This window comes from Amaranthus tricolor, chromosome 8 (genome assembly GCF_026212465.1).
Source record: "Amaranthus tricolor cultivar Red isolate AtriRed21 chromosome 8, ASM2621246v1, whole genome shotgun sequence".
NCBI lineage: Eukaryota > Viridiplantae > Streptophyta > Magnoliopsida > Caryophyllales > Amaranthaceae > Amaranthus > Amaranthus tricolor.
Window position 1 is genome coordinate 30,059,065 of NC_080054.1, and position 60,948 is coordinate 30,120,012.

Genomic DNA, 60,948 nt, shown 5'->3' on the forward strand with positions numbered 1-60,948 from the left:
TTCAACACTATTATAGCAAACATAATCACCTAATATAAGGACCGTGATTTTATTAATTGCTCGTAACAAGAGTGCACCACCGTAAGAGTAAGGTTTCACCGTAACCTATATCATCCAAGTGCACTAGAAACATAGCTCAGATGAATCGGAAAATTACAAATGTTTTCACAGGAGATGACAATGTTCGTTTTATTATCTAATTGATTAAAATACGTGTACTTTAACACAACCGATTCTCACTCAAAAAAGATTATAGCTCATACAGCTAATGCCGAACAGTTAATAAGCTAACCTCTCGAAAGGATCCCCTCTATTGGAGTTTGAAGATGGGTAAACAGCTGCGGCTATTCTTTGTCTCAGGTTGAACTTTTGGGCGATCAATGGCCGCACATCTTCCACTCCTATCAAACTCTCGAGAAAAGGAAGTAATAGTAGTAACTCTTGATCTGAACGGTCATCGAACCAACTTTCAATGGGTATTCCATTGTCGACTTGAAACCCAAATGCCTGCAGTTGAACAAGCATTATCGAAAACTATCACACGGTTACATGAAATCTATACAACCACTACGCTGATGACTAAACAAAATTAGGGAATAAGCGAAGCATGATTTAGCTTCAATCATTGCATGAAACTCATTCGAGTACCCTATGTTACTAAGTTGATTCAGAATAAGTACCTGAGGGGAGTTGTCAATTATGATCACACGTGATAAATCACGACCAAGAACAGTCAAATCTTTCAAGTAGTTTCCATCCACGTAAACGCATGATTCACGATATACACGATGACGAAATACCCTCCTCTTTGGATCCAAAACGTTGAGTAGTTGTTCAGCATAAATGCTTTGGCTAGCAGTAAAAATAATTATTTCAAAAAGGTTAGCCACCCTTTCCATGAAATCTTGAAGGTGGGGACGACATCGGACATATACTGTATGGTTGCTCTGGTTAAAGTTTACTGTAAATGTGAAGTCTGTATTGTCACAAGGCTCCAAGCTCGAGTGCACTAAGGTCTCTGCCATGTAAAAGAAATTTGCTTTGGGTTAGATAAGTATTATGCTGTGAGGCTTCGGCTATCTACATTTTAGGAAAAAAACAGCACAATATATAAGTTGGATAATTTGAGAATTACACCCTTAAAGTTTAGGACTTTTTCGAACTACAACCTCAATGTTTAGTTTTTGCGAATTGCAGCTATCAAAGTATCAAAGTCTACAACATTCATGTCAAATCACATAATTTTGACCATTTTGGTGGTCGGAATTTTATGTTAAGTGGTCGAAATTATGCGATTTAGCTTGAACACTGTAGACTTTAATACTTTGGTGGTTGTAATTCAAAAAAACTAAAAACATTAATGTTGTAATTCACAAAAGTCCTATACTTTAAAGCTGCAATTCGCAAATTATTCTAACTTAAATATTTTTCGTCTTAGATAAGGTGAAGGATCATGTAGAACCGGATCCAACACGTCAGCACATACCCCAAATTAATAAGTTATGCCCTTGGGAGTTATGAGCGTAGAAAAAAAGAACACGGTAACGTTCATCCCCCTAAGAACTAAACTTGGTAATACATAATGCAATATATATGAGCTTTTTGAACGTTGTTATTCTTGCAATACATACCATCCAGGTCCAAGACAAGAGTAGTTGGTGGGCATCTCCGTGTTTGTTTAGGTAGCAGATGTCGTCGAAACGTTGGAATAACAGCCGACAGTTCAGGTAAGTTCTTTATAAAGAAGTATGGATCAAAATCATTATATTCCTCGTATCCCTCCTCTTCCTCCAAGGTCGAATCAACCATCATGGAATCTTGCTCATATTCATCTAAACATTCCAGTTTTGAGTTCTTCATAGCAAGATATATTGCTGAGACGTCCGAAGACATACAAACTGCTTTCGTATCTGCAATCAAAATTTGTTTCAGAAATGCTAATTCTATGAAAAATTTGGTATTTGGTGGTAAAGATAAATTGTGAAAAAACAAACTTTTTATGATCAACTTTATATGATCAACCTTTCATTTAATCTACAAATCATTCTCATTACCACCATTTAGAACCGACAACCACACGGGTTGTTGGTGTATCGATTAAGTCATGCCTTCCAAACATGATCTGTTTTCTATGTTAGCAGTATGTTTACAAAATTGTAGCTAACAATCCAGAAGGACCATAACCTAAACTCCAAACTCTCAATACGACAGAAAATTACATGATCCAGGCAGACAAATGCACCAGATAAATGATGTACTTTTAAGTTTCAAAGAACAACAATGAACAACAGGTTCCAGAAACTTCTCTTACAATAAGTAAATAATTACTTACTGCAACAAAATATTGCTTCTTTTGATAAATCTTAGGACTCACCTGAATCTGCTAAGTCTTCACCAGCACCTTTTGACAAATGAAATGATGGTGAGAAAATAGTTCCTGAGTCACAATGTGCAGTCCCCTCATTACGTTCCTATGAAATACCATTTAGACAAAGAATCAGTTGGGCACTTAGATGGATCGAAAACAAATCAACCTCTAGACTTAACCGACAACGCGAATCATTTAGAAGCAAACTGTAACAAATTAGTTCCATGAACTAGTCTGGGGAAAGACGTGAGGGGTCATACAGAATAGACATGCCAGAGTTTACAACCTCCGTCTAGACTTAACCGACAATGTGAATCATGTAGACGCGAACTGTAACATTTTTCAAGAAATTAGTGCCATGAACTAGCCTGGGGAGATACGTGAGGGATCATACTAAATAGACATGCTAGAGGGAGGTTGTAGAGATCGAGTGAGAATAATAACTTCTGATACATGAATGATGACAGCTTTAGATGGACTTGTGTAATTGAAATAAAGTTAATGGATGACATGGAGTATATGCAGCAATAATAACTATGTTAGAACTGAAAATCCGCAACAGTAAGAACAATTACCTGCAGGACTGCAGAAGTATCAATAACATCATCAGAATCCATAGATACATTAGAAACATCATCTTGCCGCAAATTGTATGTAGTGGTCAAGGTTATATTGGCAGAAATTACATCTCTCTTAGCCGCAGCCCTACCTGAAGTCAAAACAGCCATATGATAAGATACTTCTATAAGTTCAATTACAAGGAAACACATGAATTTATTGCTATAATCAAGAAATGGCCATAAGATAAACTTGTGTTCAGTTGACAGTGTAAAATAAATAGTAAGAATAGCCATAAATTGAGTACATACAGATACAATACATTAAATTGTTGCAAAGACTCTCACTGAGTTCTTTGCACAATAATGGTAGAAAATAATTGAATATCCAGACAAAAATGTGTGATTGGATTCCTCTTCCCCTTTATGAATCAGCAGATTAGTTATGATGTTCAAACTATACACATTCCACGTCTATGTTAAACAAAATCGTGATAACCACACTTTTATTTAGGACCATTACTATATCAGCCACTGATTATTAGTCTTCTATAGGTACCCTGGCTGCCTGGTTCATATGGATAACTAATGATCTCAGAAAAAATAACCGTGTAATCACAGTTCTGCAGTAACTGCAAATAGTCTGATCTGACAAAAAACTATAAAGTCAAAACTTCAAAGCATATTCTTAGTAGTGTCTTCATTCTATACCAGCTAAATTCCCTAAACAATTGCTAATCTAACGTTATTTTCGTTGAAAACATGTCTATTTATGTAATTGGATAGCATTCACATTAAATAGTTAGTAATTAGCAGATGCACTTAATCATATCAAAAAAAGGTTTGGAAAATACATAAAAATCAATCAAGAATCAACCATAAGAAAGCTTTTATTTATGCTTAAGACACAAAATCTAGGAGCTTCTAGTACAGCTGCATAAGAAAGAAATTGGATAAAAAGTTGCCGAAAATATAACAGCAATAAAGAAGAATAGAGAAAACCCTTTTACGTCCTCAAAATCACTCTTTAACTTGTATTTTTAGCATTTCCTTCTGATCTTTTGTCGTTCCCTTTTGATCATATCTTTCAACCTTATTACATTAATCTTTACTGTGAGATTGACTTCTCTAAATCAGAGGAGGAAAATGTGCTTCCAACACTATTCACACGGTACCATGTTGTCTTTCATTCTTAAAAGGGAAAGGATATGAGTGAAATTTACAGACATATACTGTGCTGTATGGTCGATTGTCTTCCATTACTTCAAAGTTGCTTTACTTTTTTCCTTCACAAGAATGATTACAGAATACTTTCAGCAACGTATTGTGTACAAACTTTTTGCTCTCAAGACACCATAGCCTATTTCTGGAGCTCACAATTCAAACCTAACTAAATAATTTACAGCCATGGATGTTCAAACTCAGCTTTGTATACGTTATCGAAAACATTTTTGCAGGTGATTGACTAGACTTTAAAGCCCTTCTTCAGAAACCCAAAAAATGTTGATTGATTCTTAAAAAGGATCAAGACCAAATCAAACCGGCAAGTTGTTTAATGGAGAACTATATGACCAGCACACTTAAATTTGAGGCAAACTTTCAGGGCGTAACCTTGATGAAACCTAAACAATAAACCTTACAACAGAAGCTTACAAATTGTTGCCCAAAATTGGAAATAGATAGACTTCAAATCATTCGATATATGGCCACTATCACAGCAGTATTCCTATTTAAGCAGGATTAAATGGTTGAACTCAAAATACACACAACTTGATGGTATACGGTTGGACAATTAACGACACAACATTCCAATTTACCAGTTTACCACCTAGGTGACGAGGTAAAGAGGGTCAAAAATATGCACCCTTATCCTTGTAATGATAAGGTTGTTCCCTAAACCCTAGTGAGTAGTGACCCCTAGATTGCAAAGATGAAGATGATGAAAGAAAATTAACATATCAGGGATATGCAAGATTCATATGAGATGAATAAACTCTGATTCCAAAGAGTAACATTTCATACGTCAACCTATCATGTCAGCGTTGCTGCATATAACAAAGCTTTGCATTCCAAACTTTTACAGTTAGGAATGTAGAAACATGAAAATGCGACTTAGAAACAAAAGACAATATCAGAAAAATCATTGTGTCTTACCTTTGTTTGTTTTTCTAGCCGATGAAGTAATGAACTCTGCAGCTTTTTTCTTGACCACTTGAACATTTTCAGATGTCTTCTTCTGGGATCTCAGTGTTCTAGTAGAAGGCTTTTGAGGGGAACTTTTGGACAAAACTTTCTTGATTTGCATTGCCAAAGACAAAATGGTTTGGACTTACATTCACCACAATTTCAAATCCAATTGTGGAGGGTGACTGCATTTTGTAGAGCATGGACCATGGTCATAAAAGCATGAAGAAAAAGAACAAAAGCATAAAATAGTGCACAATTAACCTTCAAAAAGGCTACGGTTTATGTATAAGAACTAAATTACAATCCCTCTGAACATAAAATGTATAGAAGACTCAGATGAAACCATTCTTATGGCCTAAAAATTATCATGCCTTTCCATCCAGATTTCTGACAAGCATTTCCTTATTTATAAGCAAGAAGCAGACTTCGGAACTAAATACCACCAAACACAGTGGCAAGACAAACGTATATCATTAAGAATGATAATTCAAATTCTACAATGACAACTGAATATGGAGATTCACTAGTCACTGGACAAGACCAACACATCAGCCAAACATCGGAGGACACGAGAGGCCCGGACCCTTGGCCCAAATATGTTACATGTTGTATTTAAACTTGACCCCTTACTAATTTATATTACACCTATATAATATACGAATCGATTAAGTATCACAAAATAGTGAAGGTATGTTTGGCAAATGGCTGTTAGGGGTGCTATTGGTTAAAGCTCTTAGTTGATTTAATTAGCTGGACGTATTGACCGAGAAATGAGGTGTTTAAGCTAGCTGATAAGTAACTTGTCTAAGCTAACCAGTTATTCCAAGAAACTCATACAATCCTTATGAATTTAACTTATACAATCCTTTCAACTTTTGAAGTCTTCAACAAAAAAACAAAAACTTGAAATTTTAAAATAATTATTTTCTTGTGTATGATTATTCAACTATAATTATTTTGGTGACGTCCAAATTTATAACTTGGCTTCGCCCATGCAGCCAATTCACAAGTACTCCATGTATCACTTCTATATTTACTAATTACTCCTAGTAAACTATAGTACTTTAATTATTTAAAGGAAATTGCAAAATGCATCATTTAGCAATCAATTGCATGCCAATAGCAACCTAAAACCCATTTAAATCATTACATCTGCTCATCAACTTTACAAATTGCAAGCTGTAAACAGCAAAAACAAAATTCATGAACCACAAACCCAGAAACGGAACAATTTTCATCTACACCAAAAATTGCCAAATCCCCAAATTAAACATATCCCATCTTTTTTAACAAATCAGATGAAAGCTAGTTTAGTTTAGGCCCAAATAATTTCAAAAATTTCATGTGTTATTATTGTAGAAAAAAAACAATCACCTAAGTCATTTAATACAACAATAAAAAACTAAAATCTTTAAATTTCTGGATACATGTGTACAGCTAAATCGTCATTGACATTAAAGAAAACCCCCATTTTCACAATAATTCTAAACCAAAAATTTGTTCTGTAACTAACAATGTACCCCAGAAAAACCCTAATTTCTACAAGAACAAAACTTGAAATGTGAGCTGAAATAAGCTAAGTAAACATTACCTGAACTCTTAATTGAGCTTATCAAATCAACCCTAAGAATAAAGAAATCCAGCAGATTTCTTCTAAGATTGATGATTTTTTGAGTGAGCAAAACAAAAACCTTAATTTTTTTTAACTAAGTTTTTCAGTTTGGTTTTTGAAATATTGAAAGTTTTCTGGTTTTCCCTCCAATGATGAGAGAGAAAGAGGAAAATGAAAATTGAAAAAAAAAAAAAAGAAAATTCCAAAGGCGTATTTTTGGAAATTTAGAGGAGAGAGAAAATAATTGCAGAGATGAAAAGTAGAATACCAGAGTACATACGATACAATGATACAAAGTATAGACTCTCGTTGAAAAAGAAGATAACATCGTCCAGAGATACATGTATTAATGTGTATTTTTTTCTTTTTTTTATTACAACATATGATAAGAATAGTAGTGTCTATTTGGGTCATTCAATTATTAGATTGATTATGAATTAAGTATTGTAGATCAATTTAAAATCAGATTTTTATCCACATTGATTGTATATATTTTAATTTCTTTTTCAAGTTGGACTTGATTACAAAGTCAAGTAAATATCAAATTGTTAGATCTACTTTAACACCTCTAGATGACCAAAGAATAAAAAAGCATCGAATTCAGTATCTTTTCTGAAAAATGGTATTTTCTTTTCGATTTAGATAATAATATCCAATTCTCATCAATGGCGTACTTTTATTTGTTTATGTATTTGTGGTTATTGGTGAATTTAAAATTTGTATCAAGTAGGATAAAAAAATAATGTAAAAAGCTAACTTTAAAGTCAATGTTATATCTCTAAGATATCAATGAACTATACAATCTCAATTCTCGACCCTAAGAGTAGGTGAGGAGTGCCGTCGTGCAACCACCAGAAGGGCTCCAAAATCTTAAGTATTAACTTTTTTTTGGAAAGAATTCTAAAGTATTACCTCTAACAGCCCGTTTGGTTAGTAATACTAAATGATAATAATGAGAATGATTTATAGTGTAAAATTTTATCAAAAATTTCATATCATTTTCATTGTGATAAAACTTTGATTACAAAAGAATTTTTTTTGTTATTACAGATTTTCATTACCACCTAATATCACATCTCCCAATTAAAAAGAGCGATAAATTTATGTCAAATAATATAAACTACGATTTACAAAGTTTAGCCCGTAAAAGTGGCTCTCAATAAATAATTAGCCAAGGACCAATAAATTTCAAAAACGACACCGAGACAATAATCCAAATTCGCAATGTTTACCATAAATAATAAATTATAATTATATATTTAAAATAATTTAAAAAAATAGATGGAATATTTTTATCACTTGGTTGCAACTATTTTAAATAATTATTTAGTCAAAAAATATAAATTATCGGGCAAATCTATGGATTCTTAATTCGAGATTTGCTAATCTAAAACTTAAGATTATAAAATACATATATCTGATCACTTCCTTTTACTTTGGTGTCATTAGTCCCTTTCTAATTTAAAATTTTACAACCAGGCAAAGTAGAAAATACCATTAAATAAATAATAATTAGCACCTTTTAATAAAGCCAGCAAAGAACTAAACTTGCACTAATCTATGTGATCAATGACCAGGATTCTTCTCGAATGGAAATGTATGTCTCAATTTATTTATTCATGTACAATTTATTAATAATTTTTATTTTGTAATTTTAATCTTAATAAATAATTTAGAACATATCCCTTCCTATTCACCAAGTGTTCTATTTCACTGCACACGTTTGACAATGTATTATTTATATCATTAATAGAAGGAGTATATATTCATTAAATTGAATGTATATTCTTCTATACAATAATGACAAAGTCTTAAATTCGATAATATATATGGGTTCTAAGTCTTTAAGTACTTTTGTATTTATTGTCGTTCTTAATTCCGGAGGAAGAATTACAATATATATATATATATATATATATATATATATATATATATATATATATATATATATATATATATATATATATATATATATATATATATAACTCTGTCACATCTTATGTTATAAGCCTAAAAATAGAAATATAGACGAGACAAAAATAAACAATATTTTTTAAGATTCCATTCATTTAACATGTTCCAAAATATAGAACTTAAATATAATTAATTAAAGTGAAAAGAAAAGTAAATATAAACTAATATTTAAATCTTAAAAAATATTTAGGAAAAATTTTAAAAATCAAAAAAGCAATTAAAGTAACATTATCAACATGGTAGCATTAGCATACCTAATGGCTAATATGTGGAGTATTAAATTGCAAAGTGGCTTAGGCATCAAATTCTAAAAACAAACCTCTATAAAAGAGACCAATATAAATTGACTTTAGTCATCCTAGTTGCTTTAAACTCTTTTCTTCTTCCTTCTACATAACAAAGTTATGTATAGTTCTAATTGAATTAACACAAGAAAAAAAATTACGATCAATATGGCTAAAAAGCCTAGTGCAACCGTAGGATACGCCATGCCGACAAACAAAGTAAAAACGGTAGTGCAACCATCTTTGGTTACGTACGCTAAAGAACGTGGGATCAATCTTATTGAAGTTGATATTAACAAGCCAATTATCGAACAAGGCCCTTTTGACGTCCTTGTGCACAAGGTTTATGGTGATGAATGGAATGCTCAGTTACGTGACTTCAAAGTAAAGTATCCTAATGTTGTCGTTTTTGATCCTCCGGAGGCTATTGAATGTATCCATAACCGCGAATCCATGCTCGATGCTGTTAATCACCTTCAAGTTCCTCCATTCACGTCCGATGAAGGGGCTTTTTCTGTTGGAACACCTACACAGGTAAGTCATGCAAGCTAAGGTATTTTAATACACTTAGTTTGGTGACTAGCTAACACTATGTAAAAAAGACTACAATATTGTTATAACATGGCCTTTTCTTATCTTGTTAGATAGGAAATTTTGAACTTAACTTCAACTGACTTGATTTGAGCAGAAATAGCTTTGACATATGTAAGACGTTTGATTGCATATGAATAAAAAAGGGTTTTAAATTATGTATTTTTGTAAATTAATTTTGTTTTAGTATGTAAATTGCTTATTTTTCAAATCCAAATATTTGAAAAATGTGAGAAGAATATGATATATAAAATTATTTCAAAAGTGGTGAATTTAGTTTTAATCCAAGAGGTAAATTGAAACAAACAAAGGCAGTAGTGTGTGTATATATATATATAAATTTTGAGGTAAAATAATCGAAGACTAAAAAATTCTTGTGCTTTTTCACTCTGTTTCCATCAAAATCTCAACCACTAATTTAAATTTCGGTTTACGATATTAAAATATCAGGTCACATTTTTAAATCTTATTTACCCTTACTTACTAGTAGAATTTATTGCACCAATACATAAGATAAATCTATGATGCATCCGCCCAACATTTAATAGAGTACATATCAATATATTGTATTTGAAGTCTCAACCATAAGCATAAACTTTTGATTAAAATGATCTTTTAACAGATACAATTATTTGTTTCAAAGTCTTTAAAACTTATCTTATACCGTGCAAAAAGGATAATCCAAGTGCCCCTAACATCTACACATGAGGACGCTAAATTCAAAAAATGTTATGATTTTTTCAAATATATTTCTATGATAATTTAATTTCGTATTGGATTTTAGCCGTATTTACTAGTCACTTATGCTCGTACCGACATTTATTTTTTCCTTGATCCGCCACCAGATTGTGATCAATGCCGGAGATAATACACAAGAAAGTCTATCAACCATCCAAGAAAAACTAACCTTCCCAATAATAGCCAAGCCACTACTAGCCAACAGCAACGACAAGGCGCACGAAATGTCGGTCATATTCACCCCCCATGGCTTAAACAAAGTGCAACCCCCTGTAATTCTCCAACAATTTATAAACCATGGAGGAATCCTCTTTAAGGTTTATGTAGCAGGAGACCATGTAAAATGTGTCAAAAGAAATTCATTGCCTGATTTTTATTTTGATCCCAAAAAATTAGGGTCGACTACAGAGAATGATATTATGTCGTTTTCTCAAATTTCGAGCTCGGTTGTTGAGGATGAAGATAAGTTTTTAAAAGATGCTAAAATGCCCTCTTTAGATATGGTTTATACCATAGCAAAAGGACTAAAAGAAGGATCTAAGCTTAATCTTTTTAACTTTGATTTGATTAGAGATGGTAATGATGGTAATAAGTACTTAATTATTGATATTAATTACTTCCCTGGTTATGCTAAAGTGCCTGGTTTTGAGAGGTTGTTGACTGATTTCTTTTGGGATGTTATCAACCAAAAGAATAAAGATTGTGCTAGGCATGTGCAGAGAAAGAATAGTTGTTTAACTGTGATGTATAACTACGTAACATGTCAGTTTTTTAGGTTGATTAATAGAACGTAAATAATAGTGGTTTGGTTTACTATTGATCAGGGGCAAATCCAGAATTACTAGTATATGGTGGATTGAATACTCATTTATCTATATTTTTATGTTATATGCTACATAATTCAGTATTAATAGAATTTTTAATTAAATAATCCGGGTTATAGCCTAGGTAGGCTCAGGTGAACCAAGGATGGGTTCACCATTTTTTCCTTCTCTACTAAATCTACTTAATTTCATGTAAAAAAAGTTGATTTGATTTTGTAATTGTGTGTATGGAATTTATCTGTGTTTTCTCTTGTAATTAATTTAAAAAAACAAAAAACTGCTAAAAGTAAATCATCACTAATATCCTGAATTAGAATAATTGAAATGAGTCAAGGATTCACAGTTCTTTCTAATGTGTAGTAGCACATAATATTTGTTACTAAGTGTTAATAGATACATTGTATGTACGTGCCAAAACCCGATCCATGGTCCCAGCACCCTGACGCATGGCACAACCAATCCTAAAGTAATGATGCTCACTCTCGAGATCCTCTCAGGTCAGAAGAACCCCTGCTGCTCCTCTAAGCAGAAGAAGGAACTGATGAAGATTTCCTCAGAGGTTTCAGCTCCCTGAGCAAGATGTCATGACCTTCAGAAAGGTTGAGACAATCAAACATGAAGGCCTCAAGATGACAAGACCCAAAGAAGTGATAGACGAGTCCTAGAAAGAACATAGATGACAACAGAGGTACATACACCCTGGGAAGGCTACAACAGTTATGATGACGTGTCTAATGACAGTCGTGGTCACATGATAAAAGATGCTACTCTTGTACAAGACAAGGCACCTCTACCTATTTCGTACTGTACTACTGATTTCATTACTAAATGACAAAAGTACAATTGCAAAGTGGGAATCAGCCAATTAATAAGCTCTACATCATTTATGTAGAACATTCTACTAGTACTCTACACCTTCTGATGATCCCTAGAAAGATTCTCTAAAGGTAAAAAGTCTAATATTTCATTATGATTTTGAAAACCTCTCTCCAAGCCCACTACTATAAATATACAATACGCACTACCAAAGGTACGTTAGCTCTTAGTATACAAGCAGTTCTAAGCCATCAGTATTCTCAAACTAATACTGCACTCTAAGCCAAGGATCTCACATCCGCAAACAAGCTCTAATACTTTTTCTCTAAAGGTAAAGACCAGTGCGCACTCTAAAAGGCAACCTTTCTTACACTCTTACCAACTTTACTAACAGAGGAGGTCCCCTAGAGCCCCCTCTCCGCTCTCATTTGTTCACTTGTGCAGGATAAAATTACATCTAGCAACCCGAAATCTTATCAGCAATTCATAACCATTTGTGGACTAAAAAAAAATTCTCATTATACTTATTGGGTGTGTCAGATTCCAACAGGAACATTGTCTTTGTTATTCTAATGCAGATTACGTTATGTACATCCAACCCTAAATCCCTTCTAAGTGGGCTAGGCTACGTGCATCCAACTCAAACCCTACTAGGTGTAACGCGGTTGATGATGGATTGTTGTTTAATCCAATTCTCAAAATCCCCGCACACTCTTTTCAGAAATTCGGAAAAAGGCATGAAAGCTCAACACAGTTCTAGTACATAAGCAACCAGTAAAAATTAAGAGATTGATCGACGGAGTATTTTTACTTACGTTATCGTTTGACGAACTCCGCAAAAAACATTTTCATATTCGGTTTCACGCACCTCAATTGAGGAGAAATCCGAGGTTGAAGTACAAATTCAGCCATTGTTGAATTGGTGAATTTGGTTTCGGAAACGGCCATAAAAGCTGAATCATGAAACATGAAAATTTGAAAACATTAGAGAAGAAAGAAACGAAGCGACGAATTCCTTGCCGTTTGGTTCTGCAACTTTGGGATGTAAGATGTTTAATGTTTAAAATCGTTTCATTAATAGAACAAGTCCAAGTTGTGTATGACTGATTTTAATATAGATGTATTGGTTTTAAGCTATATGCAACTGGTTTTATATTATATGTTTTATTTTATTATCTATATGTATTTTCTTAAGATATATGTGATCACAATTAAAGTGATCATTATTACTATATAATTTTTCCACCGATAGATTATTATTCTCATTTAATTAAAGAAGTGTAACACTCGAATTTCTTTCTGTCCTTTACGGTTCAGGGGTATTACAAGAAGTATGGAAGAGGTCAATAATAAACACTATATGGTCAATTTTAAGTTTTATTTGATTGATTTTAAGTTATATATAATTTAAAACTATATGTGTAGTGTTCAATTTTAAGCTATACATGACGGAATTTTAGTTACATATAAACATTTTTAAGGAGTATGTGGTTATAGTTGGTTGTTTCTCAGCCTCCCAATATTGAGAAGAACACATATGAAACAAGCTGGTTAGGTTATATCACTATATGTATGTATGTAAACCCAAAGTTTTCATCCCACTAAAAATGTTCGCGTGCGTTATGAAAAATTGAATTTTTTAGACGATAAATGTATTGTTTTATTTAATACTTTATAGGATTAATGGAGAAACGATGATAATCATCATTTAAAAAACATTAAAATAAAATTGTAACAAGATATAAGGATCATAATCATTAAAAAAAATATTTAAATAAAGTTTGTGAGAAACATATATTTAATATGGGAACCATAAACGATTTAAAAATGTAAAAATAAAGTTAGTGAAATATGTGTGAGGATCATAAATATTAATAAAATATTAAAATTATGATACTTAACCTTAATTATGTCCAAATAAAAACTTTTTTTAGCAGATTAAGAACAACAAATAAAATGACTCAATATAACATATACAGTCAAATGGAAACATCATTAAAAATGGAAGGAGTATATGATATTGATGAATATGGGTTTAGCCGTTTAGGAGTGGCCGAGTGGGGATTAGAGACGATAGTTGTTAGCGGTCTTTGAGCACGCTATAAGTCACTAAGTGTAGGACGATGCGTCATGTTGTGTTAGAGTTTGAATATAAAAATAATGGTAAATTTCACGTGTTAATCCGAGGTTTTGGATTTTTCACGTGGTAACTAAAACTTTAAAAAATTCACATGGTAACCCTGAGGTTCACCAAATTGTTCCATTGTGACCTTTTTGCATATAAAAACGTTAGCAAATGTTAACTTCGAAACTTTAAGACTGCTGTATGCCTATTTGTGCAACTCGTCATTTCAAAAGTCATCAGTTTCAACCTTTTCTCCAAAACATAAACCCCAACTCTGCTATTTTTCATCGAAGTCATATTTTTCCCCCAAATCCAAAAATGGTAGAGTTAGGGTTTATGTTTTGGGGAAAAAGGTTAAAACTTATGGTATTTGCATAAATAGACATACAATAACCATAAAGCTTCGAACTTAATGTTTGCTAACTAATTATATGCAAAAAGGTTACGGTGAAACAATTTGGTAAACCTCAGGATTACTACGTGGAGTTTTTAAAAATTTTAATTAGCACGTAAAAAAACTCAAAACCTCAATATTACCACATAAAATTTTTCAAAAATAATTGAGATTCATGAGAGGTGCTGGTTCATTTACTTTAAAAGTAGTTTGAAATTTTTTTAACAAATTTTCCTAATAAAATTTATTTTGAGAAAATCTACAAAAAAATTCTTAATTTTTCCGAAATTCTTTCCAAAATATTCTTAACCCTTGATGATTTTTTCTAAATAGCTTAACCCTAACTTATTAGCCGTTCAAGCAAATTCCCGCCATTTTAATCACCTTCCTCCCTCCTATAATATCAAAGGTAGAGTTGTTCATAGTTGGGCTACCCTTTAGGCTCGAAAAACGGGTGGGCTTGGACGGCGTTTTAAAAAAAAATAAATTTAGACCGGTAATACCTGCCCGCCAAGATAAATGGGCGGGTAGCGACACAAAAAAAGACCTGTGGATATACCCGTCTGCCTCTTAATTTAATATATTAATTATTAAATAATTAATTCTATTGATTATGAAACTAGTAGTCACTAGTATACTATTTAGTACTACTACATACTCAATTTTAGTAATTAGTATCTATACCTACTTTAATAATTTTTTAAAACTTATTATGATTAGAGGAGGTATATATCTGGACTTTGTACTCTGTAATAAGATAAATAGATGATGCAATACTTTTGTTGGATCAACCAACTTAATTTTTTATCATGCAATTTGTGTATTTTAAGACTTTTTATGTATTTTGAGTATTTTATACAATTTATATCGTATTTTAATTGTTATTAAAACTTAACTTTATAATTTGTATTATATTTTTAACTTTTATATAATAAATATTCGTCTACCAGCGAGTCCCGCCCGCTTTAAAATGGGCAAGTAGCGACAAAAAAATATGACCGCAAATGTGGGCGGACTTTTGAATGTTTGAGCCTGCGGGTAAATTTTTTAGGTATTACCCTGTCCGCTTCCCGCCCATAAATAGCTCTATATCAAACCTACCTGTCTTTCCGATTTCCCTTTATCCAGACGAAGAAGAACAGAAACTCAATGTAGACGCTAAAAACCCTAGGCTCGAGGATTACTTGGGAGTTGAAGTTTATTGCGAATTTTCTCGTTTGAGACATTTAGCAATGTATTTCAATGCATATATGGAGTTTTGTTGTTTCTCATAACTTCAGCAATACTATGTAGTCCAGAAAGCTTTACCCTAAGTGGGTACTTTTTTAAGTGTTAGATTTGACAATATCATTAAATGATTTCGTATTAACGGACGGTGGATCAGAATTCAGATGATCAGTTGAAGTATTCTACATGTACTTGAATCAAAGATCCAATATAGGAACTACAGGTACAACAATCATTGGAGTGACATAGGACTTCAGCATGATTTTGGTTTTAGTTAAAGTGTCCAGATGTCAGATTCATTTATGGAGAGTACTTTTAAGTGCAGTGAAGAGCTTAGTAAATTAGCTTGTCGGCAGCATAGTAGTTTAATGAGCTGAGCTGTACTGTAAGTTTAGAAGAGAGAGCTCTATTTTACACAAACTTGTCCATTGAAAACACTACATAGTAATTTGTACATATAATTCCTCCTGTATGAATGCAGAGAACTTCAAAAACGGGACTATGAGATTGTATGTATACGGGGAAAACAAGGGTCCGGGGTTTGTCAGTCAATCTCTGATTTTATTTTTGCACAAAACTTCAGATCTATGCTATATCACAAACTCTTACAAGAGTGTTCTCAGCTTTCAGGAGATAAAGGCCCCGAGTAGGTTGATACAACTGAAGCCGTTTCGTCTCTTAGGTGAGAGCCATATTCTGATCGAGCGTACATTTGTTGTGTTGATGGCTTGGTGCCTTCCTGTATGAACGATGTGCCTAAACTCCGTAGGTTGAAACTGTTTGATCCTCCATGCTGTGCACCCAATGACAATCTCCTGTTTGCCGGACTTTTTTTCAAGTTCCTGTGTGAGGGAGAGGTACCATTGAAAGTACCACTTAAACTCCTGTTTGGTGCACTTCGTGCACTGGTGCCTGGTCTAGGACTCCATGAAATATTGTTTGGCCCAGCTGCTACTTTTTTCTTTTCCAACTGAAAATTTCAAAGTACCCAGATTAATATTCAGGTGAGCAGCAAATGTTGCCATTATATTTCTTCTATATATGTCTACTTGTAGTATATATTAGTCTGTATTACTGATAGTTCAATGCTGTTTTGATTACGTTATTCTCTCTCTGTCTCGTGCATATCTGTACCATGATTTAAATACTACTGATTGATGGTACTTTATATAGAGTTTTGTCAATTAAAACGTACCCTTTGCCTTTGCTTCTCACTTTCCTTCTCCTGCCTCAATGCGATGTATTCTTCCAACATAGCTAGCAGAGGTACCTAAAACCACACACGTAATAGTCATCACATACCCTGGCTGGACATTAAAATTATCTAGCTTACGCTATCGAAGTTTATGTAGCTTTGGATAGAAAGCTGTAAGAATAGTAAATATGAAGTGAACATGTTACCTCATCATATAAAAACACTTTCTTTCTTTCTTCTTCCCAACCTTTAGTCAATGAGATCAACATATCTACTGAAGCTGCAAGCAAGTCTAGGTGTGAGATACTTATGATCTGACTGGTAATGTTTCAGTATTATGCTGTAGCATAGCATTTTCTATAAAGCACAATACATCTAAATAATTAATGTAAATTGATATGTTGGATCACTGAAATTCAAAAATTGTTATAATGTAGTTCTCAATGCAATGTAAATCAGATCTTAATGCTAGCAATTGAATTGGGATTTAGTTTGATAGCTTTTGCAAAGTTTACTCTTAGCATCATCTGTCACCAGTCCTTAAAAGTTGTAGAATTTTAGGTGTTCTTCTGTTAGTAAAGAAATCATGCAATTGCTACTTAATGTAAACCTGGAATCTTGGTGACAGTAATTCGGGCCTTTTCTGCACGTTTTAGATTCCTGTGAGCACCTCTGCTTACTGAATATCGATTTTCATCCTGGAGACACAATAATGCAGTTCAATCTAGGCTCAGATAAATATATCTATCGGAATTGCTGGAATATAAAAATATTTACCCTATTATACTCTTCCAACCATCGTTCTTCGTCACGTGCCAACATCCACTTCTCTACCCTCTCCATTATGGCTTTCCTGCTCAACGCTTCTTCTTCTGCTTTAGTAATCTGTTCATCCATGCTCTTGAGAAGATGGACCAGATCGATTGTCCCTTTAGTCACATTTTATGATTATATGAGCTCAATTGACATGGGAAACCTGGAAAGTAACAACTTGGGTTTATTAAGATATTTGCTTGTAATCTCTTACCTGAGTCCACTAGGTGAGTAATGTTCTCCATTTCAGATGGTGAAGGAATCTCCATGTGCGATCTACTGCATATTTCTTGAAGCTCAAACTGTTTCCTGACAAAAAGTTCTTTCATCTTGCTTGTTTTTAGTTCATCTAGTCGCTTTACTTCAGTCTCAGCCTTGATAAAGTAGGTCAAATCGCACAATTTGTGAGCTGCAATAATGACGTTTCATATCTTTCAATTGAAAAATCAACTTAATCATGAACTGACCTGTTGTATAATGCTAACGGTGAGGCTTTCAGGTTTTGTTATTTGTTCAGAGGGGATGGCCAATAAATTTACAACATGGAAAAAGTGTTGGCGCTCCTTTTCTGGTGTATCAATAAGCTTCCACATGTCTAACAATGCTTTACCTAAATGATGAAGCTGAAATAAAAAGAATACTGCATTAATTTTTTACGAATGGGTAGATTCTCGGTGGAAACAACAGATACGACATGGCTGTTTGGAAGAGGAGGTAAACCACTCTAACCTTTTCAATACGCTTCTGCTTTTCTTCTTCTAGAGATATTACAGTTTCTTCAAGTTTTGCCAAAATGTTATCACTGATATTCTTGGCAATACCGCCACACAACTCATTTAAGCTTGGATGAATTCTTGTAATAGTCATTGAAGAATCCATACCCAATAATGCAGCCAGGTCATGGATCCGGCTAGAATACTGTTCCACCTTTTCTAGTCTGTTGCTCTTTACATTGAATAATGAAGAAAATTATTCTTGAGCTTCAGTAAATTTTGGATACTCTTCATTTCTTATATAATAACATGCTGCATTTCTATTTAACTGGTTCCAAATTGAGACAGTCCATTTTTATTATCAAATTAAACTTTTTACATTTTGGTTTACACACAAAGCACTAGATGGTGTAGGATTGTTACTTGTTAGTAGTTACTGTATTTTTATTCCATTCATCAAAACGATCTCAAATGAAAAGTGCCCTATTATATAGGGATGATAGGACTTTTATTGAGATAATAATTATAGTACCTTCTCATTTTGCAATTTTTTCAGCTCAGCTTGGTATTCCTCAAGTTTCTTCAATGAAAGATCATTTTTATTGACTTTCATAGCTGATACAGAATCATCATATTCAGAAAGACCAGCTATTTCTGCGTTAATTTTCTGTACTTGCCCTTGAACAGCTTCGAACTGGTTTATTCTCTCTCGTTTTCTTAGCCTCATCTCCCTTAATGCTGGGGTGAGTGAATCTATTTGTTGTCTCAGGGTGCCGGCCTTCTTCTCTGGCTGTTCGGAAAAAGGTAAGTTAGCACTATGTGACTAATGAGTGATGAGATCAATCATCTCTGCTTTTACTACATGCAAACACTCTTATCTTTCAGAGCAAATTTTTTTCAATATTCTGTTTTTGGAACTAACTCTATTGGTTACACTAATATTTTCTGCTACTTATTTTTACTATGCTATATTAGTGAGTACTGATACTCTCCTTCCAGATGAAAAAGATCATCATAGAATTATATTGTTTTGAATGCTTCACATATCAGTAGTATAATTACTAAGCGTAGTGCAAAAACAAGACTACGTCTATTGTCCTAGTCATAACGATTTTCCAGTATTAATACTATCTGGAGTAAGGGTGTAAAAACCCGCGTTTTAGGGCTATTCAAAGGGTATCTATAGTTTGGGTCATATTTGGAGGTACACCAATTGCATCACCTTTTTGCCGCATCATTACATGACGATGTCAGTTACCACATTATTGTGACCATTACCACAATCGCCATGGAAATCTGCATTTTTAGTTTTTTACATTACCCTTTTCAGTGAGCAAGAATTTATGTCACTACTTTTCTTCGTACTCTTTGTCTATTGAATGTTCTATCCTGAAAACATTTTTCTAACATTGTATAACACTGCTAATCCTATAATGTATCCAACAACAAAGCCCTAATCCCAAAAGATTGTGATTGGATACATAATCAAAAAAAATTGGTTCCAATAGTCCTCCTCATGAATAGGAGCTGCCCCACGAATTGTTTTTTAGTTCATGATTAAGGGATGTGATTAAATTTTACTCCTCTATTTCCGGGGTTTAGATCCCACATACTAAACGCCCTGTGAGGGACGAGTACTCATAAGCGGAGTTTAATCCTATAAATTCTTCAAATTCAAGTTTAATATTTTATATGGTGTGTTAGTGTAGGACAAAAATTAAGATGAGCAAGGATGAATTACCCTTTCAGGAAGAGACCGTTCGCCAAGAGACAGAAGAAGCTGAGTAAATTCAGACTCAGATTCAGCCAGTTCCTGATGCAGACGTGATCTAGCCATGTTTGCATAATCAACCTTTTTTCTGTAGACTTCCAGACACTCCTGTTCAATGTCAAGTAACATCTTCTCCCTTTCACTTTCATCTTCTCCAATTTCATCCCATATCATCTGAGATCTCAAACAAGATATAACGGTCACAAGAAATAAATATAATATGCAGTTTATTATATTAAAAATATTCTATATATACAGCAAAAAATTAAAACTTGCCTGCAGTTCCTGGAGCAGATATCCACAAGAATTTTCAAGTAACCCTGAACTTCGAACTGGTAATGGAGTCTGAATTGACCCCATTAAGTTAGCATACACTGTTAAGAGCTGAAATTTTTTATTTTATTTATTTATTTATTTTTTTTGTGTTCTGTTTAGGCACAGAAATGGAGACCAGAAAAGGTGAAAATAATGGAATTCTCTGAAAAAAATGGTGTGATTCTCTGATGGAGAGATTTTGTGATTTTTGCTTAAAAGAAAAGACTATACTGAGTCACAGAGGTAGGTGTAACTAAAGCTTTTTTCTTAAGTGTTGCTTCAGACTCTACTCCTAGTTGCAAGTTCCTTTCTTCCTCTGCTCCTTTCACTTTCTCTCCCTTTTTTTTTATATTTTGTTTCTATATTCGAACTAAAGATAATTTTTTTATAGGCAAGAGAAAAGAAGAATTAACTTTTATATAGGCGGTGAAATTTAATTTTTATTACCAGTAGCAGATTTTCAGTATTTTTTGTGAAGTGACTAATTTAATACAAAAACTAAATTCTTAAAAAATTGTAGGGGTCGATTAAGAATTTTAATTTAGAAAAATACTTGGAGGTGACTTTGTTGGTCCGTAAAACAAGTCCACCATTGCTTTTTACGAGGATTAGAGGAAAAAGCTTTTAACTATTAGGCCAACTTTTAATTTTCTTCGTTTGAAGTATATTTTTGAGTGAAGTGTGTTGGGTGTATTTTTCAAATCGTCAATTCAAGTTAAAGTATAATTTATATTTGGTATATGTTAAAGTTTAGTGTCTGTTTCCTTCAACAGCTTCCTTCTTTTTCTCATTACTTGGTATTATTATACTTTTCTGGTATTATATGTTATTGTGCTGGTTGCTATGCTTTTATGCAGGTTGGACTACTTAACCAAGTAATCAACAAACAAAACAAAATAAAAAAGAGGCATCAGCTTCAACTGCAAGTTTGATCTTGCTGTCATCAGGTTTGGCATCAAACTACCCCATTTCTGATTATATAATTACAAGGACACTATTTTTTTTTTTTAATTATCATCAATACATTCTCTTTAAAAGAACATATCATTAGCTCAAATGTTGAGATACTGCCTAGACAATGTTTAGAAAAACACAATATATATGCAAATTAATTTCCTCATTCTAATAACAACTATGTTTTTTTTAAATTTGAAAACAATAACAATGTCAGATCCTAGCTGTCTATATGAATTCTTCTTTTCCACTCATTCTAATTTTCGATCATCTCAATTTGTATGTTTAGATCCTTTATATTCTTTTTCACTACCGTCCTCCAAGTCATCTTCGGTCATTCTCGCTCTCTTTTTAAGTCTCTCGAGCTTTAACTTTTTATTTTCCTTACTGGTTCGCTAATATTTGTTCTTTCACATGCTTAAACCATCTTAAATGATTCTCTTATAATTTTTTCTCAATATTTGCAACTCCTAAATATTTTTTATATCTATCTTTTCGAATTTATAAGAAATAATTTAAGAGTTATAAATATTGAAAAGAAATGAATGGGATTTATTTAAGTTGGTTTGGACCGTTGATTCAACCACAAATGAAGAATATTGTTGGTAGATTATGGTCAATATTTGGTAGATTGTGATGAAGGGCAAGGTCTAAACTTTCTGCTGTATTATTTATTAGTGTAGATAAGGATCCGGGTGGGTTCCATTTGTAATAATTATTATTATTGGATAAATAGCATATGATTTGAATTTTCTTAATTGGTGGGTCACAATGAATACTAATTGAGTAAATGTGTTCTATTGTTAAAGACTTAGGATTGCTAGTAAGGATGTGCCGTATCCATTGTCCATGAGTTTGTAATTAAAGTCTTTGACACAAAGAACAGGAGTAGTTTAATAATGGAGGGAATAGTATAATTCTTGAATTCTTGTGGATTATATTAAAATCTTTATTATTTTACTCGATATAACTTACCTAAAAATTATGATGAGAGTTTGGGAATGAATAGAAAAAGACAGATTACACTCTTATTAAAGGAAATTTTGGCCAGGACTCTCAACTTGATAAACCTATAAATAAAAATAACTAATTCGAACATAAGAATCAAAAAAGGTGAGAAATGAGAACCATATAAGCTTATTTCTGCAATTTTTATATTAAAATTAGATTTTAACGAAAAATGAGAATTAACAAGAAATAATTTTGTTAATATGAGTGGATTAAGATAACCTATGTTTTTCAGCACCAACAAAGCTGCCCACCAAATAATTAAAAGCAATATTAGTGCAACTATGATTAATACATGATAAGCACCTCCTACCTTAAGATTATACTCATATTATTGTAGAAATATTTATACTAATAAATCAATGATGTGAATCTTAGTCAGCTTTCATATCATTATTTTTAAACAGTGGATATTGATTGTCCTTGAATTAGCATATCATTGAGGAAGTTTTGGCACAATCAATGATTGATTCATAACCATTTACTCCTAAAAAGAGTGTAGAGCTTTCTTGGTTGTTTCTATATAGCCAAGAGCTCTCCAACGGTTACATTCTGCTAGTTTCCATGCTTTTCCAGGGGATACTAAATATAGTAGTTTTTATAATAGTCCACATATAGTATTTTAAAACTATAAAAATTGTGTTGTATTGACCGGTTTTTATGCCAAATTGTATTGTATTGATTTAGTGTCGTGTCGTGCTTCATCACTCAAATATGAGATCTAACCATGAAAATTTTGTCGTGCAGCACTACTCATGTGTCGTGCCTATTATTCTATTATATGATATCAAGTTGTGCTATAAACAGATCGTGTCGTTCCTAGGTGGCTCGCGTGCTAGCCCAACCCACAAATTATTCCCCACTTTACTAATAATGGTGGTAAGTATTCAAGTACTTATTTATTTCTTTGAATTTGAGGCAGGAAGTTAAAGTTGTTTTTATTAAGTTTTAGTTGGAGAACAAGAAAAAAAAAAGTAAATAAGAAAATATGGATATAATGAAGAGAAAACGTGTGTGGATGAGCTTAACATATAAATATGGAATTATAAAGGTTGTTTGGATTGAGTGCAAATTATTTAAGGGGTAAATAAAAGTTAAACTAGAAAAATAAAATTAGTTAGATAGATGATTGAAAGAATTTGATTGTTAGAAAGGTGGAAAAATTAATTATAAGGTAATATAAAATAGAGAAAATAACAATTAGTCATCTTATTTTGGGATATAAATTTACCCTAGAGGAGGGTGGGGAAATTCTTTACCTCCAAATGAAAGAAATCAACATTTTTTTAATCATCTTTTTTAATTCGTGCTTATTCTACCTCTATTACAATTATTTCAATAACTTTATTTGCATCTTTAATTACCTTTGTTACATTAGTTTGACTTTTTTTCTCTCCATAAATATTTACTTTTAATTTAAACGACCCCTTATAAAAGAATGTAATGAAGTTAAAGAGCCAAACATATATGAAAAATGTGTCAAATCCAAAAGGACAGAGAGGGTGTTGCTACTTATATATTAATATGTTGAGTAAATAACTAGATTTAATAAATAATTTTAAAAATTAAAATCTACAAATGAGCTGAAAATTTTTATTTTTCTTGTCTGTCAACAGTAATTTTCACTACCTACAAAAAAAATATTAATTCTCTATTTTTTTTGTCTAGAGAAGATTCTTTAGTCCTATTCCAATTAAAAACATAGTGAGTTTTTTATCACATCAAAAATAGTAATCATGTCTTTTATCTCTTCATGAGTAAGGGTCTTATTTGATGAAGAGTGAAGAGAATACAAGTACAATTTATTGCAAGATTAGATCTACTTTTACATTATGTTTAGATAAAGAGAAATGAAAACAAAGAAGAAATTTGAAAAGATGGAGAATCTCTCGTTTGGATAACAAAAAAAGAGGGGAGAGATTTGGAAAGGAGAAATTTGGAGGGAAAATATAAACTAATTGTGTTAATATAATATCTTCTAAGGTGGAAAGATTTGGAAGAAAAACAGTTATTTTTTCTTCCCTTCTAAACAAACAAAATGCACTTTCCCACGTTACCCTTCTCCTTCCTTTCCCTCCCTTCTCTTCTCCCCTCCTTCCCTTTATTTTTTTCTCTTCTAATTTGCTATCTAAACATAATAATAACGAATTTACCAGTTAAATTTATAAAGGTGTTTGATAAGGAGATGATTTATAGGGATCAAGAATCGATCAAATGGTCTAATTCAAATCTACTATAAATACAAAAACAATCGTTTAGAAAATGAGTTCAAGTTTAAAGTTATATATCTTTGTTTTATGTCCTTTATTTTGATGGGTTGAAGCTAAAGTTTTATAATTTTTTGTTTATGAATTATAAAGAATTAAAGTAAATAAATTAACCTGAATTAAAAATCAAAATCAAACACTTAAACATCAACCATTATTCCATATTATTATGGTAAAATTTATTACATAGTAACAAACTAACAATGATACATATATTATAATCGACAACTAAACAAAAACAAACGTATTAAGAAACAATATATTATATAGTACATCAACCTCATCTTCATTTTAAGCTTAATTTTGTATGAAACCACTTTATTATGAAAATAAACTTAAAATCGATATCCCACCAAATTCATACCTTTTATGAAAACTAATAAATTCGCTGACAAGTGCCACCAATGTCAGCAATTTCAGGGTTTTTGAGCACACATTTAAATCCTTTACAGCATTCAAGTGGAAATCTAGTAAAACCACCACAGTTTTGGCCAGCTCTTTGGCAAGATGGTCTCTTTTTACAGATTCCAGAAGCATCTGCTATATGTTTATCTTTAATCACACATTCGTATCCATCACAGCATTGAATTCCGGCGAATCCGCCGCACATTTGGCCTGATTTGGGACATGATTTAATGCATTTTCCACCTGCATCTGGGAAATTTCCTTCAAGTTTGCATTCATATCCATCGCAACATTGAAATGCGGCTATGCCTCCGCAGAATTCGTCGGCTAACTTGCATGTTCTTGTCTCCTCAGCGGCTGCACATTATACATTTATAGCGTTTTCACTTTCACACTTCTAATTTAATTTAACTACCCCTGCATACCGGTTGCTTAAAATATGTTCTTTATAAGTTTATCATTAAAAAAATAAGTTTTATGTTTGAAAATAATTCAACATTTATTATTCGTTTGTTGTTATCTATACTAATACTAGTATAGATTCCTGATAGTAAATGAGGGTAAATGTTAGATTATTAGAAAATAAAAGGTAACAATTAATTAAGAATAAAAGTTAAATTACTTAAGATAATTCAAAGATGAGATTATTAACGGTGAATAAATGAAATATTAAATTATTTAGGTGAATTTTTTTTATTATTTTCTTGATTTTTTCAAGTATTTCAAAAAAAAAAATTTTAGTTGCTTAATTTTTTTCATTCGTTATTGACCAAAAAAAACGTGATCCATATATGCCAAGTATGTGTTGTAAAAAAATCTAATGATTGTAATGAAATTTTTTTTTCCAAAGCTAAAATATTTGTTTGATAAATGACTTTTCAGATAACTAAAAAGTTAACTTTTAAACCAAAATGAAAAAATTAACTTGATTGATTTTTGGTTTTTCGTTTATTTTTTATCTAATAACAACCAACAGTCAATATATAATTTTATCAAATATTTTTGAAAATAGTTTATTTATTTAGTTAGTATAAAAGCCAACAAAAAAGTTAACGCTTTTAATTGGTCAAATAAATGAACTACAAAAACAATCAATACTCATTTACAAAACATCCTTATGTTTTGATGAAAAGAAGTTTAAGAAACATAAAAGTATTACTCCTCCTACATCTATTTGAAGCACTTAAGGAAATAAAGGAGGCAATATAATCCATATATCTATCTACTTACTTCAGTACAAATGTAAAAGTAAAATTTCCATTATATTTACCTGACACGGCTAGAAACGCCGCTAACATGACGGCCGAAACCAAGGTTATGCCGGAAACTCTCGCCATTAGCAAATACTTTATGTTTAAAAGATAAGGCAAAACAATAAAATTGTGGTGATTGAGGAAGCTAAGCAAAGACTTTACATCTATATGTAGTAGTTGGTTGATGAAGAATTGGAGGATCATATATTGTCAAATTAACATGATTATTATATTAATCTATGTGCTATGAATTATTATTTTTATTTATGATGTACTCAATCAAGAAGTCAAGTACGACTCTTTTTTTTTTTTTAGTAATCTATCCACCTTAAGTTTCCGCAAATTCTATGAATATAACGTGTACTCTATGATGAATATAGGGTGTTTGGAGGCCCGACAAATTTAGGTTTGAGTCTATTTAAGTTAATACAGATTATTTTATTAAAAATTTTATTAATATTAAAATAAGTAATGGATAATATAGAGAAATGATAATTAAGCGATTTAGCACATGAGCATTCATAATGTGTGTATTAACTATTAATAAGGTTTTGAAATTTCAACAAATTTCGATCATTGTTATATTTTTATATTTTTTTAACTTACTTCATACTAATATCTTGGATTCGACATTGTTAATGCACAGACATATTAAGTACATTATTTGTTTATTTGCATTATTTTATTATAGTAGGAGTGTATGAATGAAATGTATTGACTCTAGTAACTACAAGAAAGATTCAATAAAATAGAAATAGGAGTGTATGAATGAAAAGTACAAGATAAAGTGTATTAGGGGTAGATTTTTCATTCTTGCAACGATGACAAATGAATAAGACGTTACAAAATAGATAAGCATCAATTTTTATTTGAGATTTGGTATATATATGTAATATGTAATGTTTGAAATCGTGTTACTTTGACCAAGTAAAGAAATATTAATTTTGTTTTAGAGTAGGCAATTCATTTACTTATACATTTATATTTTATACCCAAATTAAAAAATATATAAATTGATGTATTGAAATTGTGCATTCCATGAAGCTCGAACATATTAAACGATAAATAACTTTATTAATAGTTAATTTAACACTTATAATAAAGTTATCAAAAAATAAAAAATAAAACACTTATTCTGAAACAGAGGGGATAAATTTGGTGGAAATATCGTACTCCTATATGATGGTTAGGGTGGATGTAGCTTTATCAATATCTTTATTTGACAGCATTTAACAAGTTATATCTCTAAATATGTTAATAAGTGTAATGATTAACTTGGTTAAAATATTTATGTGTGATAACATTATTTCAGATTCTAAAAAGATACTTAATATTTTCGTTGTTCTGAAATATTCACTACACAACGATTTTTAACCCTACTCATTTTTTAAGTTTATTTTATATATTACGACTAATGTGTTAGAAAAAATATAATCAAGTTTTTATAATTTTTTTATGAGTATAATTTAATATATAAAAAATCAGAATAACACATTAAAATACATATAAAGTCAGATATAATAAATATAATAAAATAAAATAAATATTTTAACATGATTTAATTTTATTTTAGATTTGGTTTCACATGATGGTAACAAATACAAATAAGCAAGGGTGTCAAATCTTTTGGTCAAAATACCAGTAGTTGAAACAAATGTCTTGGATCGCATCATCCGCCCACGATCGTTGACTTTTCAATCGTGCGGCTTCACGTCTTCGACTTTCTGCAATTGTGTCTATCTTGGTTTGAAAGAAGTGTAAAACAAAATTAAAGGAAAATGTACTAAAATGGAATCCGCAAACAAATGTGAGTTTAGAATTAAAAAAATCAAGAATTTATAATTATATCAGTTAGAAATATGCATCACTTTTTCTTAGTAAAGTAATAACTATAATTTTCAAATTTTGGATTTTGTCTCTAATTTCTTTTTGTCATGTTGCAAATTTTTGCTATGTTTTTTCTGATTTCATTTAATCTTTCAAACACATATTTATTTAAGCCTAAATTATAAGTACTAAGAGTGTGTAGAGATAATTTATAATCTATTGTATTTTGTTGTATTCTCTAGTACATTCTTGAGAGAAATAACACACTGAAAAAATTATTTAACGCTTATAATCTATAACAAAATTTTAACTGTCTTTAAGTGACATAAAACAATCATCAATCTCACTAAAGTTTTGAAAAGTGGTGATCAAGATCAAAAAGTCCTCTTGTTGCATTCAAAATTGGCTATAGATATAATCACATATTCACATTGTAATTTTTGACACTACTACTTTCTAATATTGACTAGTAATTGAAAGACACACTATTAATCTATCATATATGCCTAAAACATAATAGTTGTAATACTTATAAAAAAAGCTTGGAGAGAATGATATTATTACTGCTTTTGAAGGACAATATACAAGACTACAAGAGTTATATACAATTCTAACTAAAAACCTAAATGGCCTTGAACACATAGAGACCCAAGATACAAAAAAGGAACAAAATATTAGGAAGAATAATGAAGAATAATAACAAAAATAGAAAAAATATGTTGTAGTATTCTATACTTTCCTGTACTCCCCCTCAAGTGGGCGCGTGGGAATCACAAATTCCTAATTTGAATAAAAGAAAACGAAACTGATCAGCACCAAAGTCTTGGTGAATATATCAACTAACTAGATAGAAGTTCGAACGTACGTAGTAGTGATGATACCTGCAACTAGAAGCTCAAGGACAAAATGACAATCAATCTCGATATACTTGGTACGTTCGTGAAAAACTGGATTAGCAGCAATGTGTATAGTTGCTTGATTATCACAAAATAAGCGAACCGGTTGTTGATGGAAGACACCAAGGAAAGCAAGAATATTACGCAACTACTTGATTTCAGCGTAAGCATAAGCCATGGATCTATATTCAGCCTCAACAGAAGAACGGAAAACAGTAACTTGTTTCTTGGTTTTCCAAGAAATGGGAAATGAACCAAGAGTAATAAAATAACCACTAACTGAGCGACGAGTAATAGGACAACTCGCCCAATCTAAATCGCAATATGTATATAATTACAAGTCACTTTTAGCGCCGAGAAACACACCCTGATGGGGGTGTGTTTTTAGATAACGCAATACACGCATAGCAGCATCAAAATGCTCTTGATTGGGCTTTTGCATAAACTGAGATAAAACCTGCACCGAATAGTAGATGTCTGGTCGTGCAATAGTGAGGTAGATTAAACGACCCATAATACGCCAATACTAAGCAAGATTAGAATAAAATTTTCCTGTAGCATCCCAACTTATGATTTTGAGGCATGGGGGTATCAACGGGTTTACCTGAAGATGGACCAATGTCATCTAGAATATGGAGAACATACTTTCTTTGACATAAAAACATCCCCTCCTGGTTACGTGCACACTCAATACCAAGAAGATACTTAAGGGGTCCCATGTCCTTAAGCTGAAAACAGGTATGTAAATATTGTTTAAAAATAGTGCACAAATCAGTATTATTGCCAACAACTAAAATGTCATCAACATAAACCAGAAGGCATAATATATCATTCCCTTGACGAAGAGTAAACAAAGTATGATCAGAAGGAGATTGAGAGAACCCATAAGTGCGTAAAGTGGAAGTAAGTTTAGCAAAAACAATTCCTAGGAGATTGTTGAAGACCATGAAGAGACTTGCGAAGTCGACATACTTTAGCGGGAGTGGTTGGAGAAAAACCGGGAGGAAGCTTCATGTAAACTTCTTCGTGCAAATCACCATATAAGAAAGCATTATTGACATCTAATTGATGGACGTCCCATTTTTTAGCCATTGCAATGGCTAGAAAAGTGTGTACAGTAACCATTTTCACAACAAGGGAAAACCTATCACCGTAATCCACTCCCTCGTTTTGATGATTACCAAGAACAACGAGACGAGCTTTATGTCATTCAATGGTTCCATCAGATCGATACTTAGTCTTATAAATCCATTTGCATCCAATGGGTTTCTTACCATGTGGTAAAGTAGTAATATCCCATGTATGATTGCGCTCAAGAGCATCAATCTCTACCTGCATTGCTTTTCTTCATCTCTCTTTGCAAACTGCATCTTTATAAGTCATGGGATCAATGTTAGTAGTAATAACAGCCAAAATTTTTTATGACCATTAGAGAAAATATTATACTGAACATAATTTGCAGTAGGATACCGAGTACCTGGAGGAGCCGAAGAAAAGGCAGAGGGTGACGCAGAAATGGGATGTTTAGTGCGAGCAGAATGACAAATATAATTGAACATCCATGCCGATGAGCGACGCACATGAGGTGGATGATCAATGAGATTACTATAGTCAACTGAAATGTGATCAAGTGGATGATTAATAGAATCAGTAAGCAATGTGGGCTGCTCATCTAAACTTGCTGCAGTGCCACTATTACTAGGATGATTAATTGAGTCAACAGAAATGTGATCCACATGGTTGTTCATCTATTGAACAGGTTCATGCACTTGATGAGACGTACTTAGTTGCTACTCTCGGCCCAAATTCAAAATATCAAACCAATCTTCAGTGTATGATGAGTTTGATTCAATCTCGAAGGAAATGCGATCACGAGAAATTTGAGCAAAAGGAAATTCATCTTCAACAAATTGAACTTCTTGCGACACAAACATTTCTCTAGTGTCCAAATCATAAACTTTCCACCCCTTTTTACCATGTGGGTACCCAAGGAAAATGCAACGTCTACTTTTAGGCCCAAATTTATCTTTAGTACGAGGCTTATTATGAACATAACACAGACATCCAAACACTTTAAATAAATGTAATTGAGGTGGAGTTCTAAAAAAAACTGCATAAAGGGTCTTATCGTCTAAAACTCTTAAAAGAGTTTGGTTAATTAGATGAACGACAGTGTGCACACAATCCCCCCAAAATTCAATTGGAAGATGTGCTTGAAACCAAAGTTCCCGAGCAACCTCTAGTATGACGATGTTTTCTTTTAACCCGACCGTTCTGTTGTGGAGTATTGACACAAGAAGACTATAAAAAAATGCCATTATCAGAAAAAAAAAAAAAAAAAAAAAATCATCAAAGGTTGAAATTTTGTTTCATTGTCCGAGCGAACAATTTGCACCACCTTCTTAAATGGAGTTTTCACGAGAGCAAAAAAAAAAGAAGAAAACAACTGTTAACTTCACTTTTGGTTTTCAAAAGATACACCAACACAAAACGAGAACAATCATCAACAAGTGTAAAAAAATAGTGAGTCCCAGTAAAGTTGGACTTTATATATGGTCCCCAAAGATCACAATGAACTAAATGAAAAAGTTTTGAACTTTTCTTGTTACTAATGGGAAAAATATTCCGAGTTTGTTTTGCTTGAAAACACACATCACTTATCTAATAATTTCTTAACTCTAGTTTTTCTACTTGTAGTAGAAATAAAAGACATTATTTGGCTAGAAGGATGACCGAGACATTGATGAAGCATCATAGTTGTATCAGTAGTGGTGGCATGAGCTTGAAGTAGTGGCATCTCTGTTTTTAAATACTACACCCCATTTTTAAGCTCCCCCTAACCAATCGACGTCCTCGTATTGCGATTCTGGGTACAATAAAATTTATCATCAAATGTCACAGTACAACAAGAATCTTGAATTAATTGACGAATAGAGATTAAGCTGCATTTCATATTAGGGACATACAAAACATTCTTAAGCACAATTCCCGTGCTTAGATGAATATTTCCTTGCTTAACTGCGGACATGTGCACACCAACAGGAAGGCTAATGGGTTGCGGAGTTAAATCATACAGTCAACTAAATAGAATAAAAATCTCGTCATATGATGGGATATCCCACTGTCTAGCATCCAATCGATGTTACCAATCATCAGCGTACCATGTAGCCTATCATTGGATGAAGAAGTGTCGAGTAGTGCAAAAAGCCGCTGCACTTGATCAGGAGTTAATCCAGAAGTAGATGGTGAAGAAGATACTTGTGTGCTTGAATGAGCAGCAGCTGCGGTATGTGTAGGCTTGCGTCTTCCCCCCTGCTCCTACCACAACCTCCACCACGACCACGACCTCGAGTTCCACTAGGAGGATATCCATGTTTCTGATAACAGAAATCAATAGTGTGGCCTTGTTTCTCACAATAATCACATAACATAATAGGTGGAGTTGGATTTGAGTTTGGGGAAAATTTTGGGGCTACTTGCTTTGGAATGGAGGCGGCCTAGACATCAAAACTAAGGACCTTAGATTTATCATCTCGAGAACGGACGATGCTTTGGTGACGCTCTTCTTGAGATACCATGGCAAAAGCTATATTAAGGGTGGGAAATGGATCCAAACCAAGAATTTGGGTGCGTAGAGCTCCAAACTGCTCATCATTTAATCGTAACAAAAAATCATGGGTTTTATCTCGTTCAATCCCAGCTTTAAACATATTATAATAAGTCACCACATTCATCCCTTTTTGATGAAGGGTATGATAATTAGTTTTAAGTTGATGAATTCGAGGTCCGTTCATAACAGTATTGCGTTCCTTTAAGTCATTCCACATCTCAAAAGCAAGTTTGTGTCCTGCAACACTAGGTTGTATGGAAATATCTAGAGGTGATCAAACACCGGGCCGGGCCAAAGTGCGGGCCAAAAAGTTCTTGCCCAAACCCGTACTGTGCGGGCTTGCGGGCTTTTGCGGGCCTATGTTATATATTATTTTTTTATTTTAAATTAATTTTAAGATAACCATGATTATTTCACTATAACTTAAAGCACTCATCCATAATGCTTTAAATTAAAAACTCTCAATTTTTTATTTAATAATTTCTAATCAATCACCGTGATTTGTAAATAACCAAAAAAATAAAAATATAAAACTAAAATAAATAAAACCAAAAAAGACAAAGAAATTCACAAAACTACAAATACAATTGTTGCATATTATACATAATTTAAAACACAAATTAAAAATAATTGAAATAATCAAATACAATTGTTACATATTATACATAATATAAAACAAATTAAAATGCAAATCATGAACACACACTTTTTCGGGCCGAGCCGGGCCGGCCTGCTGGCCAAACACCAAATCCCAAACCCGTCCCAAAAAAATCGGGCCACTTATTTTCTACCCAAACCCGCCCATCGGGCCATATTTTGACACCCAAACCCTCACTTTTTCGGGCCGGGTTGGACCGGGCCGGCGGGCCGGGCCGCCCATGATCACCTCTAGAAATATCAATAGAATTAAACAACCAAGAGCAAATGGTTGAGTTATTAGATTTCCATGCTGAAAATTCAGAAGAGTTTTCATCTACTTGTTTAAGATCTCCAGTAACAAAAAGTTCTGTATTTTTCCCTTCCAAACCATTCATTACTGTTTTGGACCAAACATCGTAATTTTCTCCCGTAAGTATGTACTTGGTGATGGACGTACCGGACCCTTCAGATGGATGAAGATGGGTCATGAATAAGCATTGGTGGCTTAATGTTATTGTTTCCCCCACTCCTATTAAAGAAAAAAACGATGAACCTTTAAAAATGGAGGTCAAAAAAAAAAATCTTCTTGAAAGAAAATGCTATGGCTTTGTTATCATAAAGAAAGCTTGGAGAGAATGATATTATTACTGCTTTTAAAGGACAATATACAAGACTACAAGAATTATATACAAATTGATCGGGACTTTACGTCCTTCAATAGTAATACCGCAAGTGCACGGCGTAGCGTAGTACGTCGGCAAGTACGGGTCGAATCCACAGGGAGTGGGGTGTATATTAAGGGATTCTCAATCAATTAGTTGGTTCAACAATGTATATATAGATATTTGTTGGTGTAATTAACTAAAACATGCAAATAAAGACTAAAGTTAAAACAAAGTATAAAACAAGTAAAGATGCTAATTAACCAAGAGCATAAGATCAAAGGCAATACAAACACATCAAAAGGTAATATGATGATGAAGAGGCAAAGGCTAGGCTTTCTCACCAAAGTAGTGTTTACTAATCTTCAACCTAAGGTCATGGATATGGGTTATGGGGAAGAACACATCTTGGATACTAATGTTCTCTCTCGAACAACAAAAGCTTCCTAAAACATACTCAACTACCTATTCTCATGGAGCACAACATATTTTAAGACATGGAGCACACATTCATCATTTCCAATCAAAACATCTACCTATTGTCATGGAGATAATTCAATTTTCAAGCATACACTATCATTAGAAATCGACTCTTGCCCTCAATCCAATGACACTACAATAATAGCAAAATTCATCTCAAACCATAAACAACACAACCAAGCCAAAGGTAAAGAAAGCAATTTAAACTACATACATGGTAATAATACCTAGCCTAAGCCAAATTGAACTACTCACTCATATTGAAATTGAACACAACTAAAGACATTGAATTCATGATAAATAACAACAAAATCAAAAGCAATAAAGTGTAGAGAATAGGAATTACTAGCTTGGAATTCAATCCAAAGAAGAAAATCAATTGAAGAACTAAAGAATGTCAATGATAACTCCATAAGCTCCAATTGCAATCCAAATGTTTGATGAAATGCTTCAATAAATTGACTTAATCTCAATTACATGAATATATCAAATGATCATCAATAATGAACTATCAAAAGCTTGAACCTTCTAATAAGTGTTTGAATAGAAAATGCATCTAAGAGTACAAGAATGAATCAAGGAAAATACATAAAGGAAGATTAAAACTAACTAATGAAAGCTTAAAATTCAGAACATAAGTTGTAGAAAAAATGGATGATTTGCTTGAGCCTTCTTCTTCTCTATTTATAGGAGGGAGGACAAGTGGTGGGTGGTGGCTTCATGATTTCTCCACCACCCTATGTGTGAGATAGATAGGCTATAGATGGGTGGCAAATAAGGGTGGTGGAGCAGTAGAGTATGAGAGGCATAAGAAATGGGTAGGGCAGCCAATCAACAGCTTTTAAAAGCGTAATTATTTCTGACAGCTCAAATCGCTCGACCTGTCGAGCGAGCATCAGGTACACAGGTCAAAATCTTTAAAAACAAAGCAGTCACAAAAAAAACTCCGCTCGACCGAGTGGGCTCACTCAACCCATTGAAAATGCTTATGTCAACATTCTAAAGTTACTGGAAGTGAATAGTACTTTCGCTCGACCCGAGCCAACATCGCTCGACCGGGTCAAGCGGCCTTCAGGATGGTCCTGCTCAGCTTCTATCTCTAATACAAGTCTTTTTATGTTCGAGCAAGCTTAGCTCGACCCAATTTTGGCCGAGTGGGCTTAGAAAGGTCTACTTTAGCTCCTTTTGGTCTTGTTTCCTTGACTTGGGTCATCAAGGCTTTGATTACTTGAGCTTTTGGAGTTAAGTGAGTATTGTATGCGCCAAATGTACTTGATCTGTGATCGGTTTTGTTGAATATTACCTAAAATGCACAAAAACACCAAAACACCCATCCAAGCGTAAAATCCCAAATAAAGCAAGCATAGTTATGCAAAATCCCAATACAATAAAGCCAAATAATGGGGATAAAATATGAATAAAATGCAGCTAACACAACTCTAACTAAAAACCTAAATGGCCTTAAATACACAGAGGCCCAAGAAACAAAAAGGGAACAAAATATTAGAAAGAATTAATGAAGAATAATAACAAAAATAGAAAAAATATGTTGTAGTATCCTATACTCTCCTATATGTATCTTTCTTTCAAATAACGATAAATTTATGTGTATAAAAAATATCATATAAAGTATATCTATTTATAGAAATTTAACATGCTTTCATCTCTTCCTTTCGTGCCCATCAGTGGTGCAAAGAATTAGTTGAAAATGTAACTGTACGACCTACAAAACAAAGTGATATATTGTAATCAGACGCATAGGCCAGAAAGTGCTCGAATGAGTGCACTTGTGCTTAAACGAGCACACCTTCTAAACTAATTAGCTCAAAAAGTTTTTGCCTCGAAAAGAAGCCAAACGAGCACTCTTTGCTTTGTTTCTTAACTTGCTTTGTTTATTCAATCATTTAAATCGTTATGCCTTAAATTATTTGTCCCATTACCTTTTACTCTATATTTAAGGATATTCTAACATACTCTAAATGTTCCAACAATCAATCTGTTATGATCGACCCCTACATTTTCAAGTCGACCCATTTACACTTCAACCATTTAACAAATAAACGAACTCTACTTGTGACTCTTCTCGAGAAAATTTGAAAAGAATAAGATAATTATCAAAAGATTACCCAAAATAAGTTCGGAAAAAGTTAATTCCCAAAATAAGTGTTTTCTTGTTCGAGCATGAGATCAGGTCTGTTGCTCTTACAGCGAATAAAAGAGAGACAATATCATAGCTTTAGAAGAGATAAAAAATAAAACAAAGTCTATTCGTTGTACCTGACCTCATGCTTAGACCAAGAGGCGCTTATTTTTTAAATTAGAATTTTTTAAGCTTATTTTAAAGTATTTTTTTATAATAAGCTTAATTTATCGATAAATTCACTTTTTGAACGGACTGGATCACATGTTCTTAGCAGGACCCCAACCAACTGCACAACTTAAGTGCTCCATAATCCATATTGGCATACCATGTTGCCCGATAATGCCATCTTAAAGAAATAGTAATAATAAATTGTATTTATTATCAGACTTGTAACTTATACTGCTTCGTTTCTTGAATTAGTAGCAAAGAAAAATTAATAGTTGATTTTTTAAGAAAAAGAATTTATATGTATGGATGAAATTAAAAGAAAGTGATATATCATTTTTAAAAATAGAATTATTCAAAATAAATAAAGTTGATCAAATGTCAAATAATACTAAATAAGTGGGACGAAAAGAGTATATAAGTATCATGTGCCAACGTTTAATGGTGGTTGGTGATGATGAATGGTGATGGTTGTACTTCAATGCGAACTGTTGGGGACCTAGCCTCCAATTAATATGCATACACCATACATCTTTGCGTGAATATTTTTTTGACTCAAAGTCAAAAAATTATCAGCTCGCTTTGTGTGAGATTATCTAATCAAAAAATAATTCACTAAATATACATAGGTCAGCATAATAGAAATACTTTTATTATGAAACTATTAAGAATTTGTGAAAATTATACTTATGCATACGTTAGTCTTTTGGTTCAGCCCATGAAACCAATAGTCATGGACTTCTATTGGAATATAATATAATAAAACATATTTTAGACTTTAATCATCGACTAAAACTTTTGGTTTAGTTTTTTTGACATAATATCAAAAATCAACGTGATACGAGTTCACGGATTCAAATCTCATCCAATCAAGTGGAATATTTAACATCATATATAAGGAGGATATGTGATGCATCTTTATTTCTAATCCAAAAGGCTATCAAGTGAGATTGCGCAATCTACCTTTTTTTTGAATAAACGCAATCATATAATTGTGACTTTGTTAGTAATAATAAAAAGGTTATTTCCGTTAATCTTTAATAACAAAGGTCATCTGTAATTTCAAATAAATAAGAAGTGCACGTAAACTACACAACGACATATAAGCAAGTGATCCTAGAAATATGGCGATGTTTGTCGCAATAATGCATCAAAACTCAAAGTCAGACATTACAGTCTGGATTATACCATGTGTGTTTTTAATAGAGTCCAATCAAAATGGAATGCAAAAATAATGCTGAAATACTTGGACAAAAATCAAAAGAATACAAACAAATAACAAATGGATCAGATCAGATGCACTGCATCAAACCATTTGTAAATAATACTTATGATTCCCCTTTTAGGGAATATTTTTCATCTGTAAATATGGAACTGTACAAAGAAAACAAGTACAGTTAAGTACAATTACAAAGTATAAACATATATCTTCATCGGAGTTGCGAAAACCTCGTTTAGAGATCAACATGTTCATCGAATCTCGAGGGTATTTCTTAGAAATCTCCCCACCCCCCCATTTTACGAGAAAAACTCAAAATGTCCCTGTGTATGTCTCATCGTTTGCTCCCCCACCAATCAGGGATTTTTAGCCTTCGGGTTCTATGAACAGCGAGTCTAGTAGAAGGGAGCTTATGCCTAACCTGTCTCCATATCATGTTCACTGCATCCCTGTTCTTAGGTGGGTATTGAAACTCGTAAAGTTTGGATACGTCCTTCAGCTTGTTCCACATTGTAAGCCACTTCACCTTTGGGAATTGGCGAAGCTGCTCGATCAAGTAACCCGGTTTTAAAGCCTCGTCGGTTGAGAAGAAGAGGGAGAATTCAGAATAATCAATCTCGTCTTCAAAGGGGAGCTCGATCTGGTCGCTTATAATGACGGGTACACAATGGCTCACTATAGCATCAAATAGACGGCATGAGGAAGGGGTGTCTCCGGCTGGGTGTAGACAGAACTTTGATAATCGCATACCCTTTGTAGACTGTAAGAACGAGATTTGTTAGCTTAAGCCGTACTATTTGTCAAGATACATACAATTCTAATGATCTATCCATTCTCCCTAGATTCCTCGACCCAAACCGAGAAGTAAAAAAAGATTATAGAGTCTCGGACAAAACTGTTTGAGAAACACGAACTGTATTCACCCTACTCGCAATCGAAGACTGCCCACGAATCAAAATATGCACTAATGCACATCTAAATCTCCCAAGGCTCGTTCCACCTTGTAATGGAGAAGAAGAATTCACGTGGACGATTACTGAAATTGATCTATTGATTCGTGTAACTGATCCCAGTCTTTTGGGATTAAAGGCTACAACATTGTTGTTCTGGTGAAACGACAATGAAGAATTGAGCATCATTAATGGCATCAAAAGAACCATTCTCTGAGCCATAGTTTAGACGAGTAAGGGATTTTCGACTAGCAAACAATTTCTATCCATGACAAATTGACAACCATCATCGACTAATCTCTTGTATCTATCTGTACTACAAAATGTGAAGTTTTTATAAAAAAAAAAAGGTATTTTATAAAACAAGCTCTAATGACGTACTAGTTTTATGTTAGCTTCCGTTGCAACACTCCTTTCAAAGCGGACATCAACGTAATCTTCTAGAAGCTTTTGCAATTTAGCACGAACAACACCATCCTGAACATGGCCAAAGCGACACATTACTACTCATCTATATAAAACACATGAAAAAACCGATGAAACAATACTTACATCTTTCCTCACAGTCCTGCCACGGAAATACAGCAGGGTGGTGCGAGACTCAAAGGGATCGGATGTTTCATCGTTGGTATAAGAATCCACAACATGAACGTATGGAGCAACGACATCTTTCTTTAAATTTGACATACTTCTGGGGTAACGACCAAAATCTGCCACAACGATAATTGATTTATTTACTTGCTCCCGCAGAAACCTAAAGGCATTAGGGTGATGCATAGGGATGACATGATCCCGGCCTTCTGACCTTTGCCAATACTTAGATTTCCTCAAAAACTTCAATATATCAACCTAAAACCGAGAATATGACTTGGTAAACACTTTGTCGATTAAACATCAGTCGTTAGATAAAAATCAAATGCTCAGTATTCAGTAACGTAGCATATTCAGTTGAAGTATATCAGCGGCCTCAAAGCGACTGCGTGCTAAAGTTTAAGAGCTTTTCACGGGCCAAACTGAGTGCATTGACAAATGATCGCTCGTCAAGTAAGTTTGAGTATAGAAGTTCGACTGTTTGAAAATCGAAAATTAATGGCAAGAAGCCTAACATTGCCAAGAACAATATAAGGTATACTACTTTATCCTTGCTTATCAGCCCAATCCTTGAAAAAGTGAACTAATGATGCACCAAAACTGGGAAAAAGAAGGTTTTCATCCCTCATTCCTAGACTTCCGAGTCTGTGTACTTGGATAGTCAAGGGGGCAATTGAAACCTAACGACCAATCAACAACAATAATGTCAAATCCGTAATCCCCAAAATATAAGGGTCGGCTATATATCAGTTTCAATGGTCATCCACATGAATTATTGACAATAGGCTTCCCAATTTGTCTACTCTCGATGGTTTAGGGGGGCAATAAAAACCTAACGGCCAACAAGAAATCAAATGCAAAGATCATAGTAAGTAGTATGACTTTCTCCTTCCACCCTTGTGATTTGTATGGGATTCTTCTTGCACTTGGGACATGTAAAGACTAAAGAGTCGTATCAAATCATCTGGCTCATTCAAATCATGTTTTAAACTTTCCATTCAATCCTTGAAGCCAAAAACAAATCAACTCATATAAGCTAAGTCCCTCAATCTAGCTCAAAGCAACAAATGATAACCATTATACCTGAAGAATTCCAATAAATTGTATCCAAAATCAAAAATTTCTATTGACTATCCAATCAATTCAATATAATCCCCTAGCTAAACAACTTTTTTGAATTCCTTGTTCGCTCAAAATGGCTCAAAGATACCCAAAACCGATAATTATTGGATTAATTCGATTCGCAGTGTACTAGCAGAAAAGCAAATTGTGACATTGTACCAAGATATCAAAGTCAAATAATCTCCAAAATTGAACATAAACAAGCAACTTAAACTCAAAATTTAATAAAAAACTATAAAACAATCGATTTATATAATTCGCTAGCTAATCAGCTTTTATAAATTCCTTATCCGCTCAAAATGACTCAAAAATACCCAAAATCGATAATTATTCAATTTTTTCGATTTGCAATTCACCAGAAGATTAGCAAATAGTGACATTGTACCACGATATCATAGTCAAATGATCTCAAGAATTGAACATAAACAAGCAATTAAACTCAATATAACTAAAAACTACAAAACAATCAATTTATATAATTCGCTAGCTAATCAGCTTTTCTAAATTCCTTATCCGCTCAAAATGACTCAAAAATACCCAAAAACAATAATTATTCAATTTTTTCGATTTCGCAATTCAGTAGAAGATTAGCAAATTATGACATTGTACCAAGACATCATAGTCAAAAATCTCCAGAAATTGAACACAAACAAGTAACTTAAACTCAAAACTAAACTAAAAAATACAAAACAACCCAATATAAACAATAAGAATTCAAAAGAACCCAAAAAGCTCAAAAACTTAAATCATTACAATATAATTTAATTTTACCTGAAGCCCCTTATCATGTTTAGTATTTGGATCAGTCATATTATGCCCATAAAAATTAAAACTCAAAGAAGAAAAAAAGGGCACAAAGAACACATCAGCAATTTCTGGATCCAATACTCTCACAGCTTCCATTTTCACCAAATCATTATTTTTAATCCCCTCTTTTTCAGCAACAAATAAAGAAGCCATCATCCAATACTCAACACTATGCTGTTTTCTCAACCCAGAAACTTTGGGCCATGGTGGAAGTGTCTTTGCTGTAACAGGTGTTTGGTCAGTACTCCCTTTTCTGAGCATACCCACATTAAATCTTCTAGGAAGGTCATACATGTACACTTTTAATGGTGGTAAGCTATGACAAGGTGGGACCCAGTTGGGTTTTGGGGGTAAAGATTGAAGAAATGGGGAGAAATAATAAGAGCCTCTTAGATTAAGGGTTCCAATCAAGAAAAGATAGGTAAATGTAAGAATTATGAAGAATGCAAGTGTTAAAGCTGCTTTTTTATACATGGGTTTTTCAAAATTGCTCATGGTTTTTGGGTTCATTTCAGGATTTTTAGAAAGTGGGTAATCATAATTTGATGAAATATGTGAGTTTTTTTCAGATTGGTGAATTGTTCTTGGAATTTATGGGATTGGTGAACTGAAATTGAGGGTTTAGTTTAATCAGAAAAAAAAAATTGTGTGATGAATTTCTTTATGATAAGGAACAAGATTGGTAAGTTGAATTATAGTTCTGGTACTTGACTACTACTAAAAAAAGATTGGATCTTGGGATTATTTTTAAAAGTTGTTTGAGTGAATTGGTAAGCTGCTTTTTATGTTGGATTCTTTAATTCCTCAAGAGTCAAGATGTTTCTTTTGGTGTACTATTAAATAAGAGTCCTGTCTTCTAGTTTTATGTGTACGTATTGGGATTTTGTGACTATATGCATCATGCCATGTTCCATGGACTAGCAATGAAAAGTCGGTTTACCATTTATAGTTTTACATGGATCACTCCAAGCTTTGGAGTTACAAAAGATTTATTGTTTAGTGTTTGGTAAATAATTCTTGTGTGGTGTTTAGTTGATTTTTGTTCTTTTTGATTTATTAGTTGGTCAAAAAGTCAAATTAGAATGTTGTCATTTGGCTATATTCTTGTACCAGATAGTTTTCCGTGCGATGCATGACTTTATTAAATTTTTGGACATATTTGTATTATTTAGGAATTAAAATTTTAAGAAATAAATTTTATATTATAGATATATTTCATTTCACTATAAATAGTTGTATACATTACGTACATTTTATTATTTATATCATATTTTGCATCGAGCGTATAGATAATTTTGAAAATTTAGTTCATGATAAATAAATCACAATAAAAGACAAAAAAAACTTAACTATATATTTAATATAATTATATATACTTTAATTTGTTTATTTTTAATAAAAGGGCAAATGGTTCATACATGGAGTATACAATACAAAATTATGACAATTTTTAATAAAAATCAGCATACCAATTTATGCTAACAATAATAAATATTATATTAATTTTTATAAAGTATTACAACTATTAATAACACACTTGAAAATCAAATTAAACATAAAAATATGTAAAATTATTTCATAAAAGTTTAAACAAAAAATAATAATTTTTTGTCATAAAAATATAAGTGCCTTGCATAAAGATAGTCACAACTTAAATCATATTAGAATTAAGCATTACATTTAAGTAACCATTGATATAAATAACCAAAAAACAATCCTAATAAAAGTATATTATGTTTAAACCATGTCAAAATATCCAAACTACATAATACTCATTTAATAATGAAAGAGAAATTTCACGTGATAACTCTAAGGTTTTGGGTTTTCCATGTAGTAACCACAACTTTTAAAAAATCTACATAGTAATCCTAATGTTTACCAAATTGTTCCACCGTGACCTCTTTGCACATAAACCGTTAGCAAACGTTAATTTTGAAGCTTTAAAGCTGTTGTACACCTATTTGTGCGATTCACCATTTCAAATACTATCAGTTTCAACCTTTTTCCCCCAAAACAATCAAAAGGCATTTTGTAAAATGACTTTTAAAACAATTGAAAAGTAAGGTTTTAAGCCAAACCAAAAAAATTTTCATAGTAAATTTCTCATTGACTTTTGGTTTTTAGCATACTTTGTCTCTAATAATCAACAAATATTTTTTTATCGAATATCTCCTTAATAATCGACTCAATACAATTGACTTAAACAGTTAACTTTTTAGTTATCACAACAAACAACTTAAAGTAACAATCATTTGTCAAATAATCATTTGTCAAATAAATCCCAAAATAATGTTTGATACATTATTTTTTCCGTCAAAGTGAAAATGCTAATTTTGTTAATTTTCTTTATTAACGTGGTTTGTTGACCCACTTTTTCTAAATAGTCAATAATTAATACTTATTTTTACCTATTATTTTCCTAGATAATTAGATTATCAAACTAGCCGAAGAGCCAACAAAGACAATAACACTTTTAGTAAGTTAAAAAAAAAATCAACCACCAATAGCTATACGCCTATATCTTAGATTTTGAGTGGTAACTTCGTTCCTATTAAAATTGGAGTTTTTTTTAACTATTATTGCAACTTAACTTTGTTAGTTTTCATGATTATTGCATTAAACTTTCTTAAGATTAAGATGAAGTCCTTGCATTGCGTTTTGATAAGGATTTAAGAAAAAGAGAAATGGAAAAGGAGGAATGAAAATGTAAATTTGAAAAAGTTGCTCGTCTTATATGAGATGAGATGATTCATCTGGTAAATTCATTTATTTAATTGATCACTTTAAAATTATAGGTAATTGTTTTGGCACATTAGATATACATGAGCCACCTAAATAGATATGATTTCATGGAGATTGTCCCATTTAAGAATTTAGCTCGTCATGTACAAGACCGTTTTACCATGAGACGAACTTATATAATTAGCCCATTTCACTAATTGATCACTATAAGATTGTAAAAGTTCACTTTTATAAGTGATCATATTAAGACTATAAAAAGGAATCATTTAAAAATTATAAATGATTACTTTAAAACAATAATTGTATATTTAGTCAATCAAATAGAGATGATTTTGTATAAAACAAAGAATTTGCATTGAAAAAGTACGAAAGAATAACCAGTCTCATGAGAGACTATCTCTTTGAAAGAAATCTCTCAGGGCCGGCCCATTAAACCTTAATGTCCACTTACTGTATTTTTAATGCCTACTTACAGTATCGTTAATGCTTTCTTATAATATACTTAATGCCCACCGTAAAAATACTTAAAATGCCTACTTACAATATTCTTAATGCCTACCCAAAAACTTAGTCTACTAGTTTACTTACCATATTCTTAATGCCTAATTACAATATCTTTAATGTCTACTTACAATATACTTAATGTTCACCAAATATTTAAGTACTTACAATATTCTAAATGCCTAATTATAATATTCTTAATGCCTCCAAAAAATTTACTCTACATTAAAAATATCATTAATGAGGCTCTCCTTTGTAACAGCCCAGCCCAAAAGGAATGAAAATAAAACCCATACGAAATTCGGAAATCGGCGTAGGGTTTCAGTATATAAAACCCTAGCGTCTCATCCGCCTCTATTCTTCCCCGATTGCGAGAAACTGAGAGCAATTCCTTCATTCTCCAAACCCTAATAATGGTGATTCTTCGATTCCTCTCTGAATATTTGTTCATCTATGTTTTTTTAACCTAATTTAATCGCTAATTGTTCTTTTCATTTTTATTCGTCTCTCATTTCAGGTGAAGTACTCTAAAGAACCCGATAATCCTACCAAATGTACTGTTATTCCTGTGCTCAAATTACCTTAACATTATCTTTTTTATAGAGCGATTTCCGATTAAATTTTTTTTCCTAATTTTTTTTGCAGCTTGTAAGGCAAGAGGATCTGATCTCAGAGTACATTTCAAGGTTATTTGTTTTAGTCAGAACTTGATTTTTATGTATTTGTTGATGATCAATTGTTATGTTCGTTGATTGATATTTCCTATACTTTTGTACATACAATGCTTTCACACAAAAATTAAACTATTGCCATCAATTTATTAAAACTGTATATTAAAACTGTATATTGCCATCAAAGTTGATCAATAATGTGAATTACAAGTGTTCACCCAGTTATAGACCAAAAGTTGATGTATATGCCGTTGCTTAGGTTATACTTATTTGTTGGTGTTGTATGAAAACTGATGAAAAATACGGGTCTATATTGGTTTTGTGGATAGGTTTCTTCAGGAAAATTAATTTTCATTGTTTCTGATTGTACCACTGGAGTGTTTTCTATGATTTGAGGTTCAATTTCATTTACATCGAGACACTAATGCATTGAATTTTACCCATGAGATTACAAAGATGAGTTAGGTAAATAATCTGATTGCTTTATTTTGGAGATAGTAGGGGATTGAAATCGGCTTTCTTGATCCTGGTACCATAGAATGAGTAGTTTGTGTTAGGGAAATATAGTTCACTTTGTTAGAGTTTCTGATTTAGAGAGTAGAAATTGGTGTTTGGTTTATTGATGAGTGGTTGGCCTATTGGAGCATAGGCTGTTTGTGTGCTTTCTTATCTTCTTTTATATCTTGATTGGTATTTAGATTGAACCCTGATTAAAAAAGCAGGGCCCTGTGACTATTTTAGAATTGGGCTTTCGTAAACTTCAGGGAAATTAAATTCCATCATTATTGGGTGAACCTACGTTGTATTAAATGGCTGAAGGTTCAGTAAATGATGTAACATGCCCAATGGGGGCAAAACATGGTAAAAGAAAATTATACTTTGGATTTTGTGCTCCACATTTATCTATTTAGCTAGGAAGAACCCTGATGAAAAAGCAAGGCTCTGTTATATTTCAGAATGGGCTTCCGTAAACTTCAGGGAGATTTAAATGCATCATTATTGGGTGAACCTCTGTTGTGTATTGTGGCTAAAGGTTCAGTGAATGATGATACATTTACATGAACTCAGCACTTGCAAGCTCTGATTTTTCTGATTATATTGTATTTGTTAGTTGAGGATGATTTTGGCATTAGAGAACCTCTCTTAATTGTCATGGTCATAAGTTTTTTCTTCATTGTCATGGTCATGAACTCAGCTTGTGTATACTGTAGTGCATATATCCTTAAATTCATATCTTGATCAATTGTATGTGCCATTCTTGATTAGTTTGAGGGGGTTTGTTTTGGATGTTGGAATCACTGTATAGTTTTGCTGTCAATTTACTTGGTTTTCTGCTTTGTATGCTGTGTGTGTGTATATATTATATATCGGAAATGTTGTGTCTTGGATGTTGGAATCTCTGTATTAGTTTTGCTGTCAATTTACTTGTTTTTTCTGTTTTTTATGTTGTGCGTATATATATTATATTGGAAATGTTGCATTTTGTATGTTTTAATGTTTTGATGTTGGAAGCAAATTTATTAATTATATATTATGTTCTTGTTTGTTCTTGCAGAACACCAGGGAAACCGCGTTCGCCATCAGAAAGCTTCCTTTGGGCAAGGCCAAGAGATACCTAGAGGATGTGCTAGCTCACAAGCAGGCTATTCCTTTCCGTCGTTTCTGTGGTGGTGTTGGTAGGACTGCTCAAGCCAAGAACAGGCACTCAAATGGACAAGGTCGCTGGCCAGTGAAGTCTGCCAAATTCATCCTTGACTTGCTTAAGAATGCTGAAAGCAATGCAGAGGCATGTGTAACTTGTACCTTATCTGGCTGTTTTATACTTCAATAGTAATACTTTGTTTATGTAATAGTAATTGGTTTGTCTGCGTGCAGATGAAGGGTTTGGATGTGGATTCACTCTACATTTCTCACATCCAAGTTAACCAGGCTCAGAAGCAAAGGCGTCGTACTTACCGTGCTCATGGGCGTATCAACCGTAAGTTTTATTTTGTAATGTTGAAATGTTGATTGTATTCTGGAAGTGTTGTGTCCCATCCTACTATTCTTTTTGCAGCTTACATGTCTCACCCCTGCCACATTGAGTTAACCTTGTCTGAGAAGGAAGAGGCTGTAAGGAAGGAGGTAATTTGATTTTTTTCCATCCTTGCAATTTTGATTTGGATCTTTATTTTTATACAAGTTTTCTTACTTGGCTGAACTCTTGTATTTTTTTTGCCTGAATCGCAGTTGGCTGCCAGCAAGTAGAAGTCTCAAGCCTCTCGAGTGTTTTGTGCTTCATAGTTTTAGCTTCAAAACTAGTTTTGGGGTCTATCCATTGTGGTCTTGGTTTTGTAGACATTATATCATCTTATTTACTTGTTCCAAGGTGCAGTATCATACCTTATTTGTTGATGGAGAGCCCAGAATATTTAGCCTTTTTTGAGTATTTAAACATGGAATTTTGTTCAATTTTTGATATGCACATTGTTCAATCTTGATGCTGCCTTAATTTGCGTTTTGTTCGGGTAGTTTCTGATGGTTTGTGCATTACTACCACCAAATGTTGCAGCTTGTAGTGTTGTGTTTTGTAGTGTTGAGGGCTCTGAGGCTAGGTTTTGATAGAACTTTCCCAATGAACTTGAGGTTTAAAGAATAAAGAAGCTGGTAAAAAAGTTAAAATCCTTTCATTGCTTTTTGATAGCGAACAAAAGAAAGATAGTGTAATATATTTTAAAGGACATAACAAATTACTTGTTTGTTCACTGTTGATAAACGAATCAAAATTTGTTATTTTTTTTGATTTTTCTAATGTGATAATATTGTCTTTCTTTTATTCGTTGTCAATAACAACAAATGAAGTTTTAGTGATTTTTTTACTTTTAACATGTTCTTTTATTGTATATAATGAACAAGCTTTGATCTTATTTTGAGAATTATTTTTAACAAAAACTTTTTTTTTTCAATTTTTCAAAAGTTAAAATATGTTAAAGACGATTAAATTGTCATCAAAAAGCATGAATCCATATGAACACAGTACCCTTTCAAAAGCACGTTAAATTTACTGTTTTTACTTGTCCCATTTTCTTATTGGATAAATTCACCTTACTTGTCCCATTTTATTTTTTAACATTGATTTTTTTACTTAAATATCTTTAGTTCACACACATAATTACGAAAATACCCCGCTTACCCTACTTACCCAAACTGATTATCTACATAATCAGTCATAAACACCCTTAATGATTCCCTCTCTTTTAAAATCACTCCCCCATCCTCATCCCTGATTGTGAAACCCTAATTCTTTCTCTCTCTCTTAATCGTCCCTGATTGTGCCTCATCTTTATCTTCCTCCTTCATCCCCATTGTTATTGTGTGTGTCGAATCTCCTTCATCTTCCTCCTTCTTCACTCTGTGTGTCGATTTTCCTTCATCATTTCCCTCCCCCTCTCTTTCCTCTCTTTTCTGGTGTTCAATTGTCTTATACATTTGGATTTTTTTCAAATCTGGGTTTTTTTTGTTAAACCTCTGGATTTTTGCATATGGAGTCACCAAGTTCTTGTCTTTCTTGGTTGTCTTCATCTCAAGACAGTGATCTAGTTGGTCCTCTTAATACTTGGTTTGACTACTACAATCGAGCTCCTCCATCTCCTACGAGCTTTGTTGAAACCGATCCTAACTAGGGAAGAACTTTAACTTCTGAGGATGAAGAAATTGAGGGTTTGTTTGATTTTGCAACTAGATATGCAAGATCTTTATATTGAGAACTTGTTCCCTTCCTCAGACGAAGAGTCACTAGATGATGATGATTTAAAGTCTAATTTTGATGTTGGAGGACCATTCTCTCATATGGATACATCTTTCCTCTTTGACTTATGATCATTTTGTGTATGTGTTTTTTGATGGTATGCTTGTCTGTGTTCTGTTCTGATTTTTTGCCTTATGATTTTTTTTTGAGGGTAAACATTTAATTATAGCTACAATAAACCCTAAATTAAGAAATTTTGCCACCAATCTAGGGTTTTCAGTTCATAAGCCACCAAAAATCATGTTTAGTAGGCTATGTTCTTACTAGATTCAGGAGGCAAATACTATGGTTTATGTGGTATCTGTGATGAGAACATTTTGTTCTCTGAGATGAACATTTTCGATTTTGTTTTTGAAGCCATCATTAATCTGTTGAAGCTGCCACTTTCATTTAAATGTTTATGGTTAAACAACTTGATGATTTTTTTTGCTACATCATGTTTACACCTAAATATTTACCGAACATAGTTCACCCAAAAGTGAGTATAAACAAGTAACCCAAAAGTATACTCATATTTTTCATATATACATGATACTTGTGCTGCTTATGTTGTTGTTCATGCTATTGGTGCTGGTTCTTTTGATGTTGATGTGGATGCTACTGTTGCTGGTTGTTTAGATGTTTATGCTTGTGCTGTTGTTTTGATGTTGATGCCTGTGCTGATGTTGTTGTTGTTGAAGTTGGTTCTGTTGTTGCTATTGTTTCTGTTGTTGGTTCATCTGCATTACTTAACTGTTGTGTCTCTAGTCCTGGAGCAATTGTTAATTGTTGTTGATGAAAAAATTGTTCATCTTTAATTCCCAAGTAAAATAAGATGATCTCAAATGTACTTTGATCCACCTTTGTGTCCAAATAATGAAGTGCGTCGTAAATAATTTTCCTTCGTACCCCCAAATAATGTGGAAGTCTACCTTAACCAACTGTGCATAATTGTATGTTGATTTCTGATGCTGCAATGATTGTATAGACCTAAAAAATCCTAAGTCTAACACATTCATATCTGGTGAGTTAGGAGGTTGTTGCACTAAATGGAAATTAAATCCATCAAGTGTTGCTGTCTCTAAACACTATGTTATCATCTAAAATGTGTGGCTTAGCATTGTCTTGTTGAATGAATATCATTTTGCTTAAATGTGTTGGCCATTTACTTCTAATTGCGAGTTGTATCTTGTGCACAATCATATCTCTCGTGTGATTTTTAGTGATTGATTGTATGGGTTTGGTCTCTGGCTCTCATCTCTTCCTGTTTTTTGAACTCCTTTGTGCTGGCACTTGTGATGTAAAAGGAAATATTCCTATCTTTCCATCAAAAATCAGCTCACCTTCATCAGAAAAGATTGGTCTAGCAACAACACACATAAATATGATTTTAGGCACATATCGTTTTGATTAGATTTTTCTATTTGGCTCTACCTCTCCAAGTGTGAGATAATAAGTCTGTTGTGTCCTAGTGAGGTGAAACAACTTTTCATCTATGTGCACTACATTTGACATGTCATTAAACTTGAAATTCCTTGTGTGCTAATCTAAAATGCAACTTGTAAGACAAAAAATTAACCTGTCGAGTTTATTTTTGTCATTAAGCAACGGTTTTATTGCATTGATTTGCTTTTGAATGTACTTTTTCTTTTTCCATCAATTGTGCTTTGGCTAACTTTTATGGCCCTTGCAACTGCTGTTTGACTTGTCTTTTTCGCCTTTTCAAGTCCCTTGAACTTTGTGTCATTAAAGGGAATCTCAATCCTTGACTTCTTCCCTATGCTCTTACTGTTGACATTGATTGGAAATTGATTTTGTTGTTGTTGGTGCTTTATCTGTCCCCATATCCTTGATATTGTCTTCCTACTCACACTGTACTTTTTGGACATGTCATCGATGACCTCGTGTGCTGGCTTCCCTTTACTGTTGACTGATAAAAAAAGTTCATGCATTATTTTCTTCCTACTGTAATTATCTAGCTCTCTTGATTTTTTCATGGTTGCACTTGACTTTTGGTTGGTGGAAATTAATTAGTGATCCTCTTTTTTATTTAATTGTTGTCCTTATATACTTGGTATTTGGTGGTGTTCCTGATTTTGAGATTTGGCGCCCCTGATTTTTCTTTTTCTTGGCTGTTGTTTTTCTTGGCGCTATTCTGAAATTTTTGGGTTTTTGTTTGCAATACTCCATTTGTTTGTAATTGGCGCCTCTTCACTGCCTTCTGATGGTTCTGTTCTGTTTTGTGCTGTGTATCATGGTTGATTCCAGTGTGTTTGATGGTTTTGTTTCAAAATCAAATTGTTCATATTTTACTTAGCTAATTAATTAATTTTGAAGATTAATTGCATACCGTGTTTTTTTTAAATCTAAAATCAATGAAAGATTTAATATTCACATGCGCATGTGGCGAGAAGGTTGTTCGTTTTTGGTTGTCGTTCAAAAAACGTTGAAGAAATCAAGGAAGAATTGAAGACTTAGTTTATTTTTTCAATTTATGATGTGTAATTTAGTTTATGTAATTTTTTGTAATTTAAGTTAACTACTTTTATGCTTTGTTAATTAAAAAAACCCGAAAATATATTATTGTAAATTAATTTTATTGGAAATGTGAAATCCAATTTTTCTCTCTAAAATTCAATTCTATCAACTTTATTTAACAAAAAGGAAGAAATCATTAACACTTAATCCAATTATTTAGAATACCCCAACGATTACCTTTTAGTGGAACCCCTCCTACTCTTACTATCCCTGCCCAACTCAAATAAGTCAAGTAAAAATAATAGGAGGAAGTATATATTATAGCATAGCCGTGATGTGTTTCACCCAATAGCTTCTCTAAAAAAGGGCCCTCATCTCCTACGTGGACAATGAGAACGGGCCCCACTAAGTATGATTTTCTACAAGTCAAACGAAGGCTCATTTCCATCCCATCGTAAAAATTCATCTTACCCGTCAATTTCGTCGTCACTCGTCAATTTTCAGGTAAAATCTGAATTCGAAACCAAAATTTTTCATCGGCGATTGAATTTTTTTTTCTAGATCTCAAAATTAGGGGTTTCAATAAATGTGGTGTTTCTAATTGATATATTTATTGATTTTTAATTTGTAGGGTGTTAGCAGAAAATGGATTGGCAAGGGCAGAAAATGGCGGAACTATGGATGCAAATTCTGCTACTAGTATCTGCAGTTATTGCATTTGCAACAGGTTATACTTTAGGTTCTTTTCAATTGATGATTCTCATCTACGCAGGAGGTGTCGTTTTGACTGCTTTAATCATTATCCCTAATTGGCCTTGGTTTAATCGTCATCCTCTCAATTGGCTTGATCCATCTGAAGCTGATAAACATCCTAAACCTCAGATTTCTGTCACTTCTTCAAGTAAGAAGAAAAATACCAAGCAAAAGTGAAAATAATTTGAAGTCGAAACAGTTCTAGGTCAAAAAGTTTGTGCTGGAATTATCGGTTATGATGTTGTTACTGTTTGGTTTATATGTTTGTTTGTAGACATGTTGATCTGAAAGCTAGAAATGGATTTTGGTTACATGAGTTCAATTAATGGAAGTTCTTTATGTTGCTGTTGTTCTTGATTATGTTTGATTGCCTTTTGTTTTTGTTTTACTGTTGATTGAATATGTATTGATGGTTGATTATTTGAAGATTTGTGCTTAATGTAAATATCGTTTGTGTGTTCATTCTTGATGAAAATCGATACAATGAGAAATCGACGGTTGGTCTATGTTATAGAAGTTTTAGTTGATTTTGTGGTCTGAAATTTACATTTTAGATTTTGTATATTTAATTTGTTTGGCTATGTGTAAGAAGACCAAAAGATTCACTAGTTACGAAAGTGGAAAAAGAACATTAAGGCTCTTAGAACATGAAGAGATAGGTCGGAGATGACTTAGATAATATGACTGCAGAATGAAATGTAGAATTGGAATTTATAGAAGCATATGACAATAGATAATAATGAATCGAGGAGAAGAATATATGTGAAGGATCATTGGAATTGATTTTTTAGTTGTAATTTAATATTTAAACTTTGTTTAAGTACAATTTTGCGAGCAATGAGTCGAACATCTCCCAAGTAGATTTATTTTGGTACATGTAATTGACTTTGTATTGTTGATAGTCACACTACAACATTTTTGTGTTGTGTCGTTGTGTGTAGTTTTGAATGACATTATTGCTAGATCTCTAATTCATATTCTCAACTGTTAATTTTGTGTATAATAGAAGCTATGGTATTTTACGATAAGTAGGTATCGGTATTCTTGGTAGTCGTAGCGGTACTTGCAACTGTTAAGTTAGAGCTATTAGATCAGTACATATTGAATTTACACCCTATCCAACCATACACTGCTACTGGTTCGGAATTGATATTGTCTTATAGAATGGAAATTTGATGCTTAGATGATTTATCTTTAAGTGTTGTTTAAAACAATACTTGAACACGGAGATGACGTTGGATTAAGAGGGGACATTGAGTAGTTGTTTGAATATCTTTCTGGTAGAGTTTGAAGACTCTGGAATTTGGATGGGGTTTCTTTGGCTTCCTTGGATTGTTTGTGGTGATCTAATAAGTGACTGAGGCATTTCCTTGTGATCTGCTGTCATTGTTGAGTAGTTCTGGGTGGTTTAGCATCTTCAATATCTAGTCTGCACTCTGGGTTGTATTGTGAGGCATTTATAGACATTTTAACTTAGAGACACTTAAGTTCTCATCTTTTTTCCACACTTATAAGGGTATTGATGAGGCTAATAAAGGGTAAGTGTAAGGTTGCTCCTTTGCTTTGATCTTAGAAGCCACGTAGGTGTAATCTGGACTCTGGAGCTATCTGTATGACGATGTCTTTCAGAGATGTTTAAAAGACAGGATGTATGTTTCATCTACTGGGATTAATATTTTAGTATGATGGCACTAGAAGCATGAACATTGACAATGCCCTTCTACTCTTGACAGGATTTCTTAGTAGCTTACTATGCATCTATGAACATTGACGGCATCAATACTGAAATTTGTCGAAGCTGGAAATTATTGGATGCATCTATGAACTTAATAGCTTACTATGATTAGCGTTGAATTTAATTGGTGTGGTGTGCTTATTAGTTCAATGCTTTATTCTGTATGGGATGTGCTTCAAAACCATATCTGGTCGGAGATTAGAGGATACGCATAGAATAACCCTATTACCTAACCCTCGAATTCAATCTTTTGGAGCATTGTTTTGCAAACTTGCCTTTCCTTTGATTTTTATGGTAGAAATAAGGATTGCTCTTTTAGTTTAGTAGATTGCAGAGTCTTTTCTGTTACTACATTTCATTTCCTACTAATTTTAGTGTAATAAAACCAATTCTGGGATAGCCAATTTCTTTACTATACATGCCTTTTTCACCTATTCCTTTCCCTATGAAAATAGGCCATTAGAAAATGACCTTTATAACTCGTTTGATTAGTGGTACTAGATGGTGGTAATGAGAATAATTTATAGCGCAAAATTTTATCAAAAGTTTCACGTCATTCCTATGAGGATGAAACTTTGATTACAAAAAAGTTTTTATTTACAAATTTCCATTTCCATCTAATACCACCTCTTCTAATTTTAGTGCATTGGAATAAATTTCTGTGAAGAAAATAAGATGATTGAAGTTAGATAAGCATGGCCGTCAAGGTGGCAAAGAGATTTTTCAACTAAAATTACTTTTGTTTTCATTCTCATTATTACCGTTTATTACCACCTACTAAACAGACCGTTAAAACTTTCGTTACTATGAACAATTTGCAAGTGTCTTTTAGGAACAATATTTTAACATTGTGAATTGCGATAACTGACTGGTCGTGAAGTTCATTGATTTTTCTTTTCGGCATTGCATGGAGTGTTTTATGTTGCTTGGTTCTCTTTTTTCTCTGAAGAAATAACTTAAATAATTTATTTAAAAATCTTATTAGTGTAATATATAATATAGATAAATGATATTCAAGTTGGTTAACCATACATACAGGGGTGAGTATTCGACCTAGATCTGCCCCTAAAGGACTAAAGATCAATCGATTGAATAGAATATCTTTGAACAATCCAGTTAATGAGGAGAAAAGCTAATCCATTCCACAAGCCTTAAGAAAATTCACTATGAAGTCATTTAGTTGGTAGTAAGAGCTGTTCCTCAGGCTTAAAAAGTAATTACATTTTTTTCTCTTTCTCCAATATGAGATAATTCGTGTGAGAGCCTACTAAACAAAATAATGTAACAATTTGATTAATATGATTATATATATATATATATATATATATATATATATATATATATATATATATATATATATATATATATATATTTATTATGTCCCTTTTAAGTTTGTCCCGTTTGATAATCTTATGTGAGAGCTTTTTTTGCTTATATAAGGTAAAATCTATGAGACAGAGGGAGTAAGGCAAAAGATAAGAGAAAAAATATTTCTCCGTTTTCACTCTAGTTCTCATCTTGGGTTAAAAAAGGATGGTATATTTAATGTCATAGTGGATTAAATTCAAACAACTTATTAAATCACGTGCACTTTTATTTATGTGTAATTTCACATGATGTTTGCTAATAACACTCAATCAAAACCTCTAATTGGTTAGTTTTATCACTAATAAGGACAAAATTTCACATAAACAATCCTCAAACTTCACACTAGGTGGTTGTCCTGAAATAAAAATAAAAGTAGGTTATAGGAAAAAAAAAAAGTAAAAGAGGAGACTGATTATTAGGTTGTGATGTTTTTATGAAAAGAATGATCATGGAAGCTTTAAATTGAAGTGAAAATGAAACCTTAATATTTGATGATAGTTTGATATGTCATGTGTAAAGCTTTTAGTAGGTCCTCTATTTGTCTCAAAGGGAACAATCTTATATTATCAAAAGCCAAGCCATAAATAACCAACAAAAAAGAGCCACCTACCAATTACTTGAACCCAAATTCTTATATGAAATTATTTCACCTTGTGATACATGTTATATATGCATAAATAACCTAATTAATATAAATTATAAACACTTTATATTTTGAGGTCGTCTAATCGAGCTGTCTCTCACAAAGGTACTTCTTATTAAAATTTCATTTTTTAGAAACCAAGTTCAGATTTAATACATTTCACTATCATCTATTTTTATTTCAAATCGATAATAATATTTATGTTTCATCATTGTATATTTTTATTATCCTTAATGATAGAAAATTTATAGGAACAAATAGAACACCAAAGTACTTCAACATTATGACATAATTTTCACACACACAAAAAAAAAACTCATTTCCACACTTTTCTCTTGTTGAAGTAACAATTTAATCAAGTAGAGGCACAAAACATGCATGGTCAAAAAGTAAACTTCAAGTCTCCTAATACTAAAATAGGTAGTAAGTAAAATGATTATGAATTATGATGTATATAGTTTTTAGAGCTACGTATAAATATTTAATAAATAGTTACAATCAAATATTTTTATTATTCATAATCATTATACTCAGTGTATCTCGCTCATAGAAATACAGAGTCTGAGGAGAGAAGAAAGATTACAACTCATACCCATAAAAAAACAGCGAGACCAATAAATCCCTAGACTCGAGAAAAATCAAGAGATGTTCTTACGACGAATAGGATTGAGTGAAGCTGAAACTAGCTTGATAAGTGAAACTCTATACGCTAAAATATTTTTCTATATTTTCTTTTAACAATATTTTTGTTATTACTTTTTTAAAACTATTTTTCAATATATTACTTGTGTGACAAAATCAAACGAAAATCAATGTTAATAATGCTCAATATTTTCTTTTTTGTGTTTATTATATAATTTAATTTCTAATACTCCTTTAAAGGTTCTAATAATAAATTATGAATATCATTTTCATATATCGTCTATTAATTATACTTTTAGCTCCTATTCATAACTTTTTAATGGATACAAATTTCAATTAGGTCCACAATAACTATTGTAGGATGTTATTGACAAGATTCCTATAATATTTTCAATCATCCATTAATTGAGCTGAATTTTCAAACTAAATCTAGATCCTACTATTTTCTATCCTATCAAATTTCTCATAATTTCTTTTTAAATCGCCTCATCAAATTTATCGTATTTTTATTTTTATCATGATCCACATTATTTTTTTTAATTCTTGTCTATATATTTAACTTATTTTTTCATTATATGAGTCTATTTTTTTAGAAAATATAATTTTACTTACTTTTCTTAATTTCTTTATTAATTTTTTTAGAGCAAAATAAATAAAACAGACGGACTATGCTTTATCACTCAAAGGTCAAAAATATATTTTGTCAACTATCATTGATAGATAGTCTGATACAAGACTCATCAACAGCATGAAGCTTAACATCAGTTTGATAGTTCTCACCACCTATTAAATAAGACAAATTTGAAAAAGAAATTTGTAGAAAATATTTTGGGTAGTTACTAATTTCTCCCTTGAGACTTTAAGTTGTCTTGGTTGACAATATTTATATTTTGCTTTTGGGAATTGTTCACAATATGTTTGGGTATAAATGATCCCAATATAATTATATTTTGTAATTTTTTATAACTTTTTATTTTTCTTTTTAGACTAATAACAATTAAATAAGAATGTGAAATTTTTTGAGATTACAATTGATGGATTTAGATGAAGACTTTCCCTACTACCTTTGTGAGTAGGAAATTCTCTTACCTTACATTAATAAAAAAATTGAAAATTTTATTAAGTTACTTTTTAATGGTGTTAAGGTAAATATAAATGATAAACAACTTTCAGAAAAATACTTTTGGAATATAAAAAATTTCCAAAATTTTTACTCAAATCAAAATTCACTTGAGAATTACTATATATTGACTACTTTCATAATAATACATTTTCTGACTATTGAGTTAAACTTTTTTTTAAAATGACATTGTATAATTATAGATAGCTTTTTAAATGTTAAATTTTCACCGACATATGAAAATTAGATATAAGTGACAAATATTTATTTCGTTACGAATTAGATCTATTAAGGTCTTTGAAGATCAACTATATTCAAGTACAATCATTCATGTAGCCATTAACAAAGACGACGGGTCATTGATATTTCTAACATGAAAAATACCTTTTCGTTTTAGTTAAATAATATTTTTCGTATAAATTACAACTACAATATAAACTTAAAATTTTAAAAATATATAACTTATTCCCAAAAAATTTAAATGCTTAAAAGTTTAGTTACTATAATATGCATCCAACCAGTTTTACAAGAAAAATAAATAAAAATAATATGTATTTATAATTTTAAAATACTACAATTTAAATGAGTCAAAAGGCTTGACACATCTAACAACAACGTACTACAAATTAAGTTTAATTTAAATTATAAAATTAAGACAGAAAAACTTTATGATTTAAGGTTTTATCTGCACCAACATTTATAAAGATTTAGTGATTGATTGGCAGTTTTAACATACAACTATTTCATCAATGTTTCCCATCAATTCAAACAAAATTTAGTGTAAATTTCAAATCAATCATTAATGACAATGAGGTGGAATTTGTATAAGCCTAATTTATGTTTCCATCTCTTTTCCATATATAATAGTAAGCTCCAAAGATGATGTCAACTTATTGTTGCATTAATATGTCCCTTTGTAATTAAATCACTACAAGTTTGTTACATGAAAGGGTGAGAAAAATTGAAATTGCAAAAAACTTCACAAGGAAACTCACTTCAAATTACAAAACAAGACACAAAGTAAAAATACATCCATTTGAACTTTGAAGTAGAACACTCAAATCGGTCGCTTTGATTGACTTTAGTTCGATTTGGGTCGTAGCCAACGGGTCATAGATTTATTGACATAAAAATTTATTAAAATTATAATTTACTTTTTATTATTATATAAGGTTAAAAATAATTTTCCACGTCAATATTTTTAAGATATGACCAAAAAAAAAAAATAAATAAATATAGATTATAACTCAGAAATATTAATCTAAAATTCAAAAATCACTATAATTTAGAAACATGAATTAAGTTAATCAAATTTCAATCAAATCAAATTTAATCAAATTTTCAAGTCAGATCAGAATTTAATGGCTATAGATAGTTTGAACACACTTACAAACACAAACAAATTGAAAATTGATTCCTTGACAAATACACCCACATTTTCTTTCCCAATTCTTATAATTCGCCACCCTTTTTATTTTTTCGCCACCCCCTAGTAAATTACCATATTGCCCTTGGTTTTTGAAAAAATTACAATTATGCCATTAAACCTAAAATTTTCTATATAAACCACACTCACACTAAAAATTCTCTCACTACAACTAAAAACCAACATACAAAAGCAAAATTTGGGAGCAAAAGTTAAGTTCAATCCGGAATTTATCAATCGAGGTAAGTTATTTTTAATTAAATTTAATCATCAAAAAAAAAAAAAAAAAAAGGTGTCGCCCAGATCTGGGCAACTCCAATTTTTTTATTTTTTTTATTTTTTATTTTTTCCGTATGTATTTTGTTAATTTTATTATTATTAATTTAATTATTATTATTATTGTATTGTTATTTTTGTTAATATTAAATATATGTTAATGTTATTATTATTAATTTTATTATTATTATTGTGATTGTTAATTTTGTATTATTAAATATATGTTAATGTTGTTATCATTAATTTTATTAATATTATTGTTATTGTTATTTTTATTTATTATTAAATATATGTTTATGTTTTGTTTTATAAATTATTAGTTTAAATTTGTATGTTGTAATGTTTTTTTTTTTTTTTTAGTAAGTGTATATATATGTTATTTATATTTTACGGAAAAAAAAAAAAAAGAAAATGAGTCGCCCAGATCTGGGCGGCTGAACCCCGGTTCAGTCGCCTAATTTTAGGCGGCTGAACCGGGGTCCAGCCGCCCGGATCTGGGCGACTCATTTTTTTTTATTTTTTTAAAAATTTTTTGTATATTTTGGAGTAATAAACATAAAAATTGAAATTTAAAAAAAACAACTGATTATTATATATATATATATATATATATATATATATATATATATATATATATATATATATATATATATATATATATATATATATATATATATATATATATATATATATATATATATATTTTCCTTATATTTAGGAAAAATATATTTAAAGTTTGAAATTTAAAAAAAAAACCTGATTTTTATTAATAAATTTATATATTTTTTTTAATAAAATGTTAATATTGTAAATAATTTATTTATTTATTTATTTTAAATTTGTTTTTTTTTTCCATTTATTTAGGAATAATAATTTTAAATTTTGAAATATAAAAAAAAAACATGATTATTATTAATAATTTTATATATTTTTTTTAATAAAATGTTAATATTGTACTTAATTTTGGAAAAAAAAAAGGTGATTATTATTAATAATTTTTTTGATTTTTTTTTAAAAAAGGTGATTATTATTATAAATATAATTTTTTTTTATGTTATTACTGTTATTGTGATAGTTAATAATAATTTAATTTTTTGTTGTTATATAATTGTTTATGTTTGTATTATTAATTAATTATTTTGTTTTTTATGTTATTTTTTTCCATATTTTATTTATGATTATTATGTTTTTAGAAATATTATTATTTATAATATTGAATGAAACCGTAAAAAATTGTAGAAAATGGCTGGTAATCAAGGAAAAGGAAAGGGTTTTTTTAGGCAATTGTTAAGAGGTAATAGTTCTAGGCCTACCTTACTCAGAGG

General features: G+C 31.8%; 7 protein-coding genes, 1 long non-coding RNA gene and 2 other non-coding genes across 11 annotated transcripts in view; 6 read left to right on the forward strand and 4 right to left on the reverse strand.

Moving 5' to 3' along the window:
- The window catches only part of LOC130820644 (uncharacterized), an 8,172-nt gene extending 1,159 nt beyond the window's left edge, over positions 1-7,013 (reverse strand). The window contains exons 1-7 of the mRNA XM_057686097.1: positions 6,704-7,013; positions 5,080-5,294; positions 2,944-3,077; positions 2,375-2,471; positions 1,632-1,910; positions 681-1,018; positions 1-507 (exon numbers count right to left, since the gene is read on the reverse strand). The exon at positions 1-507 is cut by the window's left edge and continues 1,159 nt beyond it. Coding sequence (XP_057542080.1) covers positions 280-507; positions 681-1,018; positions 1,632-1,910; positions 2,375-2,471; positions 2,944-3,077; positions 5,080-5,230 — 1,227 coding nt within the window. The 5' untranslated portion in view covers positions 5,231-5,294; positions 6,704-7,013 and the 3' untranslated portion in view covers positions 1-279. The remainder of the gene's footprint in view (positions 508-680; positions 1,019-1,631; positions 1,911-2,374; positions 2,472-2,943; positions 3,078-5,079; positions 5,295-6,703) is intronic.
- A 2,086-nt stretch (positions 7,014-9,099) lies between these two features.
- LOC130821779 (inositol-tetrakisphosphate 1-kinase 1-like) lies at positions 9,100-11,105 on the forward strand. The gene is made up of 2 exons (XM_057687558.1): positions 9,100-9,516; positions 10,419-11,105. The coding sequence occupies exons 1-2, from the start codon at positions 9,151-9,153 to the stop codon at positions 11,103-11,105; spliced, it is 1,053 nt and encodes a 350-aa protein (XP_057543541.1). The 5' UTR covers positions 9,100-9,150.
- Positions 11,106-15,798: 4,693 nt separating this feature from the next.
- Positions 15,799-20,912, reverse strand: LOC130820645 (65-kDa microtubule-associated protein 8-like). Its single transcript, XM_057686098.1, has 11 exons — positions 20,466-20,912; positions 20,160-20,363; positions 18,951-19,208; positions 18,435-18,650; positions 18,173-18,328; positions 17,920-18,079; positions 17,670-17,821; positions 17,503-17,590; positions 17,099-17,172; positions 16,893-16,967; positions 15,799-16,667 (listed from the first exon to the last, which is right to left on the reverse strand). The coding sequence occupies exons 1-11, from the start codon at positions 20,547-20,549 to the stop codon at positions 16,317-16,319; spliced, it is 1,818 nt and encodes a 605-aa protein (XP_057542081.1). The 5' UTR covers positions 20,550-20,912; the 3' UTR covers positions 15,799-16,316.
- On the forward strand, positions 18,255-20,284 carry LOC130820647 (uncharacterized). The gene is made up of 2 exons (XR_009045244.1): positions 18,255-18,419; positions 20,128-20,284. It is a non-coding gene; the product is annotated as an uncharacterized LOC130820647 (long non-coding RNA).
- Positions 20,913-24,854: 3,942 nt separating the features above from the next.
- LOC130820646 (uncharacterized) lies at positions 24,855-26,735 on the reverse strand. The gene is made up of 2 exons (XM_057686100.1): positions 26,409-26,735; positions 24,855-25,495 (listed from the first exon to the last, which is right to left on the reverse strand). Exons 1-2 carry the CDS (start codon positions 26,593-26,595, stop codon positions 25,110-25,112), a joined length of 573 nt encoding a protein of 190 aa, XP_057542083.1. The 5' UTR covers positions 26,596-26,735; the 3' UTR covers positions 24,855-25,109.
- Positions 26,736-38,073: 11,338 nt separating this feature from the next.
- Positions 38,074-42,526, reverse strand: LOC130820648 (probable arabinosyltransferase ARAD1). Its single transcript, XM_057686101.1, has 4 exons — positions 41,467-42,526; positions 39,535-39,831; positions 39,364-39,459; positions 38,074-38,792 (listed from the first exon to the last, which is right to left on the reverse strand). The coding sequence occupies exons 1-4, from the start codon at positions 42,010-42,012 to the stop codon at positions 38,367-38,369; spliced, it is 1,365 nt and encodes a 454-aa protein (XP_057542084.1). The 5' UTR covers positions 42,013-42,526; the 3' UTR covers positions 38,074-38,366.
- A 2,486-nt stretch (positions 42,527-45,012) lies between these two features.
- Positions 45,013-47,907, forward strand: LOC130820649 (60S ribosomal protein L17-2). Of its 2 annotated transcripts, none has more exons than XM_057686103.1 (7): positions 45,013-45,161; positions 45,263-45,299; positions 45,391-45,431; positions 46,972-47,202; positions 47,292-47,394; positions 47,473-47,540; positions 47,646-47,907. In XM_057686103.1, exons 1-7 carry the CDS (start codon positions 45,159-45,161, stop codon positions 47,661-47,663), a joined length of 501 nt encoding a protein of 166 aa, XP_057542086.1. In that variant the 5' UTR covers positions 45,013-45,158; the 3' UTR covers positions 47,664-47,907. The 2 variants fall into 2 exon arrangements, with proteins under 2 accessions (XP_057542086.1, XP_057542085.1); XM_057686102.1 differs by having other exon boundaries at positions 45,041-45,161; positions 47,473-47,539; positions 47,633-47,907.
- Positions 46,129-46,258, forward strand: LOC130823005 (small nucleolar RNA snoR74). The gene has a single exon (XR_009046498.1). It is a non-coding gene; the product is annotated as a small nucleolar RNA snoR74 (small nucleolar RNA).
- On the forward strand, positions 46,345-46,472 carry LOC130823006 (small nucleolar RNA snoR74). The gene has a single exon (XR_009046499.1). It is a non-coding gene; the product is annotated as a small nucleolar RNA snoR74 (small nucleolar RNA).
- A 3,988-nt stretch (positions 47,908-51,895) lies between the features above and the next one.
- Positions 51,896-52,773, forward strand: LOC130820650 (signal peptidase complex subunit 1-like). Its single transcript, XM_057686104.1, has 2 exons — positions 51,896-52,164; positions 52,292-52,773. The coding sequence occupies exon 2, from the start codon at positions 52,306-52,308 to the stop codon at positions 52,588-52,590; it is 285 nt and encodes a 94-aa protein (XP_057542087.1). The 5' UTR covers positions 51,896-52,164; positions 52,292-52,305; the 3' UTR covers positions 52,591-52,773.
- Positions 52,774-60,948: the final 8,175 nt, after the last annotated feature.

Coding starts and splice junctions, on each gene's coding strand:
- LOC130820645 (XM_057686098.1), bottom strand. CDS start 20,549: ATGGGGTCAATTCAGACTCCATTACCAGTTCGAAGTTCAGGGTTACTT. Junction 18,329..18,434: donor AGCAGAAGCGTATTGAAAAG/GTTAGAGTGGTT, acceptor TTTTTATTTCAG/CTTCATCATTTAGGTAAAGC. Junction 16,968..17,098: donor AAGTGTTTTTATATGATGAG/GTAACATGTTCA, acceptor GTGTGGTTTTAG/GTACCTCTGCTAGCTATGTT.
- LOC130821779 (XM_057687558.1), top strand. CDS start 9,151: ATGGCTAAAAAGCCTAGTGCAACCGTAGGATACGCCATGCCGACAAAC. Junction 9,517..10,418: donor CTGTTGGAACACCTACACAG/GTAAGTCATGCA, acceptor ATCCGCCACCAG/ATTGTGATCAATGCCGGAGA.
- LOC130820649 (XM_057686102.1), top strand. Junction 45,300..45,390: donor ACCCGATAATCCTACCAAAT/GTACTGTTATTC, acceptor TTTTTTTTGCAG/CTTGTAAGGCAAGAGGATCT. Junction 45,432..46,971: donor ATCTCAGAGTACATTTCAAG/GTTATTTGTTTT, acceptor TTGTTCTTGCAG/AACACCAGGGAAACCGCGTT.
- LOC130820648 (XM_057686101.1), bottom strand. CDS start 42,012: ATGAACCCAAAAACCATGAGCAATTTTGAAAAACCCATGTATAAAAAA. Junction 39,832..41,466: donor AACATGATAAGGGGCTTCAG/GTAAAATTAAAT, acceptor TCTCGGTTTTAG/GTTGATATATTGAAGTTTTT. Junction 38,793..39,363: donor CGGAAGCTAACATAAAACTA/GTACGTCATTAG, acceptor TCGTTCTTACAG/TCTACAAAGGGTATGCGATT.
- LOC130820646 (XM_057686100.1), bottom strand. CDS start 26,595: ATGATCCTCCAATTCTTCATCAACCAACTACTACATATAGATGTAAAG. Junction 25,496..26,408: donor GGCGTTTCTAGCCGTGTCAG/GTAAATATAATG, acceptor TATAATGTGCAG/CCGCTGAGGAGACAAGAACA.
- LOC130820650 (XM_057686104.1), top strand. CDS start 52,306: ATGGATTGGCAAGGGCAGAAAATGGCGGAACTATGGATGCAAATTCTG.